This window comes from Triticum urartu, chromosome 1A (genome assembly GCF_056163025.1).
Source record: "Triticum urartu cultivar PI428250 chromosome 1A, HENAU_Tu73, whole genome shotgun sequence".
Taxonomy (NCBI): Eukaryota; Viridiplantae; Streptophyta; class Magnoliopsida; order Poales; family Poaceae; genus Triticum; species Triticum urartu.
Window position 1 is genome coordinate 155,506,797 of NC_141873.1, and position 72,089 is coordinate 155,578,885.

The window sequence follows — 72,089 nt, forward strand, 5'->3', positions numbered from 1 at the left end:
CTGCATCTACTAATATTACTCCACACATCAACCGTCTCCTTCCTGCATCTAGAGTATTAAGTTCATGAAGAACAGAGTACCGCATTAAGTAAGATGACATGATGTATAGGAATAAACTCAAGCAATATGATGTAAACCCCATCTTTTTATCCTCGATGGCAACAATACAATACGTGCCTTTCTGCCCCTACTGTCACTGGGAAAGGACACTGCAAGATTGAACCCAAAGCTAAGCACTTCTCCCATTGCAAGAAAAACCAATCTAGTTGGCCAAACCAAACCGATAATTCGAAGAGAATTACAAAGATACCAAATCATGCATAAAAGAATTCAGAGAAGATTCAAATAATATTCATAGATAAGCTGATCATAAATCAACAATTCATTGGATCTCGACAAACATACCAGAAAATAAGATTACATCGGATAGAACTCCAAGAACATCGAGGAGAACACGGTATTGAGAATCAAAGAGAGAGAGAGAGAAGAAGCCATCTAGCTACTAGCCATGGACCCGTAGGTCTGAAGTAAACTACTCACGCTTCATCGGAAGGGCAATAGAGTTGATGTAGACGCCCTCCGTGATTGAATCCCCCTCCGACAGGATGCCGGAAAGGTCCCTAGATGGGATCTCACGGGTACAGAAGGTTGCGGTGGCGGAAAAGTGTTTTCATGGATACTTCTGGTGGTTTGGGAATATATGTGAATATATAGGCAAAGGAATTAGGTCAGGGGAGTCACGAGGGGCCCACAAGACAGGGGGGCTTGCCCTACCCCCTGGGCGCGCCCTCCACCCTAGTGGCCGCCTCGTGGCTCCTCCGACATGATCTCCAAGTCTCCTGGGTGTCTTCTGGTCCAAGAAAAATCATCGCCAAGGTTTTATTCCGTTTGGCCCCGTTTGGTATTCCTTTTCTGCGAAACTCAAAAACAAGGGAAAAAACAAAAACTGGCACTGGGCTCTAGGTTAATAGGTTAGTCCCAAAAATAATACAAAATAGCATATTGATGCATGTAAAACATCCAAAACAGATAATATAATAGCATGGAACAATAAAAAATTATAGATACGTTGGAGACGTATCAAGCATCCCAAGCTTAATTCCTGCTCATCCTCAAGTAGGTAAATGATAAAAACATTTTGATGTGGAATGCTACCTAACATATTTATCCATGTAATTTTTATCGGGCAACGTAGCATGCAATTCCAAAAATTTCGTACGCTCACGCAAGATCTATCTAGGAGATGCATAGCAACGAGAGGGGGAGAGTGTGTCCACGTACCCTCGTAGACCGAAAGCGGAAGCATTTGATAATGCGGTTGATGTATTCTAACTTCTTCTAGATCCGACCGATCAAGCAACGAACATACGACACCTCTGAGTTCTGCACACGTTCAGCTTGATGATGTCCCTCGTCCTCTTGATCCAGCAAAGGTGTCGAGGAAGAAGATGAGTTCTGTTAGCCCAGAGATACCTCTCCGATACTCGGAGTGACAAATCCTAATCTCAATCTATGCCAACTCAACAAACACCTTTGGAGATACCTGTAGAGCATCTTTATAATCACCCAGTTACGTTGTGACGTTTGATAGCACACAAGGCATTCCTTCGGTATCCGGGTGTTGCATAATCTCATAGTGGAAGGAATATGTATTTGACATGAAGAAAGCAATAGTAATAAAACTGAACGATCAATATGCTATGCTAACGGATGGGTCTTGTGCATCACATCATTCTCCTAATGATGTGATCCCATTCATCAAATGACAACACATGTATATGGTTAGGAAACTTAACCATCTTTGATTAACATGCTAGTCAAGTAGAGGCTTACTAGGGACATGTTGTTTTGTCTATGTATCCACACATTTATCAAGTTTCTGGTTAATATAATTCTAGCATGAATAATAAACATTTATCATGATATAAGGAAATATAAAATAACAACTTTATTATTGCCTCTAGAGCATATTTCCTTCAGTCTCCCTCTTGCACTAGAGTCAATAATCCAGTTCACATCGCCATGTGATTTAACACCAATAGTTCATATCTTTATGTGATTAATACTCATGATTCACATTGCCATGTGAATAACACCCAAAGGATTTACAAGAGTCAACAATCTAGTTCAAATCGCTATGTGATTAACACCCAAAGAGTACTAAGGTGTGATCATGTTTTGCTTGTGAGAGAAGTGTAGTCAACGGGTCTGCCACATTCAGATCCGTATGTATTTTGCAAATTTCTATGTCTACAATGTTCTACATGGAGCTAATCTAGCTAATTGCTCCTACGTTCAATACGTACACTACAAAAAAATACACTTCCGTGATGATATGTGTTTGTCACAGTAGGTCACGTTTTCTGTCATGCATGTACATCCATGACAAATTTATGACAGAATGAAGATAGTCATACCTATGCTATCGTAGAAGTGTTCCATGACATTACCAAAATTATCATCACGGAAGTGTCCACTTCCGTGATGATAAATCGTGCGTCATAGAAGTGCTTTCGTCAAGGGTGACCGACACGTGGCATCCACCGTAACGGAACGCCGTTAAGCTATCGGGTCCGGTTTTGGATCCGATAACCCGTTAACAGCCCGGACCAATCGGGGATTTTCCACGTGTAAAATTCTGATTGGCTGATGGAAACACGTGTCAGCTCCGCGTTGGCACAGGTGTCACTCATCCAATGGGCGAGATGCGCCTATGATATGTTGACATGTGGACCGGCCCAAAAGTGGCCCATAAAGTTTAAATGGGCCAGCCCAACTAAAGGCCCACAAGATTTTGCGGTCCATAATGGGCCAGCCAAGCAAAAGGCCCATGAGATTTTGCGTATCATAATGGGCTGGCCTAGCTAAAGGCCCGTGAGATTTTGCGGGCCATAATGTGCCGGCCTAGCTAAAGGCCCGCGAGATTTTGCGGACCATAATGGGCCGGCCTAGCTAAAGGCCCAACATTCTCAATTAAGGCCCGTACGGCTAGTGTGAGATTGGCCCGTCAACGGCCTATCCTAAACTTGTCATCATCGCGGCCCATGGTCACTTCTAGCCCGTTAACAATCCGCTAAGTGTATGGGCTGAATTACGACCCGGTGTATTTCCGGCCTGTTAAAGGTCCTGCTTCATTTGGGCCCATTTACAGGCCATTGAAACTTTCAGCCCATAAATGACCATGAAGTATTTGGGTCCTATTCGGCCATGTCTGACATTCGGCCTGTTAGAGGCCCACTATAGATTTGGGCCACTTTCGGCCTGTTAACGTCGGACGAAATCCATGGGCCATATGTGGCCCAACGTCACATCGGGCCCATTAACGACCCATATAAAAATGACGATAATCTAGCCCGACCGAACTTCCGGCCTGTTAAAGGCCCGTGTATTAGGTCGGCGCATTTATGACCCGTATGAATTTTGGCCTGTGAAAGATCCGCATCGTAAATGGGCCCAATCTCACTTTCGGTCTTTTAAAGGCCCATGTTTTTTATGGGCTCGAGATATTTACACCTGTAAATGGCCTATTGTTATTGAGGGCCCAAATTATGTTTAGGAATGTGAAAGGCCCACTACGGGCACAGGCCTACCAGAAAAATATGAAATCTTATGCTGATTTAGGACCAGATATTTTTAGTGGGCTACATGCAAATTCCGGCCCATAATCGTTTTTAGCCCAATTGGAATGGGCCCGACGAATGTTGGCATGTTGGGCTCCTACGAAGCTTTCGGCTGAATACATTACTAAGATAAACCTACACTATACAAAAATAGCGTCGTAATTATTGCAGCCTTTGGCAACATCATTAATGCTGTATCACAACAAAAGGCCTATTGGCATAAAGTTTACAGTCCTTGCAGATAAAAGCACCATCAAATGTATAGAAGCACATATCATTTGACCCGAGTGCTAATGTTTCAGGCTGTAGAATCTGATGGAGCAGCACGGTCTTCACCTTTTTTCCGCCATTGCTCTTGAACAACGAAGCAAATGTCTGATAGTCTGGTTTCAAAACCATTCATATCTTGACGACATTTGTCAACCACTATTCGTGTTTCCAAAGCGACGTCCATTAGGGATTGGACTTGTGTCTGGAGCACAGATATATCACTCTGTCTAGCAGGAAGATTTTGTTCAGTAGGCGATTTGGACGAGGTTACCTTGACAACCAACCCAGAATTACGCAGGAAGGTGCTTTTTGCACTGTTAGTGGAGAGATACTGACGCACTGCAGCAAGAGGTGACATTGTTCCTGTGGTAGCCTCGTCACCTTCAGGTGGTTGTGGCTATTCAATCATTTTTCCATAGCTTCCTGAAAGTTTGAACTTGTAGATTAGTATACCAGATAAGTTACTAATGAGACAAAAACAAACAAAGTAGGTTACACATTTATACATAACTTATTTTTGTGAACTACTGTAATACATTAACATGTATTGTAGTGCCAACTACATAATAAAATCACTTTCGGAACATATGTCCATGTAGCATGCCTATTGTATTGTCTATTTTCTCACATTCATTGACATCTAAGGATAAAGAGACATGGTTTAAAGTAGGATGAACATAGTATGACATCATTCATATCATGGGCAAACAGATATAAAACAAACATGCTATTTTATCATTCTGTGCGCACGTGAACATAACAACTAGAATACAGATCAAGACCAAAAGAATATCCTTCATCTCCTTTAAACCATGTAAGGTGAAATGATACGTTAAGACAACTGTGTATAAAAGTGAACAGAGTTACTGACATTGGCTGCAAACCAAGTAGTTAAATGAACACATCACAGTACCGGTCAGTTCAAAGGCAGGAGGAGTAAGGACTTACAACAACGACTTGAACTGGTGTGCTCATGCCCTTCATCTTGCTGGTGTGGCAATCCTTGAAGATTTGCACTGCATTCGGTTCAGGTTCTTTTTGGTCCGCACAGGTTTCCTCTGTTTTTGGAACAAGTCAATATAGATACGATAATATGGCACAGGAAAAAGAAGTAGCAGCTATTTACAAGAGCCTCACAGTGTGCAATATAGCTACGAGATCCTGTTGTCTGTTGGAATTTCACTTTAGAACGGTTGGTCTTGTTCTTCAAATAGTTAGCCTAGAAGAAGATACACTTGTAAGGCACATACATAAATACAAGTTCAATATGCGGTCTAATCAAATACATATAGCCTACCTGATACTTTAGATCAGACCAGTGTTTAACGATGGCTGTCCACTCTTCATCTGTAATATATTCCACTGGAGATGTTTGGGCGATTTCATTGTTAGCCTTGCCTTCAAAGTGAGATTTTCCAAGGTGGTACCGATACTGTCGCAGAGCAGACTGAAAAACATGAGTGCATGCATGTTTAGTTGCATCATCTTTCGGATCCAACTTGAACCTCATCTGTTGAAAAAAGAATGTGAGTCTTATTAGGACGAAGCTAGAAAGTATGGGTCAGAGCAAGACAATATTACTAATTGCGATGAATAACATTACTTACGGATAAATGGTCAAGGAAGGTGTTAAACTGGGTATTTTCTTTCTCATTCCTGTACTGGATCCATGTTGGGAGGATACGTGCATGACACCTAACGGCAACGGCTGCCTCTGATACTAACTTGGCTGACTCTGTAGCATCACGTGGCCTTTTTAAACCTGCCTCAAAATGGATCTCCATTCTTCCTCCTTTAAATTTTGTTAATCTGTCAAGCATTATCCCTGATGTCTATTTCCTCTTGCGTCGTGGTGCTAGTTCAACAACGAATATGGAACGTGTAGTGTACATCAAACTGTGAGAGTACATATAAAGGAGCATGCAACTACAACTTGACTCGGTCAGGTACCGTCTTGGTATTGATGCTCATGATGTTCATCTGATCTTGCCAAGTCCTGTTGTGTCTACAGTGCTTCAGAAGTAGTGTTAGGTGTGAAGGCAGCTTGGGAACTGGCCAGTTCCGGAGCAAACGATGAGTAACTCATTGAGATGCTGGTACAGTTGAAGCAGATGCTGCAGCTGGTGGAGCAGGTGATACTGTGGTTGTAGGTTTAGCCGGTGGACTTGGACCTTCTACTGCACTATAAGTACCAACAAAATCTGGACAGCGGATCCTTTTCGTTTCACTCGACGAGTAACACCACTCCCTACTATATTATTTTCCTTGCTCTTTTTTGACTTTGCCATGCCAAGCCGTACCCACATCACAAAAGAATAAAATTGCTCTTCAGAACTCATTGATGCTGAAGGAAATATGCCCTAGAGGCAATAATAAAGTTATTATTTTATTTCCTTATATCATGATAAATGTTTATTATTCATGCTAAAATTGTATTAACCGGAAACATAATACTTGTGTGAATACATAGACAAACTAAACGTCACTAGTATGCCTCTACTTGACTAGCTCGTTAATCGAAGATGGTTATGTTTCCTAACCATATACATGTGTTGTCATTTGATTAACGGGATCACATCATTAGGAGAATGATGTGATTGACATGACCCATTCCATTAGCTTAGCACCCGATCATTTAGTATGTTGCTATTGCTTTCTTCATGACTTATACATGTTCCTATGACTATGAGATTATGCAACTCCCGTTTGCCGGAGGAACACTTTGTGTGCTACCAAACGTCACAACGTAACTGGGTGATTATAAAGGAGCTCTACAGTTGTCTCCAAAGGTACATGTTGGGTTGGCGTATTTCGAGATTAGGATTTGTCACTCCGATTGTAGGAGAGGTATCTCTGGGCCCTCTCGGTAATGCACATCACATAAGCATTGCAACTAATGAGTTAGTTGCGAGATGATGTATTACGAAACGAGTAAAGAGAGTTGCCGGTAACGAGATTGAACTAGGTATTGAGATACCAACGATCGAATCTCGGGCAAGTAACATACCGATGACAAAGGGAACAACGTATGTTGTTATGCGGTCTGACCGATAAAGATCTTCGTAGAATATGTAGGAGCCAATATGAGCATCCAGGTTCCGCTATTGATTATTGACTGGAGACGTGTCTCGGTCATGTCTACATTGTTCTCGAACCCGTAGGGTCCTCACGCTTAACGTTACGATGACAATTTCATTATGAGTTTATATATTTTGATGTACCGAAGATTGTTCGGAGTCCCGGATGTGATCACGGACATGACGAGGAGTCTCGAAATGGTCGAGACATAAAGATTGATATATTGGATGGCTATATTCGGACATCGGAAGTGTTCCGGAGAAATTTCGGATAAAACTGGAGTACCGGGGGGTTACCGGAACCCCCCGGGGGTTAATGGGCCTCATGGGCCCAAAGTGGAGAAGAGGAGGGGCGGCCAGGGCAGGCCACGCGCCCCCTCCCCCTCTAGTCCGAATTGGACAAGGAGGGGGGGGGGCGGCGCCCGCCTTTCCTTCCTCTCCTCTCTCCCTTCCTTCCCCCTCTCCTAGTTGGACAAGGAAAAGGAGGGAGTCCTACTCCCGGTAGGAGTAGGACTCCTCCCTGGCGCGCCTCCTCCTGGCCGGCCGCCCCTCCCCCTTGCTTCTTTATATACGGGGGCAGGGGGGCACCTCTAGACACACAAGTTGATCTTGGAGATCGTTCTCTTAGCCGTGTGCGGTGCCCCCCTCCACCATAATCCTCGATAATATTGTAGCGGTGCTTAGGCGAAGCCCTGCGACGGTAGAACATCAAGATCGCCACCATGTCGTCGTGCTGACGGAACTCTTCCCCGACAGTTTGCTGGATCGGAGTCCGGGGATCGTCATCGAGCTGAACGTGTGCTAGAACTCGGAGGTGCCATAGTTTCGGTGCTTGATTGGTCGGGCCGTGAAGACGTACGACTACATCAACCGCGTTGTCATAATGCTTCCGCTGTCGGTCTACAAGGGTACGTAGACAACACTCTCCCCTCTCGTTGCTATGCATCACCATGATCTTGTGTGTGCGTAGGAATTTTTTTGAAATTACTACGTTACCCAACAGTGGCATCCGAGCCTAGGTTTTATGTGTTGATGTTATATGCACGAGTAGAACACAAGTGAGTTGTGGGCGATATAAGTCATACTGCTTACCAGCATGTCATACTTTGGTTCGGTGGTATTGTTGGATGAAGCGGCCCGGACCGACATTACGCGTACGCTTACGCGAGACTAGTTCTACCGACGTGCTTTGCACACGGGTGGCTGGCGGGTGTCAGTTTCTCCAACTTTAGTTGAACCAAGTGTGGCTACGCCCGGTCCTTGCGAAGGTTAAAACAGCACCAACTTGACAAACTATCGTTGTGGTTTTGATGCGTAGGTAAGATTGGTTCTTGCTTAAGTCCGTAGCAGCCACGTAAAACTTGCAACAACAAAGTAGAGGACGTCTAACTTGTTTTTGCAGGGCATGTTGTGATGTGATATGGTCAAGACATGATGCTAAATTTTATTGTATGAGATGATCATGTTTTGTAACCGAGTTATCGGCAACTGGCAGGAGCCATATGGTTGTCGCTTTATTGTATGCAATGCAATTGCTCTATAATGCTTTACTTTATCACTAAGCGGTAGCGATAGTCATGGAAGCATAAGATTGGCGAGATGACAACAATGCTATGATGGTGATCAAGGTGTCGCACCAGTGATGATGGTGATCATGGCGGTGCTTCAAAGATGGAGATCACAAGCACAAGATGATGATGGCCATATCATATCACTTATATTGATTGCATGTGATGTTTATCTTTTATGCATCTTATCTTGCTTTGATTGACGGTAGCATTATAAGATGAGCCCTCACTAAATTATCATAGTAAAAGTGTTCTCCCTGAGTATGCACCGTTGCGAAAGTTCTTCGTGCTAAGATACCACGTAATGATCGGGTGTGATAGGCTATACGTTCAAATACAACGGGTGCAAAATAGTTGCACACGCAGAATACTCAGGTTTAACTTGACGAGCCTAGCATATAACAGATATGGCCTCGGAACACGGAGACCGAAAGGTCGAGCGTGAATCATATAGTAGATATGATCAACATAGTGATGTTCACGAATGAAACTACTCCATCTCACGTGATGATCGGACATGGTTTAGTTGATTTGGATCACGTGATCACTTAGAGGATTAGAGGGATGTCTATCTAAGTGGGAGTTCTTTAGTAATATGATTAATTGAACTTAAATTTATCATGAACTTAGTACCTGATAGTATCTTGCTTGTTTATGTTTGATTGTAGATAGATGGCCCGTGCTGTTGTTCCATTGAATTTTAATGCGTTCCTTGAGAAAGAAAAGTTGAAAGATGATGGTAGCAATTACACAGACTGGGTCCGTAACTTGAGGATTATCCTCATTGCTGCACAGAAGAATTACGTCCTGGAAGCACCGCTGGGTGCCAGGCCTGCTGTTGATGCAACTGACAACGTTAAGAACGTCTGGCAGAGCAAAGCTGATGACTACTCGATAGTTCAATGTGCCATGCTTTACGGCTTAGAATCGGGTCTTCGGCGATGTTTTGAACGTCATGGAGCATATGAGATGTTCCAAGAGTTGAAGTTAATATTTCAAGCAAATGCCCGGATTGAGAGATATGAAGTCTCCAATAAGTTCTATAGCTGCAAGATGGAGGAGAACAGTTCTGTCAGTGAGCATGTACTCAAAATGTCTGGGTATAATAATCACTTGATTCAATTGGGAGTTAATCTTCCAGATGATTGCGTCATTGATAGAATTCTCCAATCACTTCCACCTAGCTACAAGAGCTTCGTGATGAACTATAATATGCAAGGGATGGATAAGACAATTCCCGAGCTCTCCGCAATGCTGAAAGCTGCGGAGGTAGAAATCAAGAAGGAGCATCAAGTGTTGATGGTCAACAAGACCACTAGTTTCAAGAAAAAGGGCAAAGGGAAGAAGAAGGGGAACTTCAAGAAGAACAACAAGCAAGTTGCTGCTCAGGAAAAGAAACCCAAATCTGGACCTAAGCCTGAAACTGAGTGCTTCTACTGCAAGCAGACTGGTCACTGGAAGCGGAACTGCCCCAAGTATTTGGCGGATAAGAAGGATGGCAAGGTGAACAAAGGTATATGTGATATACATGTTATTGATGTGTACCTTACTAATGCTCGCAGTAGCACCTGGGTATTTGATACTAGTTCTGTTGCTAATATTTGCAACTCGAAACAGGGACTACAGATTAAGCGAAGATTGGCTAAGGATGAGGTGACGATGCGCGTGGGAAATGGTTCCAAAGTTGATGTGATCGCGGTCGGCATGCTACCTCTACATCTACCTTCGGGATTAGTATTACACCTAAATAATTGTTATTTGGTGCCAGCGTTGAGCATGAACATTATATCTGGATCTTGTTTGATGCAAGACGGTTATTCATTTAAATCAGATAATAATGGTTGTTCTATTTATATGAGTAATATCTTTTATGGTCATGCACCCTTGAAGAGTGGTCTATTCTTATTAAATCTCGATAGTAGTGACACACATATTTATAATGTTGAAGCCAAAAGATGCAGAGTTGATAATGATAGTGCAACTTATTTGTGGCACTGCCGTTTGGGTCATTTGAGTGTAAAGCGCATGAAGAAACTCCATACTGATGGACTTTTGGAACCACTTGATTAGCAATCACTTGGTACTTGCGAACCGTGCCTTATGGGCAAGATGACCAAAACACCGTTCTCCGGTACTATGGAGAGAGCAACAAATTTGTTGGAAATCATACATACAGATGTATGTGGTCCAATGAATGTTGAGGCTCGTGGCGGATATCGTTATTTTCTCACCTTCACAGATGACTTAAGCAGATATGGGTATATCTACTTAATGAAACATAAGTCTGAAACATTTGAAAAGTTCAAAGAATTTCAGAGTGAAGTTCAAAATCATCGTAAACAAGAAAATAAAGTTTCTACGATCTGATCGTGGAGGAGAATATTTGAGTTACAAGTTTGGTGTACATTTGAAACAATGCGAATAGTTTCGCAACTCACGCCACCCGGAACACCACAGCGTAATGGTGTGTCCGAACGCCGTAATTGTACTTTACTAGATATGGTGCAATCTATGATATCTCTTACTGATTTACCGCTATCGTTTTGGGGTTATGCTTTAGAGACGGCCGCATTCACATTAAATAGGGCACCATCGAAATCCGTTGAGACGACACCTTATGAACTATGGTTTGGCAAGAAACCAAAGTTCTCGTTTCTTAAAGTTTGGGGCTGCGATGCTTATGTGAAAAAGCTTCAACCTGATAAGATCGAACCCAAATCGGAGAAATGTGTCTTCATAGGATATCCAAAGGAAACTATTGTATACACCTTCTATCACAGATCCAAAGGCAAGACTTTTGTTGCTAAATTCGGAAACTTTCTAGAGAAGGAGTTTCTCTCGAAAGAAGTGAGTGGGAGGAAAGTAGAACTTGATGAGGTAACTGTACCTGCTCCCTTATTGGAAAGTAGTACATCACAAAAACCGGTTCCTGTGACACCTACACCAATTAGTGAGGAAGCTAATGATGATGATCATGAAACTTCAGAACAAGTATCTACTGAACCTCATAGATCAACCAGAGTAAGATCCGCACCAGAGTGGTATGGTAATTCTATTCTGGAAGTCATGCTACTAGATCATGATGAACCTACGAACTATGAAGAAGCGATGGTGAGCCCAGATTCCACAAAATGGCTTGAAGCCATGAAATCTGAGATGGGATCCATGTATGAGAACAAAGTGTGGACTTTGGTTGACTTGCCCAATGATCGGCAAGCAATTGAGAATAAATGGATCTTCAAGAAGAAGACTGACGCTGACGGTAATGTTACTGTCTACAAAGCTCGACTTGTCGCAAAAGGTTTTCGACAAGTTCAAGGGATTGACTACGATGAGACCTTCTCACCCGTAGCGATGCTTAAGTCTGTCCGAATCATGTTAGCAATTGCTGCATTTTATAATTATGAAATTTGGTAGATGGATGTCAAAACTGCATTCCTGAATGGATTTCTGGAAGAAGACTTGTATATGATGCAGCCGGAAGGTTTTGTCAATCCAAAAGGAGCTAACAAAGTGTGCAAGCTCCAGTGATCCATTTATGGACTGGTGCAAGCCTCTCAGAGTTGGAATACATGCTTTGATAGTGTAATCAAAGCATTTGGGTTTGTACAGACTTTTGGAGAAGCTTGTATTTACAAGAAAGTGAGTGGGAGCTGTGTAGCATTTCTGATATTATATGTGGATGACATATTACTAATCGGAAATGATATAGAATTTCTAGATAGCATAAAGGGATACTTGAATAAGAGTTTTTCAATGAAAGACCTTGGTGAAGCTGCTTACATATTGGGCATTAAGATCTATAGAGATAGATCAAGACGCTTAATTGGACTTTCACAAAGCACATACCTTGACAAAGTTTTGAAGAAGTTCAAAATGGATCAAGCAAAGAAAGGATTCTTGCCTATGTTACAAGGTGTGAAATTGAGTAAGACTCAATGCCCGACCACTGCAGAAGATAAAGAGAAAATGAAAGATGTTCCCTATGCTTCAGCCATAGGCTCTATCATGTATGCAATGTTGTGTACCAGACCTGATGTGTGTCTTGCTATAAGTCTAGCAGGGAGGTACCAAAGTAATCCAGGAGTGGATCACCGGACAGCGGTCAAGAACATCCTGAAATACCTGAAAATGACTAAGGATATGTTTCTCGTATATGGAGGTGACAAAGAACTCATCGTAAATGGTTACGTTGATGCAAGCTTTGACACTGATCCGGACGATTCTAAATTGCAAACCGTATACGTGTTTACATTAAATGGTGGAGCTGTCAGTTGGTGTAGTTCTAAACAAAGCGTTGTGGCGGGATCTACACGTGAAGCGGAGTACATAGCTGCTTCGGAAGCAGCAAACAAAGGAGTCTAGATGAAGGAGTTCATATCCGATCTAGGTGTCATACCTAGTGCATCGGGTCCAATGAAAATCTTTTGTGAAAATACTGGTGCAATTGCCTTGGCAAAGGAATCCAGATTTCACAAGAGAACCAAGCACATCAAGAGACGCTTCAATTCCATCCGGGATCTAGTCCAGGTGGGAGACATAGAGATTTGCAAGATACATACGGATCTGAATGTAGCAGACCCGTTGACTAAGCCTCTTCCACGAGCAAAACATGATCAGCACCAAAGCTCCATGGGTGTTAGAATCATTACGTGTAATCTAGATTATTGACTCTAGTGCAAGTGGGAGACTGAAGGAAATATGCCCTAGAGGCAATAATAAAGTTATTATTTTATTTCCTTATATCATGATAAATGTTTATTATTCATGCTAAAATTGTATTAACCAGAAACATAATACTTGTGTGAATACATAGAAAAACTAAACGTCACTAGTATGCCTCTACTTGACTAGCTCGTTAATCGAAGATGGTTATGTTTCCTAACCATAGACGTGTGTTGTCATTTGATTAATGGGATCACATCATTAGGAGAATGATGTGATTGACATGGCCCATTCCATTAGCTTAGCACCCGATCGTTTAGTACGTTGCTATTGCTTTCTTCATGACTTATACATGTTCCTATGACTATGAGATTATGCAACTCCCGTTTGCCGGAGGAACACTTTGTGTGCTACCAAACGTCACAACGTAACTGGGTGATTATAAAGGAGCTCTACAGGTGTCTCCAAAGGTACATGTTGGGTTGGTGTATTTCGAGATTAGGATTTGTCACTCCGATTGTCGGAGAGGTATCTCTGGGCCCTCTCGGTAATGCACATCACATAAGCCTTGCAAGCATTGCAACTAATGAGTTAGTTGCGAGATGATGTATTACGAAACGAGTAAAGAGACTTGCCGGTAACGAGATTGAACTAGGTATTGAGATACCAACGATCGAATCTCGGGCAAGTAACATACCGATGACAAAGGGAACAACGTATGCTGTTATGCGGTCTGACCGATAAAGATCTTCGTAGAATATGTAGGAGCCAATATGAGCATCCAGGTTCCTCTATTGGTTATTGACTGGAGACGTGTCTCGGTCATGTCTACATTGTTCTCGAACCCGTAGGGTCCGCACGCTTAACGTTACGATGACAATTTCATTATGAGTTTATATATTTTGATGTACCGAAGATTGTTCGGAGTCCCGGATGTGATCACGGACATGACGAGGAGTCTCGAAATGGTCGAGACATAAAGATTGATATATTGGACGACTATATTCGGACACCGGAAGTGTTCCCGAGAAATTTCGGATAAAACCGGAGTACCGGGGGGTTACCGGAACCCCCCCCCGGGGGTTAATGGGCCTCATGGGCCCAAAGTGGAGAAGAGGAGGGGCGGCCAGGGCAGGCCGCGCGCCCCCTCCCCCTCTAGTCCGAATTGGACAAGGAGGGGGGGGCGGCGCCCCCCCTTTCCTTCCTCTCCTCTCTCCCTTCCTTCCCCCTCTCCTAGTTGGACAAGGAAAAGGAGGGAGTCCTACTCCCGGTAGGAGTAGGACTCCTCCCTGGCGCGCCTCCTCCTAGACGGCCGCCCCTCCCCCTTGCTCCTTTATATACGGGGGCAGGGGGCACCTCTAGACACACAAGTTGATCTTGGAGATCGTTCTCTTAGCCGTGTGCGGTGCCCCCCTCCACCACAATCCTCGATAATATTGTAGCAGTGCTTAGGCAAAGCCCTGCGATGGTAGAACATCAAGATCGTCACCACACCGTTGTGCTGACGGAACTCTTCCCCGACACTTGCTGGATCGGAGTCCGGGGATCGTCATCGAGCTGAACGTGTGCTAGAACTCGGAGGTGCCATAGTTTCGGTGCTTTATCGGTCGGGCCATGAAGACATACTACTACATCAACCGCGTTGTCATAACGCTTCCACTGTCGGTGTATGAGGGTACGTAGACAACACTCTCCCCTCTCATTGCTATGCATCACCATGATCTTGTGTGTGCGTAGGAATTTTTTTGAAATTACTACCTTACCCAACAGATGCATGATACACACAAGCAATACTTTGATGTAAGACAACCGTATGAGGATGGAATATGTAAGAAAAATAGGACGGCATGACATATTCACAGCTACGATGTGTAAACTAAGCAAAAGGATTTTCAAGAAAATCGAAGTAATGCAAGCTAGACACCATATGAAAGATGCAACCAATATTACTCTGCCAAGTTAAAAGTGTCTTGTCATAAGTGGCAATTCAAAAAATTAGAAGCAGTACAACGTAGAAATCAATGCAAGATGCAACCACTATCAAACTGCCATGTTAAAAGTGTCCAATCATGAGTGACTGATGCGGGATACACAACAGCAGTACTTTGATGTAAGAACATGGTATGATAGATAGATGTAGTGTATTCTAGACACAGAACGCCATGTCATATGCACATGTATAATGTATGAACTCAGCAGGTGCAATTTAATCAAAATAGAAGAAATACAGGCTAGACAACATATGCAACATGAAACCAATTATCACACTATCAACTTAGAGCAAGCACCTGCGATGGTGGAGTACGGGAGATGAACTCATCATGTAGACTTGGGACTTCAGCTTCATTAGCAGTAGCAGTGGAAAATCTAGAGAGTCTCTGTTTGCGTCGGTGCGGAGGACCACCAACATCCCCTAACTTACTCTTTTCCTTCTTATGTTCTGATATTACCTTATGAAGTCAAAACCACAAGAAGATGAATAAAATTAGATCTGCATAACTGGTTGATGCATGATATAGACGAACACTACTTTGATGTAAGGCAAGCGCGGGATAGGAGGATGGAATATATACAAAAAAAGACAGCGTTTCATATTCACACGTACGATAGGAGGATGGAATATGTATGAAAAAAGTAAGCGGAAGGCATTTCAACAAAATTAGAAGAAATGAAAGCTAGGTACCATATGAACATGCCACCAATATCACTCTATCAGGTAAAAAGTGTCTCACCGTAAGTGCCATTTCAAGAAATTAGAAGCAGTACAAGCTAGAAGACAATGCAAGATGCAACCTACATCACAGTCCCAAGTTAAATGTGTCTTATGGGTAAGTGATCATTGCAGGTATAAGTTGTAAGCTACGCAGATGCAATTCAACATAATCAGAAGCAATACAAACTAGACATCATATGGAAAACGCAACCACATATAACAGTTCCAAGTTAGAGCAAGCACCTGTGATGGTGGAGTAGGGGAGATGTGCTCATCATGTACACGTATGTTCTAGAAACAGGAACATGTGTCATATTCACACGCATTATGTGTAAAGTAAGCAGATGCAATTCAACAAAGTTAGAAGCAATACAAGCTAGACATCATACGCAACATGCAACCACATATAATAGTGCCAAGTTAGAGCAAGCAGTGATGGTGGAGTAGGGGAGATGTGCTCATCATCTACACAGCTACGTTGACTGTCTAGCCTTGCGTTGTCTTGTGAATCTTGTTGGGAGGATGGCAGAGTAGAATCTATGGAGAACCTCCATTTCAGTTGCTCGGAAGGACCACCATCATCCAATGCCTTGCTAATTTCCTTCAGCTTTATTGATTTTGCATTGTGAGGTCAAACCGACAAGAAAAAGGAATATAATTCGCTCTTCAAAACTCCTTCATGCATGATACTGACGAACACTACTCTGATGAAAGGAAAAGTCATGATACGAGGATGGAATATGTACGAAAAAATGGACGGCTTGACATATTCACACCTACGATGTGGTAACTAAGCAGAAGGCACTTCCACAAATTAGAAGCACTCCAAACTAGACACCATATAAAAGGTGCAATCAATATCACTCTGCCAAGTTAAAACCGTCTCGTCATAGGTGGCGTTCATCAAACTAGAAGAAATACATGCTAGAAATCATATTCAAGACGCAAACCAATATCACACTGCCAACTTAAAGGTGTTCCATCATAAGTGACTAATGCAGGATACACAAGAAGAGTAGTTTCATGTAAGAACATGGTGTGATAGACAGACATAGTATGTACCAAAAATAGGAAAGCGTGTCATATTCACACGTATCATGTGTAAGCTAAGCATATGCAGTTTACACTAATTAGGAGCAATACAAGCTAGACACCATATGCAACATGCAACCAGATATCACACTGCCAAGTTAGAGCAAGCACCTTGGATGGTGGAGTAGGGGAGTAGAGACTTGGACCTTGTAATGCACTATCAGTACAAGGAGAATTGGTACAGATGCTCCGTTTACATTGCTGCAGAGGACCACCATCATCGCCTTCCTTACTCTTTTCCTTCCTCTTTCTTGATTTTGCCTTATCAAGTCAAACCCACAAGAAAAAGGAATGAAATTTGCTCTTCAGAACTCACTGAAGCATGATATTGACGAACACTACTTTCATGTAAGGCAGCCGCATGATAGGAGGATGGAATATGTATGAAAAACAGGACGGCATGACATATTTACACCTATGATGTGGTAACTAAGTAGAAGGCACTTCAACAAATTAGAAGCGCTGCAAACTAGACACCATATGAAAGGTGCAATCAATATCACTCTGCCAAGTTAAAACTGTCTCGTCATAGGTGGCGTTCATCAAACTAGAAGCAATACATGCTAGAAATCATATTCAAGACGCAAACCAATATCACACTGCCAACTTAAAGGTGTTCCATCATAAGTGACTGATGCAGGATACACAAGAAGAGTATTTTCATGTAAGAACATGGTGTGATAGACAGATATAGTATGTACCAAAAACAGGAAAGCGTGTCATATTCACACCTATCATGTGTAAGCTAAGCATGTGCAGTTTACACTAATTAGGAGCAATACAAGCTAGACACCATATGCAACATGCAACCAGATATCACACCGCCAAGTTAGAGCAAGCACCTTGGATGGTGGAGTAGGGGAGCAGAGACTTGGACCTTGTAATGCACTATCAGTACAAGGAGAATCGGTACAGATGCTCCGTTTACGTTGCTGCAGAGGACCGCCATCATCACCTTTCTTACTATTTTCCTCCCTCTTTCTTGATTTTGCCTTGTCAAGTCAAACCCACAAGAAAAAGGAATAAAATTTGCTCTTCAAAACTCACGGATGCATGATACTGACGAACACTACTTTCATGTAAGGCAGCCGCATGATAGGAGGATGGAATATGTATGAAAAACAGGACGGCATGACATATTGACATGTATGATGTATAAAGTGTAAACTAAGCACAATGTGCTTGAACTTGTTAGAATCAATGTAGGCTAGAAACCATATGAAATATGAAACCAATATCACTCTGCCAAATTAAAAGGGTGCCCTAACAAATGTATTTGACAAATTAGAAGCAATACATGGCAACATGCTAGAAATAATATGCAATATGCAACGAATAAAGGTGACTCATCGTAAGTGATTGATTCAGGATACAGAAGAGAGGTAGTTTCATGTAAGAACAAGGTTAACACATAGATGTAGTGTGTGCCAAAAATAGGAAGGCATGTCATATTCACAGGTATAATGTGTAAACTAAGCAGATGCAATTTACCCTAATCAGAAGCATTACAAGCTAGACACCGTATGCAACATGCAACCACATATCACACTGCGAAGTTAGAGCAAGCACCTGTGATGGTGGTGTGGGGGAATTGCGGTCATCAAGTAGAGAGCTACGTTGACTATCTTCATTTAGCCTTGTTGTTTCTTGAGAATCATGTGGGGAGGATGACACTTCACTCTTTAAACGAGTATGGCGTCTCACAGTAACCCACCCGGGTGACTATCTCATCATAAGTGATTGTCGAGGGATACAAAAGAGCATTAGTTTGATGTACGAACATGCTTAATAGATATATGTAGTACTCCCTCCATTTGGAATTACTTGTCACAAAAATGGATGTATCTACAACTAAAATACATCTAGATACATTCATTTCTTGGACGAGTAATTCCGAACGGAGGGAGTATGTATCAAAAACAGGAAGGCATGTCATTATCAAAGGTATAATGTGTAAAGTAAGCAGATGCAATTTAACCAAATTGGAAGCAATACAAGCTAGACACCATATGCAACATGCAACCACATTTGACAGCGCAAAGTTAAAGCAAGCACCTGGGATGGTTGTGTGTGGCAATTGAGATCATCAACTACAGAGCTACGTTTACTGTCTCCAACTGCTGACATTGCATCCTTTAGAGCGCTGAAACGCTTAGTGCTTATCTTCGAATTACACTGGAGTGACTTCTGTCTTTTCTTTTCAGCATTCATCAACACTGCGTCAGAGTCTGAAATACCCATGCATAAAAAAACAATAGTGTGAGTATGGGTGAAGTGTGTGCACAATTAGTATAGTGTAAAGGTAGCAGATAGCAGGTCGGTGAGAAATAAATGACGGGAGACATATGATAGCTCTGTAACATGCATGGCACACTAAATTACTACAGGATTCTATGAAAATAACATTCGACTGAAAACAAATAGGCCAGTCCATTTTTTCTGCATCGTCCGATGTACAAAGAACGGGCAGATCGCCTTCATCTACCTCCAGCCAGTCAGTGTTGACGATCTTCCTTGAAACGGCAGCGACCACCGGCCCAGTCCCCTGCCTGCGCCCTCCCCTCGACCTCAACGCACCGCCATGCTTGGCACCACCCCCCGGCAATCCATTCAAGCCCCGCCGACCTCCAGATCGGGCGCAAGAAGCTCCTGCGCCCACACCCTTATGATAGACACCGATGCGCCGCTTCCCCGGTGAACAGGCAGACTAGGTGCTCCACACGCCTAAGCGGGTGCTGCTTCTTTTAATTGCGGTTCGACTGACCCTGAATTGAAATCCAGGCGGGCTACTAACCTCTAGCAAAGGTGAAATAGTAAAGGGAGGAAACCTTGTGCATTTAGTATCACGAAGAAGATGCAGTAAGAAGTGCTCAACTAGTTTCTTTCATGGGATGAATACGGTGTGAGCAGAGACGTAAGGTTTGCATGAATAAGGGAAGAGGAGTACCTCTTTTTGCTGGCAGTGCTGTGTCCTCCTTCTGTTTTTCCAACGATCTTCTTGTGGTTCACTGGAAACGAGAAGTTGTGGAGGATGGTGTAGCCTTGGACGAACCCATGGCCAAGTTGTTGAGTGTGGTGCGGTGGCCGTCTGTCGGCGGCGGGGAAGCAGATCCGAGGCGGCGAACGATGGTGTAGCGGGAACAGCTCCGGTGCGGTGGACGGTTGCGACAATGGAGCGGCAGCAGTGAGGCGCAGGACGGCATGGTCGGAGTAGTTCTAGTACGGCGCACGTTGGCGTCGGCGTCGTGGAGGCAGCTCTACATTGGCTTCAGCTGCTAAGTCCTTGAGGGCGTTGCGGTTGCAGTTGCGTTGGACGACGACATCGGGGTACCGACTCCGGCGTGATGGAGGAGGGCGGCGGTGGATTGGGCGCTATGGGGTGGAGGACGGAGGAGGCTGGGGTTTCACGGCTGGTGGAGAGGGCGTTTTGGCGCCCACAGAGTATGAATGGGGAAACGGAGGGAGGCGGGGAACTAAGGGGGAACAATGTTTCGGTTTGGGACGCGCTTGTTTGAAATTTGGGGAAAGTTACAAACTTTGTCCCCATCTAAAATTTCATACATATTGCGGGTTGGGGGTAGGACAGTAATCTCAGGTGTCCCAAATGTGGGCGGGATAGATTTCGGCCGAGCGCATGGGTGTTTAGGCGCCCACGGCGTATGAATGCTTCTCAGAGGTGGTTGAGACTAGCGTCTTGGTGAAGTTACAAACCTACCCCGGTGGACATCGAGCCGATAGGCTACACGGGCCAGAGTCAGGACACTAATTTCGTACCACCAAACATTAGTCTCACGCGGTTTCGGGTGACCATAGGCCTATTTGGCACTTCATTCAATATTTGGGAGCAGAAGCATTAACGTTTTCGGTTCTCTTGAATTGAACATTCAGGATTTGTCAAACTTCACAAATCTTTACTCTTGAAAATCCTAAAGCTACGATTATTTTGGAATGGAGGCGGTACATTTGAATATACATTGTACACGAGTATATATTAAAAAATATGCAACTTACCTCAGTTCATGCACGGTTCCAGATATAATCTCCTTGGTTGCAAAAAAAGAGTTAGACATGCGTATGAATATATATAGCATGTTCAAATGCACAACAAAGATTGATGCCCCCTTTTACATCTGATTTACAAATGCCATTATCTCGGGTTCAAATAGATGAATGCACTTCCTATGAATTCGAATCTTCAAAACCCCCTTTATGTTGAATTCGACATGTATTCTATTTCGTAGCTAGCAATTTGGAATGTATCCATGCAAGTGGCAAATGTATATAGTGCTTCACACTAACAACATGGAGTGCACTAATTAATGTTTATATATGAATTGCAAAAGCATCCATTGCCTGTATTTCAAACCGCTCTCACTCTATGGATCGATAATATGAAATAAACACATGTACATGCTAGAATTCAATAGAGTATGGGTGTCTGATAGACCGATTTTCGTCCATACGCAATTTGCAAAATTCATGATCTCATCCAAAAATAATAATGCCATTTATATTTTAATTTAATGCGTAGAACCGCCTTTTACACGTAGATGCACTATGCCTCGGCCCGTTCTCACAAACGCGCTATATATATCTCTCTATCTACCACATAAGTGCACACACTTTATATGCATCGGCATTTCTCTTTCACACATGCTCACAATCTTTCTCGGGGAGTCGGGGAGTCTCACGCACATGCTCTCTCTGTATCTCTCTCTCTCTTTCTGACTACTATGTACCACTCTTTTCACTAATCTCAGTTGGAAAACACTATTTCTCTCACATGCATATATACACACGCACGGTCTCTACTAGCCCTCTATACGCACATATATGTGCCTACGTGTCTCCCGCACCCACATTATCTTTAGGCCACTCTCGCACACATTGCCCCCCCCCCCAGACACACCTCTCTCTTAGTAGTTGGCAGATATGATTCCATCATATCATTCGGTAGGATATCCCTGACTGTTAGGCTGGATGGTAATACGAGGCAAAGTTTTACCCTAGTTCAGACCCTTGGAGTTGAGGAAAAAGCCTACTCCTGGTACTGTATATTAGTGATAGGGGTGTGTACAAAGTACACATGAATACCAGGCATTGTGCGTGTGTGTATACTATCGAAGAACTAGCCCCCAAGCTTCTATAACATACTCGGGGCCTAGGGTTACAAATCATATATAGTCGGCTTATCAGCAGTGGGGATAGAGTCCTCCGCGACTCTGGTAGCTAGCTTCGTGTTGTACGCCGAGTCCTCCACATGGGTCTTCGTATAACGCGTCTCGATCCAACCTATGTGGTGCTGGATGGAACCAACCCATGAGTCCTCATGTTGACCCAACCCTCTTTATACAGCACTTTCACGTATGTACACAAACTATCTCTCGGCCCTCTAAAAGTATGCATGCCCACGACACATTCACGCATGACGGTCACTGTATTTCAAGCTAAAGCACTATACGGTCACTAGAGTTCAGAATAGGCTCATTATGGTCACTATATACATTCTCGTGGTGATCATATGGTATCTAGCTCACGATACGTCTCCGTATTTTCTTGATGACACTGACGGACTTTGCATTTGATGCATGCTCCGTATTTCATTGACGACACTTACGGTCATTGTATTTGAAGCGAAAGCACGATATGGTCACTGGACTTCAGAATAAGCTCATCATGATCACCACATACATTTTGTCGTGCTAACTAACATGTGGTTTCTCGAGCCCACCAGGGTTAAAGTCCCGGTGGTCGCATTTATCCTAGGTTAATTTCAGTATTTTCCGGCGATGTGCGTTCAGTGGGAGGAGACGTTCCACTCGACTACGAGGCACCTATGGTGACTTCATAAAATCTCAAGATCATATGCTGGCCCACTCTCTCGAAGGTGCTCATAGGGGTAGGGTCTGCGTGTGTGCGCTTATAGCGGTGAGTGCTTGCGCGTATATATGAGCCCTTGCGTCTGTATCGTGTTAAAAAAATACATGTCATGATTATACGGTCACTGGCTCACCCATACAACTCCGTATTTTGTTGATGACACAATCAATTGACCAGTCAAACGTTCCACGTGGCGCAACTAGTGTTGCACCATCTGGGCGCGTAACCGTGGGACCCACCTGTCACCCCGTATATGAAAGAAAGAAATGGTAGTTTGAGTCTGTACTGTGTTAATAAAATACATTTTAGGGTGACCATACGGTCACTGGCTCACCATACAGCTCCGTAATTTGTTGATGATACGATCAATTGACCAGTCAAACGGTCCACATTCAGCAGCACACATTACCATAGGGCCCACCCGTCAGCGCGTATATGAAGGACATAAATGGTAATAAATTAGTGGTCGGTGGGTACTCGAAGTCGTGAGACCTCTGGTTGGCAGTCGCCGGTGGTGGGGGGACTTGATTGGGCGGTGGGGTGGGGATCGCTGGAGAAAAAGCTCGGTGCGGGTGGGCCTAGAGGGATTCCCGGTGCGTCGGCGGACCGGCGGTATGGAGTGGTTTCGGGGCAGGCGGGGCAGTATGGCGGCGCGGGCCGGCCGCGGGCGGCTGGGGTCGGCGGTTCGGCCGGTGGTGGCTGGCGGCTCAGGGGGGTGGAGTTTGATGATAAATTGCAGGCCCTTGATTTCGTATCCAATGGCTAGAAAATCTAATGACCAGAGATGAAAAAGTCAGTCGACTGACGTGTAGCCTCACCCCGCATGTACACATGCACACACGCAAGACACGCATGCATGCAGGCGTGCAACACTGACACGTACACATAACGAACACACGCACACATGCAGGCGTGCAACACTGACGCGTACACATGCACTCACGAACACATGCATGTACGCACACATGCATGCAACACTGAAACGTACCCTTGCACGCACGCAACACTCGCACGCCTGCATGCACACAACACACGACGCAAGACACACGCTCAATCTATACGTGCATGCACCCTTTGTTAAGGACATGGATTGTTACGTGTATTAATCAATCTTATCTGGGATAAGCAGAACATTGATGTTTGTAGCGGTCTTTTTGAATCACAACGTATCAAATGGGCTATCAACATAGTAGGCTTATCTACATGAAAAGGATGACGTCACGCTCAATGAACAATCATCGGTTTATAAAATGCCCGCTTCTGACCGCCCTGGCTCACCAAAGGTTCCTCTGCTGTGTGCTGCCTGCGTTGGGTCACTGACATGCATGCCATGTACCCAAAGAGCCCACACGTCAGTGGAAGAATGGCGCACTGTTCTATGTCAGAGTCGAGGGCGCCACTCGCTGCACACCCGGCTGAACACGCCTCCTTGCCGCATTCAAACGCCTCCTTGAAACCCGCCCGTGTGGAAGCCGAGAAACCCACTCTGGACACACGTTCGTTCATGACCGGGACGGCATTGAATGCAACACCGACCGAGCTCCTCCCATCCGCCATCTATTTAATCTCCTATTTAAACGAGGCCAAACGCCGGCAAAGAATCACACACCTCCGCTGCTCCCCTATCTCCTCCTTCACCATTTTGTCCACTCTTACAATGGCTTACGAAGAGTAGTTATTCCGCATCAAAGCCGGCTGGGTGGCCTGCCGAGCCCGTCGGATACGAGCTATGCAGCTCGCTGATCCACCTCCCTCCCCTCGCCCGACGGAGCTAGTTGTCGCCCCAAGCTGGCGCACGGTTCAGCAACTCGCCGCTCCAGGCCAGCTGGACGAGTAGCGGCGCACGGGCGTCGTTGCTGCCGTCCACGCTGTCGCCTCGTACCACGTCTCCTGTTTCTGTGGCCGAGACTCCCATGCCGGTGGCCGTGCCATGCAAGCAGTGATAGAAGCCGGGTGCGCAGAGAGTGACGAGTCGGTGGCGTGCGCCTCCGCATCCACCGCCACCATCGAGGAGAAGTAGAACACGGGAGGCCGCCGCTGCTTGGGTCCCATGAAGGCCACCACGGAGGCGACGCCGAGGTACACAGCAGGTGTCTTGCCAGATCCTTTTCTTGCGAGGACCTTCGTCGACCCGGCATATACCTTCGGGGCTCCCGGCAGTCCGGTGATCGTGCTGCTGGACATGAGGAACACAAATCGATCGGCGGACGACCATTTAGGCCAGGTATTATATACCTGTGCTGTCTAGAACTAGAACCGCGTAGCTCATTTGAATGTAATGAAATCCGTCATGTTTGTATGAAAATCCGGTATCTTATATGATTTCCGTCGTTGTTTATATGAAATATCGTTGTGTTTGCGTGAATTTCGTCCGGTTGGTTGACTTGCTGTCATAATGTGTGTGGCTATGTTTGGATGGCATAATTTGCGGGTCGCCGGTTGGTCTGCGGGCAGCTCGGGCGGCGTGGTGGGACAAAAAGAACACAGCTCGTGCAAGCTCGTCTCCAACGTGCGCACTGGAGAATGCATGAGAACCCGAGCCATTCCTCGTTCATGGGTGGCAAAGGCACCGGTGGACAAAAGGGTCGCCAATATTTTGGCTACCCCGGGCAAGATCCAAACAACCCCTCCCAACAGATTCAAATCCCTCGTTCGCCGTGGAATTTTGCCATGTATTGTTTTCATGGACTAGCAAGATGCCCGTGCATTGCACGGAACATCAAAATGCATTTTTTTACAAAACACCTGTTGTGATTGACCCATGCAGGAGTAATTTTGTAAAAACTAATGATTGCTAGAGAATTTTATTGGATAAATGGTATCTCGAGAATTTTATCGGACTCCATCTTTGTATACAAGGCCACAAACCCATATTACAGGTACCAAGGCAAAAATTAATGTCTTCTAACTCAATGTTGCAAGCCACCTTGTTTCCTTGTTTGTCGTGTAAATTAATGTGTATTCTTCTATTTCATGCACATCAAGCCAATGCTCACACTCCCGCATGCATGCAAGGGATAATTATTGTCCTCCTTTGCTAGTAGTACTATGAGGCAAACACCATCAATATTGCATTGATTAGTGTTAGTGGCCTTGTATATCTGCAAATTATAATTTTGATAGTGGCCTTGTATATAAAAATGGAGGGAGAAAGATGAGAGATAAGGTGAGGAGGAGTGGGGCGTGGTGGTGACTGGTGGTCGGACTAGGCGGAGGCATGGGGATGGATGGCGCAATATGTCTAGGTTTGTATCTCTATGGTCCCCCTCACACACACCCACGTAGGTGGGGGGCGTGCACGAAGAGAAGAGGTGTACGCAAGGCGCACGTACTCCCGTCTCTTTCCCAACCACACCTGCGCGGGTACACGGTGCAGCTCATTTCTGTATGAAAAGGTAGCCCACGTGGTAACTTGACACGTGTACTGGTTGTCCACTAGATGGAGGGAGGATCGTCTACCACGGGTGAACAAACAAATTGCGACTTGACGCGTTATGTTAAAAAAGAGGCAAACCATGTGGGGCCTACCTTAGAGGCAAGGCTCTATACACTGGAGTACTTTTCATGTGTCCCGTTAACTCGCAGAATGAGGAGAAGCTTGCTTAGTACGCCGTCTCCCCCGCCCACGGGCACAGTGGCTCGCAGGATGAGGTGAAGCTTGCTTACTACACCTTACGCCCGCTCCCTGGCCCACGCGCGCGGTGGCTCGTAGGACGAGGAGAAAAGTTTACTACTCCCACCGTCTAGGTGTGTAAGTCACCTTACGAAAACCAAATAATCCCAAAACACTTAGGCACCGTACATTAACTCCCTCCTTGTTTCTTGTTTTGTGGCATATCAACCAATAAGATATGTGGGCTGTGCATGCTTTCAATGACTTGAGACTACCAAACATAACATGCAGTGATTAGTTCATTGCATGCAATGCTATTAATTAGCAAAAAGACATTAAGTTTTCTCGTTTTCCTCTCTGCCTTGGTCGCGATGCACAACGTAAGATGACTTACACACCTAGAAGGAGGAAGTAGTACTCCCTCCATTTACTCCTCGTCCCTACCTTGGTTTGAGAGATTATCATATTGTTTGGAATATGTATGTCCTTTAGTACTCTCTCCATTTACTTAGAGGGTGCTTGGATACGTTTTAGTATCATGACTAAAAGTAGTGGGACTAAAACTTGCTAGCCTCACCCATGCTTGGATCCAAATACTAAAGAAACTAAAATCAAGTTAATGAGCATTTATTATCCTCCAAACCCTCCAATCCAGAACTCGCCTGTGTTAAAGGAGAGGAGTTAAATGAGGAGAGAGAGGACTAATCCACATTTTAGTAGGGGTACCCCTGACTTAAAAAATTTAGTCTCAAGACTAGTTTTAGCCCCTCTTTAGTCAGGGGTGCTTGGAACTTTAGCCTCTTAAAGAGACTATTTTTAGTCAGACTAAAATAACTCCCTTGGATCCAAGCACCCTCTTATACAAGGCCATTATAAAAAATACATTTTGCATCGAGACAAAAGTTACTACTCCCTCCTTTCCAGTTTATGGCTCAATTTCAAAATCTCTCCAACCAAGGTAGACGGTGAGTGGTCGAATTAATTTCGTACTCCTAGTTTGCACAAGTAATTAGTACGCTCATTTTATGAAGAAGTTATGTTTACCGAGGCATTAATTAGAACGAATGCATGAATGACCACTAAATTTCCATGAACTTCTACATGCATTGGTGATTTTTCTCTTGACACCGCTTGCATCGGGTGATCTAACGCACCTCGAAATCCAACATGTGATGGTACTACTACTACTAGTCGAATTGAGACTAATAAAACGGAAAAACGAATCTTTTGTAGATGAGCCCTATAAACCCTAGTGGGTACATACTCCGTAAAATCAGATTTTCCCAAAACTAAGTCGCACAACCTTTATTTGCTTGTTTCCCTTCCTGCCTCCTTGCCTTGAACAGACTATGCCAAACTCCCCTGCCTGCCGCGTGGGAAAAGACCCGCCCTCACCTTTTTTAGTCCGGGTTTGTATCAATGGTTCGCGCGAAGCAGCAAAAACCCAAGCCGTGTCTTGTACTCCTCCGTCGACGCTCGCTTTCATGAATTCTGTACTTCCCGTCGCCGACATGTGGGACATATAGCAACCGGGTCGACGTGTCAAGCACCAAATAATAGTGCAGAACAGCAGGGGGAGGCACCCCAGTCGTACCGCCCCAGTAATAGTAATGAGCAATGAGACATCAAATCACAATGCCGCACCTTCCCAGACAGACGAAGCAACCATTATTTCACACTTCGGTTCTCCATCATCTCAAACCACGTAGTGTTGCTTCTGCCTCAAGAGGGACACGCGCATCGCCTTGGTACATCATGACACGTGGGACCACATGACAGGCCATGCTCCCCCGCCGATCGCTCGGCAAAATCACCTCATTTTACTACTATACTTCCTCTGTATCGGTTTACATGGCATGCACGTCATTCTAGGTTGAGAATTTAACTGGCTATATATGTGATGAACAGTATATGTTTAGAAACTACATCCGCTTAATAATCCAATGATATACTTTTTGTGACATAGTAACTCAGATTTAGTTAGTCAAATGGATGACCTAGAATGACGTGCACGCCCTATAAACCGAGACGTCTAAAAAATGAGACAGAGAGGATAGTTCAGTACATATCTTTTTAGATCAATATAGTCGGGATTCACCAAGGAGCAAAACCAAGTGGTAGGCTGCACCTGTCATGTTGTTGTAGCGACTCAAGCAGGGTCAGTCCGCACACGAAATGGCGACACACTTAACAGGACCCCTTTGGCCGACATGTGGCTCATCCACCGTCTTGTTCCACGTGCGATGCACCAAATTACAGTTTGGAGCAGCGGTTGGAATTGGAGGCACCCCGGTCGTAGCGCCACGGTAGTAGAAAATGAGCGATGAGGGGTTAAATCACAAAGCCCCACCTTTCCCGCATTAAGCTGGACGGACGAAGCAACCATCATTTCACTCTAGGGCGCAAGAGCATAAAGAAAAGAGAAAACCAACGATGTGTGTGGCAGCTACCTAGGGCACCCTAGGGTAGGGGTCTCCACTACATATCATTTTTCTAAAAGCGCCTCCACTACAAATCGGCTTCTCCCTCGTCCTCTTGAAGAAAACCGATGATGCGTGCGGCGGTAGGGTTTGTAGGAGTACTACTAGGGCGTGCGGGGCCACATCGTAGTAAACGAGAGAGGGATTGAGTTCAAGTCGATGCCTTAAATATGTGTGGGCCGCTTGGTTTTAGGGGAACGAGGCAGCATTTTGGGTTCGGGGACCAGTGGAGATATAGTACGTACAAAAAATTATGGACGTAGGTTCACTCGAAAGGCAATGATGCATGGGCCCTGCATTTATATACCCGGGGCCGCGTGAAATTTTCTACTCTACTCAAAACTATTAAGGTACACATGCATTGATCGCATGAGATTTCAAAACCAAATTATGAATAAATACACACTATAGCATGTAAAGCTTTGGGTCATATATGCATGATGTAGATGTTCGTTTAGTTCTTATAGTTCATCTCATTCAAAATCAATTAGTTTTATAAAAATGTTAAGATTCATGGGGTTGTGCATTGCAAAGCATAAAGTAAAAAACAAATAATGACAATTCATTTAGAAAAAAAATCAATTATGATACAGAAGATTCTAGAACAAAGGAGAAGTGCTTGTGTTTTGAGGTTTGTGCATTATGCTCAAGTTCAACCATGGAGTCTTCTAAATTGTACATGTGGCAGATCTGGTGGGATGTTGATGATATCCAACGGCCAGTAGTGCTCGGATTTGCCATCTCTACACTGTCGGATTAGCTTCATCCAGCGACCATCTTTCAAGTTACTCGCACACTATATAGTTCTTGTGCCATAGTTGCATGTCTTGGAAAAAAGCTACTAGTGGGTTGCACTAGCTAATTAGGAATAGAAGATGTATACATGGAAGTTTTAGGGAAAGAGATGACATGGAGTATCTCAATTCCTATGAGTAGGGATTGGAAAAGAGATGTCATTTGGTTGACATCATAGGAACTTTTCTATTGAATCTAGAGATGACATGTATCTCAATTCCTATGAGGAGGGATTAGAAAAGAGATGCAATTTGGTTCATATCATAGGAACTTCTCTATTGAATATACGCTAATGTCTATTTTCCTTTGAAATTATGGGAGTATAGGAATCCATTCATATGAACCAAGTGGCTCTAAAGCTATAGAAATGATATCATGTTTATTTCCTTTGAAATGTGGAGTATATGAATCTATTCCTATGAACCAATTGGCTCTAAAGGAAAAAATCCTATAAAAATCATATCATATAGAGTTTTGATGATATTCCTCCACACCAAAGGATGGTTGAAATTGCTGCAGGTGATACAATGGTCTTTCTTTGTAGACTCCTCCCCCATCTTTATAGTTACCTCTCGAAGATGAATGAAATGATATATATAGGGTATTCTACATGTGCAATTTGGTACACGAAAACTCGGTAAAAGTTTGCGAGGTTCAAATTTTCAATAAAGCTATATGCACTGCATTTTGGAACGGAGGGAGCAGACGGCAGTTGCTAACACTCACATGGAAGATTTGTGTGTAGGAGGAGTGGCTATTCTGTTAAATGACATGGCAAAAATGACACTATCGGATGCCGATCTAACGGTTCTTATGGCGTTCGTCAGGAAAAGGCTTGTGGCGAACGTTTGTCGGATAATGATTTACGGGCACATGCATTGCATTGATACGTGTCGCCCTCTCTCTCACGCACACGCACCCTCCCGAGTCCTCTCGCACCCACCATCTATCTGCAGGTAGACGTCACACACATATGTGCTCTTCATACCCTACCCTCAGAACTTCTAAAAAACAAAAGACGTCGCACACATTTTATTTTAGCTCACACGTCACACACTTATACTATTACTCTTATCGCGAACGTTCTTTGGGCATAGTATATTGTACTCTCACGAAGAGAAGCGGTGCACGCACGCACTAGTTATCTCACACCCACTCGCGGGTACACGTAGGAGCGCAGTTTTTTGAAGTTGGTACAATAAAATCACTCCACTATATATATAAGCAGGAGCCTTAGCGCTTGCTTTACTAGGGTTCCTCTCGTTCACTCTCTCATGCTCTCCAGATCTAAGCAAGACATAGGTGGCCACACTCTCTCTCAGCTCATGGCTGGTCACAAATCCGACCGGACAACCTCGACCAGGGCAGGGGTGTAGGTGCATCGTTCACGCTGTCGTCGGCGGCGAGGGAGGAGACCAACGGCTGCCCGCGCGTCCCGATCGGCGGCTGTGCCGTTCTCTCCGAGAGAGCGCCGGCTCCGGAGGGCCTCCGACCCCTTCTTCCTCCCTGCGGTATTGTGGCCAAGATGCGGCCTCCCGACGCCGTCTTTGCCACATGCCGACGACCCTCAGGTATATATTCCTTCGAAACTTGCCTTGCTCTACTGCCCCAGCTCCCCACTTGGCTTCGTGTGGATCTTTTTCTACTTCCGTCTGTTGTTCCAAAGCCACCTAGACTTTTACTATTATTAGAGGTAAAGCTAGTTCATACAGTCGACTCTAAGAGTTGGTTCAAAAAGGGAAGAAAGTGGGAAAGCTGTAGCATGAATCTAGGACTTGGTTCTAAGAGGAAACAGGGGAAAGTAGTAGATACTAGCTACCCAACCGGTCTCTTGGTTGAAAAGACGAAGAAAGCATGGTGGATGGCGAAGGGTGGGGGGGGAGTGTACCTATATCTTGGTTGAAAAAGGAAATAAAGTGACGGGTCTTGGGGGACAAAGCAAATGAGAATGAGCAGGTCTAGATTTCCTGTGCTCACATAGGAAAATGTCGCCGATGAGATAAAAAATGGGACAAATGCAGACATGCTGCCTGAGTGTTTGCCGCTCTCGGCAACCACATCTGCCTCACCACTTAAATCTCACACCGCTAACATTGCTTCATCCCAGTGGAACTGCACAAATTTGATTGCACATTTACTAACCATGTGCTACTCTCATGACAGTAATACTAATGCTATTGTTCTGCATGTTAATCTAGTGGCAGTGTTGATGTGATGTGATGCTACTTACGTAAGGACACTTTCATACTATCAATCTAGTGCCAATTATAACACAATAGATGATGCTGTTAATCATACGCCACTGCAAATATCTGTCACTGTTTAAATAACCATATTTTGTATTTGCGCAAATAGGGATGTCCGTCTCCATATCATTTCGGGATGTCGGTCTCCGTATCGTTTCTATCCGCGCAATCAAAAGCACACACCTTAGTTTTAGTAGAACTGTGCAAAATGAGATGGCTATCCCTCGTTGTCGTCGTCTAACCACCCGTCTTCCAGGTATTCCTACATTGGTAGTTACTAGGTAGAATGACCAATGCAATATAAAAGAAGTTGGTTCGTATGTTTTACTTCCTGATTGCAGTGCAGGGACGAGCGAAAATAACTGCATCCTAGTCCGGAATGCACTTTCTACCAGTTCACCCATGGACCAAGGACTAGCTGGCACGGCTGCACGGCGGTTTTTTGGACAGGTGCATGGACAAGAGGCATTGTGGTCTGCTTATTTCTGCAAATAGTGGTGCTTAAATTTAGTGGAATGCACATGAATTTCAGCTGGTCAGTACACTACATGGTTCAGTTCAGCATTCCAGCTGAGAACACAATTATAATTGGTTATTCTGGAATGAGAGAACCTAACCCTGGATGGTGGCAACAAGAAAAAACCAGAGTGAACTCCAGGAAATTTAAGCCTGCCGGGAGGCCCTTTGCTCAGAGAAGCCTTGCTTGTTTTTTTCCTGATTTGTAAACCTTCTCACAACTTTGTCTTTTGCTGTGAACTAGTATATGTTTGTTATGTTCTATGAATCATTGAGATGTATAAAATTGCTTAACTTATGATTTTCAAGTTTTTTATGAAGCCGAGTTTAATGTGAGTGTTCCACATGAACGCTGGACTAGCGTGTGAACATTTGGAATTTACATTGTGGCCTTAGTTAACCGCATGAACCACTGTAACAAGATACATGGTTCCTTATATGTCAGACATCAGATTGTTGATTGTTAGCTGGTCGATAGCCTAGTGTTCAAGCGAGCTGAGCCAATGTGTCGTGTTTTGCACAACTACTTATAAGTGGGGTAGCACCAACAGTGTTTACAAGTACTTATGTATACGTCGGCGCACAGTTCCCAAACGAGTACTCTATTTCATCAAAACTCACACTGCTCGTATGATAAAACTAGTGAGGATGCATCTGTTTCGGCAACAATTACGATGATTCACAGGCACACAAAAGTAGCAGCAGTTCCCATAGACGGATTCAAACAGTGTACTAGCCCGAGAGGGCTCGATAATAGGCAAGGTTTGGACAATTAGACGGAATCCAAACTACTATTAAACACTATCTGGGGCAAGTATTTCATGCCTCGATCTAATTTGGGCTGGACACAAGACGTACCTTGCCATGAACATCATCGAGGACGTCCGGCAGCAGCTCAATCCTGTGAACCTTCACGAAGAAAACCTTGTGGCCTTGCCACTCATAAACTTGTTTGTGGAGGCATGCCACGTCACCTTCCCGCGTAAGCTTGACAAGAACAGTATGCCTCACAAACGAAGGAGTAGCTTTGAACTTCTTGTGCTTCAGTACACCCTGGACAACACGCCTGACAACAGTGAGGCTGGAATACAACTCTTCATTGGTATAAGCGCAAATGGCTTCCAGGATCCAACAGCCTAAAAACTCTGTTTTCCCAGTGCGTATATTTAGGTCATCCGCCTCATAGTGAGTGACATGTACAACCACACAATCCTTGTCTGCATCAGGGCTCTAATTGAAATAGAAACAAATTCTGAATTACTTTCCAGTATAAGAAACACAAGTTATTTAAACCACTATGTATAGTATGGCATCGAAGCTAATAAAATTTGGCATTATTCATCACCACGTACTTACATGAAAAACCACAATCGAGATCGGCAAAGAAGAAAATCACCTTGGACAGCTCAGCGGGGGGGGGGGGGGGGGCACACATCCTCGAAGGGGGAAAACTACTCCTGCAGTGCCACAGGGCTGTAACCTCAAACGGGGCGTTCACCATCTCAGTAGTGGCCGTGAGCGTATCTGGGGTCGGCTCGGTGGCTGCCTCCATCTTCTTGGAGCTCTCTGCCTCGTGGGGATCAGCCTCCCGCGTCTGCTCCAATATCAGCAGATCTTTTCCTGGTTCTCCTTGGTCCATCATGAAACTGACGAATACTAGGAAACCACTGAAAGGAAAACACAATCGCAATGAGAATGAAACAAAAAAGAGAGTGAGGATCGGTTACTGCTTTGCAAAAGTTCTTTTTTTTCTCTGAACAAAAATATACCAACATCACGGATCCGCTTACCTTCCCTTCGTTGGGAGAGAAGAACAATGGCAGATGCGAGTGTTGCCTTTCTTGAAGACGGTGAGGGAGAAGGGGATTCAGTGAAGAGTGAAATGATGGTTGCTCCGTCCGTCAACTTAGACTGCGGGGAGGTGGGGTTTTGTGATATGACGGCTCGTTATTGCCGCGCTACGACCGGGGTGACTCTCCGCTTGCATACTGCCTTCTTATTTTGTGGATGGCATTTGGGCCCACGCGCTGCAAGGCCCGCATGTCGGTGAACAAAAGTATAACGGCATTCAGTAGAGGGAGACGTTTCGATGACCTAGGAGGAGCCAGAAGTGGTATTGTATCCACTGTACTAGTAGTAATTGTTTTTCTGGGTAGCTGTAGAGTGTCTCCACTGTACTAGTAGTAATTGTTTCTCTGGGCCCAAGACAAAACAGCCCATCCACCCCAGTAAATATTAAAAATCAATTCAAAAGTCCATATATTTACTGAATGGGAGGTGCTACCCACACCCAGCACACCACCCCCCAAAAAACCTAGGTGTTCTTCTTCCTCCTCACTCCCACCCACCTCATGTCAGCTCGCTCCACTCGTACCCCCAAATTCCTCACCTCACTCCTATAGAAAACCCCAGCTCCCCTTCTTCCTCACTACTACAGAAAAACCCCAGCTCCCCTTCTTCTTCACTCGCACTACAACTAGGCTCGTCATTCGTTACTCTGCTCAAATCCGTGAGTGCGATGCGACGCCCTCGAGGAAAATGGAGTCGGCTAACCCCATCGCCAAGAAGATGAGGCTCCCGCCAGCGGCGACGCCTGTTGTAGATCTTGCACCCGGCAGCGCGGGGAGAAGCGGCGACCCCGCCCCCACCGGATCCTAGGAACCCATTGAATCTCGGGTGGACTGCATCAGCGATCTCCTGGACGCCGTCCTTGGGGAGATCATCTCGCTTCTCCCCACCAAGGATTGCTGCCGCACCCAAGTCCTCTCAATTCGGTGGCGCCCTCTATGGCGCGCCGTGCCCCTTAATCTAGACTGTCGTCATGCTACCTGAGCAAGCATACCATGCCCTGCATGGTGGACACCTGGCTGAGATCCCCTGAATTCACAGGACTACAGCTGCTTGAGTTCTACTATTCCCTTGGAAATCACCTACCAGATACCGAACGCCATCTACCTTTGCCCTCAACACCGATGTCCATCTCGTGGTTTTCCTCCTATCTCCACACCGCCACCTTTGCGCTGTGCGACCTACCAGACAATCTGGTACTAAACCTTTGACTCCCATTTCTGAAGAAACTTTCACTTGTGTGGGTTCGTATATCGGAGGCCTCATTGCACAACATCATCCACTCCAGTTGCCCTGCCATGGAGTGCTTGGTGCTTGTTTTCACAGTTAGAATCAGTTGTCTCCAAATAAAGTCGCCTAACCTTGTAAGAATTGGAATTTGTTTTGACGGAAGGCAGCTCATCATCCAAGATGCCCCTTGACTTCAAAGGTTGATCATTGATTCTAGTTATTCACCATTGCAAATAACCGTCCTCTCTGCGCCTAAACTAGAGACCTTGGGTGTAATACATGATCTTTGTGCTCATTTCAATATGGTGTTTGGATCCACATTTCTTCAGGTACTTTACATAATCATCTACACTTGTAACCATAAGCTGCATTTTAAATTTATGCGCATAAGTTATATCTCATCTTGGAGTACACATTTTGTACTAATATTATGTTCTATGCTCAATGAAGAGTTTCTCCATGGATGGCCTATCAATGGTGCTGGATTATGTCAAGATCTTATATATCCAAATGAATAGTTTTGATCTGAACAAGATTATTAGCTTGCTGCAATGCTTTCCATGTCTAGAGAAGTTGTATATAAAAGTGATAATTTCACGCACATTGGAAGCCCGCATATAGTGTACTAGAATTAACCGTTCAGCTGTTGCTCTTTCGACACTCCTTTTTTTAGACCTTAACTGTTTTCAATCTTCATGTCTATTTAGGCAACTGGACGGGGTAAGAAAGTTATAACCAATCGGTGGATTGTAAGCATCGGGATTTTCTCACTTCTCATGAGATTCGATTGAAGACAATAACGCTAGAACGATATGTAGCCAACCATGCAAACACTAGATTTGTCACATTCTTCCTGCTGAATGCGAGGTTACTATTGTCCATCAGGCTTAAGTCTATCAGCAGCATGGTTTTGGCGGATGGGGATGTGGAAGAGAAAAAAAGGAGTTTCAGATGGGCAAAAGAGCTTCTAAACGTGCCAGGATTCTATTTACAACATATTGTGGTCATAATCCAGGAAATTTTACGACCCAGGATATTCATTCTATGGACCTGACCGATCCATTTGACTGTGACTGCCAGAAACAGTGCTGGAGTTAGATGTTGTTGCCCTTTTCAACCTGGATTTTTTGCAAACCTGATGAACAATTAACCCTTGTGCTTTTGTACATTTTGTAAGCTAGAGTTAGATGTTCTTGCCCTTTTCAACTCGGCTGTGACTGTCATATTTTCTTTGAAGCAAGGCAAATGGCTTGCTAGTCGTTTAATTTAGAGTGAAATATTGTAACAACTAACAAATCCCAACCAAGGGAAATAACATCACTCTCGCCGGCTGCTTGAGCTCACTGTGCATTACATAAGCCAAGTGATTAGCCCCCACCAGCACCCACAAACTTATTTCCAACTAGCACATCAAACGGGCTATAAATTTTCATAGGAAGGGCTGCATGACTGCGACAGTTTTGGATTCTGACATTTGGGATCCGCGAGGAAATAGCCTATCCAAGGTGGTGTTGACTTACTAGCCAGTCAACAAACGATTCTGCCTACGAGCCATTGGATTGACATCCAACATCTGTCGTGTATCTTCTATCTCTTGTCTTCTTCTTCCTCCAGCCACCCAAACCAAACCACCCTGTCAGCTCCGCCTGCTCCCGCCTCCCATGGCTGGCTGCGCCTCCACCGCCCTACCGTACGTACCCTCCAATGTTAGCTAGTCCCTCACTCTATTCCCCCACACATCATGTTATTCTCCGACACTTCTATCCTATGCAGGCGGCTGACGGTCCGGTGGCTGGCCGGACTGCCGAGCTTGTCGGACTAAGCTGGCAACTTGGTGCGGCAGATGCCGACATTGTGCTTGTGAACAAGCGGCTTGACGAGGCACGGGGTATGTATTTTCGGGTAGTTAACAGATATTAAGAGGAGCATGATGCTAGTATCTAATGTATGCTGTGACTGCAGATGGAGCTGCCGCCGTGGAGACCCTTCGGGAGGAACTTGCCCGAGCCAAGGAACAAGCCAGGAGAAGTGATGCGGCCGCCCTAAAGGCGGCCGAAGATTTAAGAGCCGAACAGGCTGCTCATCGCAAGAGCAAAGATAAAATAGCCGAGATGGCTGTTGAGCTGAAAGATGCCGCCGGCCGATATGAGCTTCTCGAAAAGAAAAGCCAAGTGAGAGCGGTTGACCTGAAGACAGCCGTGGAGGCAGCCAAGGAAACCCGTTCTAAAATCAGAGCGGCTGAGGAGGAGCTTCGTCAAGCCGAAGGTATCATGGCTGGGAATCCCTTTTTGTTGCGGACGAAGTTCAGAGATCCGAAGTATGCCCCTCTGGATCGATTATGGAGTGCTGCAGATGTGTATGCGGACTTGGCAATGAGTGCTGCTGATGCGACTGCGTTTTTCAAAGATCAAGAAGATCACGAAGTAGAGAAGTTGTTCTGGTCGCAGTTCAGTGCTCCGACACGTCCGCTGCTCTTAAATGAGCAAATGGCCGAGTGGGAGGAGCTCCATAGGTTGTCCGGGCTTGCTATGAGGTCTGTCGCGGATCATCTTTGGCCGGAAGGGCCAAAGCCGAATAGTTATTTTGGTTTAGTGCAACGATTCCTTGGTGTTGTGTAGTGTATCGATGCCGTAAAGAGGTCGGCGTGCATAGAGGGTGCGCGGATGGCTCTTTCCCGTGTTTAGACATACTGGGCAGAGATGGATGCTACCGCTATTGCAACCCAGGGTCCGACCGTAGGCCAGATCTCGACCGAGCACTATTTAGGAGAAGTCCTAGAAGGCGCTGGGTTAATAGATGCGCAGTGCTCGAAGAGTATCATGTTCGAGTGACATGTGTCCCAATTGTAAAAACAATATTCTTTGAATTATAAAGGCTATGTTTATATTTTTTCCTAAAAGTATTATGATGCCTCCTGTGCGGCCGTTTTATGTATGTATATAACCTGAAAGTTTGCAGTCATCGGCTTCAGCCCCCACGCACATAATGCGGGGGTGTTTAGAAAAGCGCGTATTCACACTTGATCCAACATCTTGGTCCATGAAGGAGGTGATAGCGTGGCGAACAAGGCAATCAACTATATTGCTTTAACACTTTCACTTAGCCATAGGAGTTTGACAGTGGGGCTACTATATAGCCCCTGGTACCTCCGCGCTTATCCGAATACGGTGCACGTACATACATGACCGGGAAACCGGTCCTTCGTTAATGCGGAGGAATCGCGAAGATTCCGCTGAGTCATTGAGTGGTTGACCAGTCTCACACTTTATCATGCCAGTCAGTTTTCAGCTTTCTCTACTGAGGTGCTCACCCAGATGAACCAGGGCACAATCGCAGTAGTTCTCCTGGTGCCACCTTAGCCGATAGAGCGGAACGTAAGGTAGCAAAACACGGGAGCCGGGCAAACCCAGCATTTGACCAAAGACATGATTCGGAGATGATGCATATAAGGCCAAACTCGCGAGGTCGAACACTCCCTAAGGTATTCGGACTTTACAACATATACCGAGCTGAGCAAAGCCCTTGATAATGAACCCTGAATTTCCAGGTACGTGCATTAGTCTGACGTGGCGAGAATGCCAATAACGTCAGCATCCCTCTCGGTTGTGTTAAGTATCCGGAGGGCGTAAAGCAACAATAGACAGTGAGAAAGGTTTACACGGGGTCTTAATCTAAAAAGAAACCTTTGAGCGGGGCCCTGCTGCACGTCTGCGCCTGTGTCTCCATTGTGCCGTGTCCTAGAAGGGTGTAGCACGATTGTCATCTGCAAGGGAGAAAAAACCCAAGTGAAGGCCTACGTGCGGAAATAGGTTATTATTAATAGACCACTGAAATTCAGTCTAAGTAAGGTCAAACCGAACTATAGTCCTTTTACATGCGGGAAGCCCCTAGCGCCACCTATGGGGGTATATCCATCGACCCAATCTCAGGTTTACCTGAACTGTTACAGCGAGGGGGGTGCTGGACTCGTCTAGCCGTGTCCGCGGTCTTGATGACCGATCATTTATTCTGGTTGGAGGGGTCGTTCAGTGTTCAGCTGCGAAAGACGTCGTACATTCCTCCGCGTGTAAGGAACGCTCTGAGTTTCCACTAACTATGATGATGCCATGTGGACCGGGCATCTTGAGCTTAATATAAGCGTAATGCGGTATTGCGTTAAAGTGAGCGAAGGCTGTTCTTCTGAGTAGTGCTTGATAGCTGCTTCGGAATGGAGCGATGTCGAAGGTTAATTCTTCGCTTCGGAAGTTGTCGGGGGAACCGAATACAACCTCTAGTACTATAGAGCCCGTGCAGCGGGCCTCTGGGCCTGGTACTACTCCTTTAAAGATTGTATTGCTTTGGCTGATTCTTGTTGGGTCTATCCCCATTTTGCGGACTGTGTCTTGATATATCAGATTAAGACCACTACCGCCGTCCGTAAGGACTCGGGTGAGATGTTATCCATCAATTATTGGGTCTAGTACCAAGGCAGTCGATCCTCCGTGTCGGATACTAGTAGGGTGATCCATGTGATCAAAAGTGATTGGGCAGGCCGACCAAGGGTTGAACTTGGGGGTAACGGGCTCTACGATGCATATGTCTCGGAGCACGCGTGTGCTCCTCCTCTTTGTTGCGTGAATCATGTTCACTGTTTTGACTTCTGGTGGGAATTTTTTCTGTCCCCCAGTGTTTTGTTGGTGAGGATCATCCTCATCTTCACTTGGTGTCTCCCTCCCCTTGTGTTCGGCGTTTAGCTTGACGGCCTGCTTAAAGACCCAACATTCTCTATTGGTGTGATTTGCAGGTTTATCGGAGGTGCCATGAATCTGACATAATCTGTCTAGAATCTTGTTTAGGCTGGACGGTCCATCTCTGCTGCCTTTGAATGGCTTTTTCCGTTGACCGGGTCGAGAGCCCATGAATCCGGCGTTTACCGCCGTGTTGTCTGGGCTGTATTCGTTTCTTCGACGCTTGCTTTTATTGCGTCGTGGTTTTCCATTGCCATCCCTGACTTTGGATGTGCTTGGGTCACTGGTGCCGCTGCGGGCCAGCCAACTATCCTCACCCGCGCAAAAGCGGGTCATAAGGCTTGTTAGGGCTGCCATTATCCTTGGTTTTTCCTGGCCGAGGTGTCTGGCAAGCCATTCGTCCCAAACACTATGTTTGAAAGCCGCTAAGGCTTCGGCGTTCGGGCAATCGATGATTTGATTCTTCTTAGTTAGGAATCTATTCCAAAGCTTTCGGGCTGACTCTCCGGGTTGTTGAATTATGTGACTTAAATCATCTGCATCCGGAGGTCGGACATAGGTCCCTTGAAAATTAGCCCTGAAAGTGTCCTCGAGCTCTTCCCAACTTCTAATTGAGTTTTCGGGGAGGATTTTCAACCAGTGCCTAGCTGGTCCTTTCAACTTTAAAGACAAGTATTTGATGGCATGGAGATCATCTCCACGAGCCATGTGGATGTGAAGGATAAAATCATCAATCCAGACCCCAAGGTCTGTTGTTCCGTCGTATGACTCTATGTTCACGGGTTTGAATCCTTCTGAGAATTCATGATCCAGTACCTCGTCGGTGAAGCATAGAGGGTACGTGGCACCCCTGTATTTGGGAATGTCTGACGGTTGTAGTGTTCGGTTTTGATTCCGAACCATTATTCTGTCAGTATAGTCATTTGGGCGGCGATGATTCTGTGCCGGAACGCGCTTCCTAGGTCCGTAAATGGACCTGGTCAAACTGGCTTTTTTGTGTAGGTCCTCACGTAGGTCGTGTGCTGACTTGTGTACGTCATCGTTAGCCGCCCTATCGCGACCACGGGGTGGTCGGTCCGTTTGATCGGTCATTTTATTTTCCGGCTGAGTGGGCTCTAAGGCCTCATCGTCGAATTCCGGCAACAGCTTGCGCTTTGGATAGCTTTTTGTGTGGCGATTACCACCGTATTTTTCTTCCGTGTCAAGCACTTTATTCCGTCTGCTGTTAAACGTATTCTGCGCGGTCTTAAGCCTTTGCTTCTGCTTCTTCAGGCTCCGCGCGGTTTCAATGAGCCTTTTATGAAGGTTCTCTTGTTCCGAGTGTCTTTTAGGGATGATGTGTGCATCATCGTCTGGACTATTCATGTCTCCGGAGACAGGTTGATGAGTTTTACCCTCGGGGTCGTTGTGACCTGACAGCGGCTCCGTACTATGTTCACCTTCCGCTGGTTCACCCTGCTCCACTGCTGGGTTCATGTGGTCGTTGTCTCCTTTGGGGTCGACCGGGGTGTTACTCTTTCTTGCACTGTTATTGCTATTTTTGCCAGGGCGGGATTTGGAGCGGCGCTTACACCGTCGCTTTGGTTGCTTCTTGAGGGAATTGTCCTTCGCTGCTTCCTCCCATTCCTCGTCATCATTTTCTTAGGGTGTATCCACCATGTATATCTCATGTGATTAAGTGGCAGTCCCGCGCCCTGCGGGCGGTGGTTCCTGTTCGTTTCCCGCATCGTCGTCCATACCGTCGATGTCTTCGGAGCCGAAATCAAGCATATCGGTTAAGTCGTCGACAGTGGCTATTAAGTGGGTGGTGGGTGGGGAACGAATTTCTTCGTCATCCGCTTCCCGCTCGAGCCGGACATAGTTCGGCCAAGGGTCTCCTGACAAGGAGAGAGACCGTAATGAGTATAGCACATCGCCTAGGGGCGAGTGCTGAAAGATATCCATGGAGGTCAACTCCATGATCGGTGCCCAATCAGATTGGATGGGCACGGACGCGAGCTGTTCGGAGCCTGTGGCCAGGGACGAATCTGAGTGTCTGGCAACACAGGTCTCGTAGGAGGTGAACTCAGTATTCGGCTCTATCGCTGCTGAGTGTGCGGCCTCCGTGGCGGGGTCCATCCACCCGTCCTCGGACGACGTGATCTGTTCCAGATTGAGGGCTGGAGTAGTTACAGGTGTGATCTCCCGAACACTGTCCGATGGCAGAGCTAAATTATGCTCATCGTGACTGTGCGGCGTACCTGACGTGGGTTCGAATCTGTCGAAGATCAAGTCTCCGCGGATGTCGGCGGTATAGTTTAAGCTTCCAAACCTGACCTGATGGCCAGGGGCGTAGCTCTCGATCTGCTCTAGATGGTCGAGCGATTTGGCCCGGAGTACGAAGTCGCCGAATACAAAGATCTGTCCGGGGAGGAAAACCTCACCCTGGATCGCATCGTTGCCGATGATTGAAGGAGCCATCAAGCCTTATGATGACGACACAGTGGAACTCTCAATGAAAGCACCAATGTCGCTGTCGAAACCGGCGGATCTCGGGTAGGGGGTCCCGAACTGTGCGTCTAAGGCGGATGGTAATAGGAGGCGGGGGACACAATGTTTACCCAAGTTCGGGCCCTCTCGATGGAGGTAATACCCTACTTCCTGCTTGATTGATCTTCATGATATGATTATTACAAGAGTTGATCTACCACGAGATCGGAGAGGCTAAACCCTAGAAGCTAGCCTATGGTATGATTGTTGTTGTCCTACGGACTAAAACCCTCCGGTTTATATAGACACCAGAGGGAGCTAGGGTTACACATAGTCGGTTACAAGGGAGGAGATCTACATATCCGAATCGCCAAGCTTGCTTTCCATGCAAAGGAGAGTCCCATCCGGACACGGGACAAAGTCTTCAATCTTGTATCTTCATAGTCCAACAGTCCGGCCAAGGGATATAGTCCGGCTGTCCGAGGACCCCCTAATCCAGGACTCCCTCACTCCCCTCCGCGTGGGAAACAACTGCCGAGTCTTCCCTGCCTCTATGTCGTTCCCTTCCTAGGCCTTGCCGTCGTCTAGCGCCCTGGTGCTCTCGGAGCGGCCTGGTCAATGTGGTCAATGAACGACATCCATCGGAAGTGGACTGTACGTGGAGAGGCTGAAAGCTGGGTTCATGCCCGCATGCAAGGAAATACCTCCTTATTACGCGCAAAATAATGATTCCTCCACCTGACAGCTAGGACCCACGGGAAGGGCTTCTATATTTCATGGAAAAAACATTCCCCCCGCTGACAGGTCGGACCCACCAGCTATATCTTCACACGCAAGGAAGTGCCTCCTTATGACGCACAAAAAAATGAATACCCCCTGCTAGCTGGGACCCACTGTCGGTATCAAAACCAGCGGATCTTGGGTAGGGGGTCCCGAACTGTGCATCTAAGGCGGATGGTAACAGGAGGCGGGGGACAAGATGTTTACCCATGTTCGGGCCCTCTTGATGGAGGTAATACCCTACTTCCTGCTTGTTTGTTCTTGATGATATGAGTATTACAAGAGTTGATCTACCACGAGATCGTAGAGGCTAACCCTAGAAGCTAGCCTATGGTATGATTGTATGTTGTCCTATGGACTAAAACCCTCCGGTTTATATAGACACCGGAGGGGGCTAGGGTTACACAAGGTCAGTTACAAGGGAGGAGATCTACATATCCGTATTGCCTAGCTTGCCTTCCATGCTAAGGAGAGTCCCATCCGGACACGGGACGAAGTCTTCAATCTTGTATCTTCATAGTCCAACAGTCCGGCCAAAGGATATAGTCTGGCTGTCCGGAGACCCCCTAATCCAGGACTCCCTCAGTAGCCGCCGAACCAGGCTTCAATGACGACGAGTCCGGCGCGCAATATTGTCTTCGGCATTGCAAGGTGGGTTCTTCTCCAAATCCTGAATATCTAAGTAGTGTCCGGCTCCCATAATTGTTGGACTTCTTGGCTTCTGCGCCTAATAAGGGCCATCTTCCACGCGTCGAGCGAATGCGAGGAGCCAGGGCGTTTTTACATTTGCCCCCCTCACCAGGTAAGTAAATCGCCTATTAAAGGGATGGGGATTCTTAGATCCAATCCACACCATCTTCCCACGGCGAGAATCCATCGGAGCGCGCTCGGAAAAATCCATTCCATCATGGCCGGCCATCGCAGCTCCTCCTCTCGCACCCGTAGCCCCAAGCCCGGTGATTGGGAGAAGTGTTCAGTCCCACACGACCGATTAGTAGAGTTGCAGACCCAGGGATTTCTCCCTCTGGCGTATATGGTTCCCGTCAGAGCCGGGCTCGCCACTTATAATGGCGGGGAGCAAGCGGAGAGCTTCCCCAATCCCTCCATGGGGGAGCGGGTATGCCTTGTTCCTTACTTACTAAGGGGACTCGGATTTCCGATTCATCCGTTCCTCCGCGGACTCCTGGAGTTTTACGGCCTCCAGTTGCATAATTTCACCCCCACTTCCATATTACACATCGCCGGCTATGTTGCCATTTGTGAGCTATTTTTGGGCTGCGAGGCTCATTTTGAGCTGTGGAAAAGGCTATTCTGCCTTGTGCCCCACACACAGAAGGAGTCACTTTATCAAGTGGGGCGCATCGCCGAGATCGGATACCCATCCGGTACTCCAAAGAAGACGTCCGAAGACTGGCCTTTGGAGTGGTTTTACATGGAGAACGTCCCTCTTCCAGACCCTGTTCGGCGAGGTCTTCCTGAGTTCGACAATGCTCCTCTGAAGAAACGTCGAAGTTGGCGCCCATGGAGCCCCCAGGAGGAAGATAACGGAGAACTCCTTTATCAAATGAACCAGATTAAAGCGCTGGCTCAATCAGAATTGACAACAATCGAGGTTATGTCAATATGCATAATGCGGGGGGTGCAACCACTTCAATATCGAGGTCACCCCTGTGGTGTTTTAACAGGGAAGACGATGCCACCCGTTGCGGACGCAAGGGACCAGACTCACCTGCTGCTTTAGCAAAAGTTCTGTCCGAGTTATTCAAGGGAGAGGAAGAGGAGTTCATCCACATTAAACCACGGGACGGATTCTCCATGTACAACCCTCCAAAATGGGTGAGTTGTACCCTTTTTACTCTCAACCTTCCCGCATTCTTCATCGTAGGTACTCACCTTGCCATTTCACGGCAGGAACTGCGAAAAGCGATAAGGGATGTCAACAGACCAGCTGCACAACTAGAGGACCCTGGTCGGGCCCTCGATCCCGGACTTGAAGAGGATCCAGACATATTCGTGGAGCTGATAGACATGCAATTCTATCAATTGAGCTGCGACGACGCCATGGTGGCCATAACGGCCGACTATCCGGGACTACTCCCTGCGTTGCACATAAGAAAACCAAAGTCCCAACTCCCAAAAAAGGATTCCCTTTTATGCACTTCACCTACCATACACGTATGGTGTCTTACAGGGAAGGCCTTCGGGACGCCGTGCCGAACCTACAGCAACTCGCCAACTAGAGGCGCCGAAGCCGGGTAGGCAAAAAGGAAGGTGGTCAGGACGGAGACGCCAGCACTGAGGTATAACAGAAAACCTCATCCCATAGTTGTCATCTTGCTTAAAATATAATGGCATCCGTGTTTCCTAGAAAAAACACCTGCCGGACTATATCCGGAGAGGCTGCCGATCACGCCTCGACCAGTCGGGCTACAAGGCCGGACATAGAGGCGGAAGCTAACGCGAGGCAGACGCCGGATGTTCCTCCTACATAGGATGCGGACAGACTATCCGCTACAAATTCCGAAGTGGAGAGCGCCATGAATCACAGGCGTCGCCGGGCCGTACTCCGTGACGCTTGTTTCTCACCAGAGGCATTTGATGCCTTCAATTCCGGAGACGCGTACATCCGTGCTGGTCAAAATGGTCTAGCCAGAGCCACGGACCAGTATGTAAGGGATATACGAGTAAGTAAATCTGACGATTATATGTATTAGTAGCCCCTGAGACTTGAAACAGTTGACACAACTGATTTAAGGATCATTTATTTGAGTAGGTTCTTACAGAGAAGAATTCCCAATTGTTTCAAGAGCTGGAAGAGTGCAAGGCCCAGCTAGGGGCCGTTGTTGCTGCGTTGAGGGAGTCCGAGAAGGGTCCCTCTGGTAACACCTGTTTCCCTTGCAAAGAAGGTAGGTACCAGGTAGTATGCGGCATTTATGCAAATCTAATAATAGATGTTGCAGGTGACCCCGGAGTGAATCCGGAGGCCGTAGTGGTGAATGGGGCACGCGCTGATTGACAGCTAAATGCTAGTGAGCGCGTGCTTACGCCGAGTCAGGCAGGAGAAAAACAATCTCCAAGACGCCAATACCCGGCTGGGCGAGGAACTGAAAGATGTCCGGGCCCAGCTAGCGGACTCCGTGAAGGAGAATAAGTGGCTTCGGCCCGGCATTTTTAGTAAGTGCTTGAACAAACTTTTAAAGGAGTTCGGCGAAGAAGCCGACTGACAGAGTTGTGTCTGTAGGTATGCTGACGGGTCGTTCCGCGGAACAGATGCCCGGGTCTACGGGTGATCTTCTACAAGAGCTCTCACAACTGCACGAGCAAGTTCGGCAGGTGATGCAGGGTATTGCCCAAGCCTTGTGGCCGTCCGCATCCCTACCAAGAGGCATGGGGGAGCTTGTAAAGAAGCTCAAGGGAGCGCGGCGGCGCTTCCGGTTATGGAAGATATCAGCTTGCCGACAAGTTGCGAGAGAAGCCTGGGCTATGGTGAAGATGTGATACACCAAAGCGGACCCAAACCACAGGCCGGTGTTGGTCCTGTGGGGCCTGATGGGAAGGAGATTCCCGTCAGTTTAGTGTATGATCAAGTAGAATTAGCCGCAAAGTATTCACAACAGGATTGTAGGCTAGACAGCCTGTTGGATGGTATAGAAGAAGAATTTAATCAGTCTTAGTGACTGTGTACTTCAAGTGACATATGTAATGTCCCTAGCCGGATTGTAAATCATTTGTCATGGCAGACCTTTTCGCTTCGACCTCTAGACCCGATAGTCCGGAGTGTATCCGAATACCTGCTCGATTATGTAAAAACCGGGGTATGGATGGAAACCAGGCGTAGGGGTCATAAGTGCTTGAACAGATAAGTACCCAACTAGCTATGTTATATTACATGGGTAGTAAGAAACATCTTCCAGGGAGAATAGTTCCGTTAAGGGTTCCTTTCCCTGGGTATGCATGCCCTAATGTGCATGTCCGAACTGCGAAAAGGAACGCAGGGTATAAACATCTGGGGGCATTTTTTCAAATTAAATAGAAGTCATATTTTGTTCACCGACCGAATATTCCCTTAAGAACGCTAGCTTTCGTCTTCACCCAGTCTGAGGTACACATCCGGCTGACCCGGCAGTAACAATCGCAGAGGTGCTCCCCTTATGCCCTAGCCGAATTAACGGGAACGTAGGGCATAAATACAAGAGCCAGGCAACCCAGCTTGGCCAAAACTTAAGTCATATCGATGCATATAATGGCGAAAAAAGGGGTACATGCGGAAGAATAACACATGTGCGGGACATAAGGTCCGGAAAAATAGTTATATTAAGCTTCTGTATAAGAAGCCCCCAGGTATAATGAGCGCGGCTAGCGCGGCGCGATTGTGCAACCAAGACACAACTTTAGCCCTTTAGGGCCCGAATGAGAAATAAAAGGAGAGGAAAGAGAAAAGACAGATATGCAAAAAATTGAGGGAGGTGAGGGGATGAACATATAGTCCGGCACTAGGCATAGAATCATCGTACTCTGGCTGCTTTCCATGGGTTTGGCTCGAGTCGATTATCCGATGCATCCCGCAGACGGTACGCTCCACCGGTTAGAACTTGGTCAACAATGAAGGGACCTTCCCATTTGGGCTTGAGCTTGCTCTTTTTCTTCTCCGGCAGGCTTAGAACTAGTTCGCCAACATTGCAGGTTTTGGCCCATACTTCTCTGCTTTGATACCTTCGAGCCTGTTGCTGATAAAATGCGGAACGGGCCTTTGCCACGTCGCGCTCCTCCTCCAGGGCGTCCAAACTGTCCTGCCGATCGAGCTCGGCCTCTTTTTCCTCGTACATGCGCACTCGAGGTGAGTCATGAATTATGTCGCAAGGCAAAATTGCCTCTGCGCCGTACACCATAAAGAACGGTGTGTATCCAGTAGTGCGATCTAGCGTGGTCCGCAACCCCCATAGTACGGAGTCGAGCTCCTCTACCCAGTGCGTGTTTGATTCCTTTAAGGACCGCACTAGTCTGGGTTTAATGCCGCTCATGATAAGACCATTTGCTCGCTCAACTTGACCATTAGTTTGTGGGTGATAGACAGAAGCATAGTCGAGCTTGATGCCCATATTGCTGCACCAGAGTTTCACCTCATTGGCTGTAAAATTCGTGCTGTTGTTAGTGATGATGATGTGGGGGATGCCATAATGGTGTACAACCCCAGATATGAAGTCTATCATCGGTCCGGATTCAGCCGTCTTGACGGGTTTGGCTTCTATCCATTTGGTGAATTTATCCAGCATGACCAGTAGGTATTTTTTCTTATGGGTTCCCCCTTTAAGGGGTCCAACCATGTCAAGCCCCCAGACCGCGAAGGGCCAAGTAATGGGGATTGTTTGGAGGGTGGTAGGCGGCATATGGCTTTGGTTTGCAAAAAGCTGGCAACTGACGCAATGTTGGACCAGATGTTGCGCATCTACCTGGGCCATCGGCCAATAAAAACCTGTATGGAAGGCCTTGCTTACAAGGGCCCGGGCTGCAGCGTGGTGGCCGCCGAGTCCGGCATGGATTTCTGCCAAAAGCTTCCGCCCTTCCCCTTCGGAGATGCACCTCTGAAGGACTCCGGTAGTGCTTTTCTTATAAAGCTCTCCCTCGTGGACCTTGTAGGATTTAGATCACCGCACTATCCAGCGTGCCTCATTTTGGTCCTCAGGTAGTTCCTGCGTGGTTTGGTAGGCCAGGAATGGCTCTGTCCAAGGGGCGATGACGACCATTATTACATGGGCTGAAGGTGTTATTTCAATGGCAGAGCCTCCGATTGTGTCAGAGTGTTCGGTATCCGGTGTTGTGGCCGGATCCGGGCTATTATTGCCGGTGTCCCCTTCCCATACCACGGATGGCTTAAACAGTTTTTCCAGGAAGATGTTAGGTGGGACAGGGTCGCGCTTAGCGCCGAGACGGGCGAGGATATCCGCCGCCTGATTATTTTCCCGAGCCACATGGTGGAATTCAAGCCCCTCGAACCCAGCTGACATTTTGAGAATGGCATTGCGATATGCCACCATTTTTGGATCCTTGGCATCGAAGTCTCCATTTATTTGGGATATTGCGAGGTTTGAATCCCCACGCACCTCCAGGCGTTGAATGCCCATGGAAACTGCCATCCGGAGACCGTGCAATAGGGCCTCGTATTGGGCTGCGTTATTGGAGTCTATGTTGAACCGTATCTCCGGTGGGGGACGTCAGGACGACGCCAGCCCCCAGACCAGCCAGCATTTTAGAGCCGTCGAAGTGCATGATCCAATTGGAGTACGCGCTGTACTCTTTAGGGAAGTTTGGCTTCTGTCCATTCGGCGATGAAATCAACCAGCACTTGCGACTTGATGGCTCGCCATGGTTTGTATGTTATGTCAAACGGGAGGAGCTCGATGGCCCATTTGGCAATCCAGCCCGTGGCATCGCGGTTGTTTATTATGTCGTTGAGTGGTACTTCAGTGTAACGCCCACGATGCGGCTATATCTCCCACGTGTCGGAGCACGACTTAGAGGCATAACCGCATTGTAGGCAATGTCGCAAGAGGGGTAATCTTTACACATCCCGTGTACTGAATAAGAAAGAGGTACATAGTTGGCTTACAATCTCCACTTCACACAATACCATAAATATAGCATTACAATCATCCAGATACAATCAAGGTCCGACTACGGAACCAAAATAAAGACAACCCCAAATGCATAAAATCCCCTATCGCCCCAACTGGGCTCCACTACCGATCGTCTGGAAAGGAAACGTAGTATCGTCCTGAGTCCTCATCAAACTCCCACTAGAGCTTAGTCGTATCTCCTGGAATGGTATCATCGGCACCTGCATCTGATTTTGGAAGTAATCTGTGAGTCATGGGGACTCAACAATCTCACATCCTCGCGATCAAGACTATTTAAGCTTGTAGGTAGGGAAAAGGTATGAGGTGGAGCTGCAGCAAGCACTAGCATATATGGTGGCTAACTTACGCAAATGAGAGCGAGAAGAGAAGGCAAAGCACATTTGGGAATCTATGATCAAGAAGTGATCCAAGTCTACTTACGTTCAAGCATAACCCGAGACCGTGTTCTCTTCCTGGACTCTGCCGAAAAGAGACCATCATGGCTACACACGCTGTGGATTCATTTTAATTAAATTAAGTTTCAGGTTTTCGACAACCGGGCATTAACAAATTCCCATCTACCCATAACCGCGGTCACAGCTTTAGAAAGTTCAAAACCCTACAGGGGTGTCCCAACTTAGCCTATCACAAGCTCTCACGGTCAACGAAGGATATTCCTTCTCCCAGGACGACACGATCAGACTCGGAATCCCGGTTACAAGACATCTCGACAATGGTAAAACTAAACCAGCAAAGCCGCCCGAATGTGCCGACAAATCCCGATAGGAGCTACACATATCTCATTCTCAGGGCACACCGGATGAGCCAGACGTCGGGTTGGCATAGACCCTGGTTGCCCAGGGGGCGCCGGACATCGCTCAGGTTGGACCAACACTTAGAGAAGCACTGGCCCGGGGGGTTAAATAAAGATGACCCTTGAGTCCGCGAAACCCAAGGGAAAAAGGCTAGGTGGCAAATGGTAAAACCAAGGTTGGGCCTTGCTGGAGGAGTTTTATTCAAGGCAAACTGTCAAGGGGTTCCCATTATAACCCAACTGCGTAAGGAACGCAAAATCAAGGAACATAACACCGGTATGACGGAAACTAGGGCGGCAAGAGTGGAACAAAACACCAGGCATAAGGCCGAGCCTTCAATCCTTTACCAAGTATATAGATGCATTAAAGTAGACAAGATATAATAGTGATATCCCAACAATAATCATGTTCCAACAAGGAACAAACTCCAATCTTCACCTGCAACTAACAACGCTATAAGAGGGGCTGAGCCAAGCGGTAACATAGCCAAACAACGGTTTGCTAGGACAAGGTGGGTTAGAGGTTTGACATGGCAATATGGGAGGCATGGTAAAGCATGTGGTAGGTATCGTAGCATAGGCATAGCAATAGAGCGAGCAACTAGCAAGCAAAGATATAAGTGATTTCGAGGGTATGGTCATCTTGCCTGCAAAGTTCTTCGAATTGACGTAAGCTTGATCCTTGTAAGCATACTCAACGGGTTCCTCGATCACTTACTCGTCTCCCGGATCTACCCAAAGCAAGAATACAAGCAAAGGGAACCACGATCAACCACGGTGCAATGTGTAAGCAACATGATGCAAAACATGGCATGATATGTAGGATGTGATATGCAATGCATATGCATGCTTTGGAAAGGAAAGATTGTATCAAGCCTCAACTTGTAAAGCCAAGAGTGCCGCTGGAAATATGAGTTGATTTCAGTCGAATTCGATATAAAGATCACCGGAATCGGATGCACGGTTTGCAAATGGCAAACAAAACAATAATGGCACAAATCTGTGATTAACAGCACGATGCTATCTAAATGCATCAAGAAAAATAAGCTACTGCACTCTAACATAGCAACAAATCACATGGCAGTGATCCACTCAATATACTTGACAAAAGATTCACGCTGAGCTACGGCTAAATCACACAATAGCAGGTTCAAACAAGCATGGCAAAAGTGCAAAAGATATCAGGTTCACACACTTAGTGAAAATAACAACATGTCAGGATTTAACATCAGGAAGCAATGTTTAGAGCAAGATAACGACATGCTACAGGAACATATCGTGGCAAAGCAAGGCATGGCATGAAACTAATCAAAGCATATAACAAAAGTCCCTTACTGACCATAAGCCGAAAGGGATAAGAAAATACAATGGCACCCATGTAAACATAGCAAGTTTCATTAACAGATTCAGACTTAGCAGAAAACTGGAACATGGCAAAACAGAGTTACGTAGGCATGTTTACGACCTCGATGCACTCACCACAAGGAATTGCATGACAAGCTAAGCATACACCCAGCAAGTAGACATGAGAAATAAGCTAACCATGGCAATACCACTCTCATAGCATGCATGGATCAACTACAACAACCTCGGCAAAATTGATGAACACGTAAACAATCTGCCAGGAACATTTTATAGCAAAAGTAGAACAAGATTGAGTCATGCTAGGGTGCTCCATAATTGCAAACAAAGACATGGACGGATAGAGCATAACAATATATCAAAATCATCCTTACTGAACATGCTCAAAAGAGGCATGAATCACTCTGTAGCAACAAGAATACAAGGCATAAAAATATCATCAGGGAAATGACTTAGAAGAATTCTAAGTCCCTGAAATCAGCAACATCACGAGAGCTACTTTGCATGCTTGTGCTAGTCACCACAATGATCACAAAAATACATGGCATACACCCCTGTAAAGATGGAATGGCATACAACAAAATACATGTAGGGCTCAAGATCATAGGAGGCACACATTAAACATGGCAAAAATGACAAATGTCCATAATCTGATAAGAGTCAGAAACTAACATCACATAGCACTCTTGCAACAACATTTAGGGCATCAAGATGAACTCAAAGGAACATGGTGCAATGGAATGAAATGAAGTGCACATCGAGACGAACAATTTGATATGCTACACGCCCAAAACGGGGCCATGGATGCAAAGATATGACATGATGAACATGGCTCAAAATGTCAGGGACTTGGGCAGAAAACGACCTAGGGTTTACTGTAGCTCTGGATCTGGATCCAGCGCGCACGTGAACCGAGGTGGAAGGGGAGCTTGCCGGAGTCAGCGTCGAAGCTCGGGGAAGAGGACGCGGGCTTGCCGGAGCGGGAGGACGACGGGCGCCGGCGAGGAGGTGTCGGATCCGGCCTTGGCGGAGAGGTGGCGAGGTTGGTCGGCGACGAGGGTGCCGGAGTTGGACGTCGAGGCGGGCGGCGGAGCCCGGCGAGCGGCGCGGGGAGGCGCCGGCCGAGGCGCGCGGCGGCTTAGGCGGACGCGGGCGGCACGGGCGAGCAGGGAGGGCGGCGGCGGCGCGCGGGCCGGGAGGGCCCTGCCTGGGCCCCGGCGGGCCGGCGCGGGCGCGGTGATGTGGGCGCGGGTGGCGGCGAATGGGGAGAAGACACGTGGCGGCGGCGGCGGGATCGTACACGTCCGGCCGGTGGGTTTTCGTCCGGCGGCGGAGAGGGGGAAAGAAGGTAGGGTTAGGGTGGATTTTGCCCGAAATTTCGGAGGGGGAGCCCTATTTATACATAGAAGGAGCTAGGAGGCTCCAAATTGAGCACGGTTTTTGGCCACACGATCGTGATCAAACGACCGAGATGGTGGAGGAGGTTTAGGTGGGTTTTGGGCCACTTTGGAGAGGTGTTGGGCTGCAACACACACGAGGCCTTTACGGTTCCTCGGTTAACCGTTGGAGTATCAAACGAAGTCCAAATGGTACGAAACTTGACAAGCTGTCTACCGGTAGTATACCAAGGCCGCTTGGCAAGTCTCGGTCCAATCCGAGAACGTTTAACACCCGCACACGAAAAGAGGTAAAAGAGGACACCGGAGGACATAGGAGTACCGGAATGCAAAACGGACAACGGGGAAAATGCTCGGATGCATGAGACAAACACGTATGCAAAAGCGATTCACATGATGAAATGATATGAGATGCATGACAAAAGACAAAAGCAAGACGAAGAAAACACCCAACAACGAGGAATATCATAACTTAGTGCCGAAAATGGCAAGAGTTGGAATACAAATATGGCAAGTTACAAACGGGGCGTTACAACACTCTACCACTATGAAAGGATATCGTCCCGAGATCTAGGACTGGAAAAACTCCGGATATTCGAAACGGAGGTGGTCCTCGCGTTCCCAAGTGGCTTCACGGTCGGAATGATGTGACCACTTCACTTTCAGGAATTTGATAGACTTGTTGTGAGTCTTGTGTTCAGTTTCTTCAAGAATAGCAATGGGATGCTCATGATAAGACAGGTCTTCTTGGAGATCGATCTCTTCGAAGTTGATGGTGCGGTCAAGAGTCTTCAAACACTTGCGGAGCTGAGACACGTGAAACACGTCATGCACGTTTGCAAAGTTGGATGGAAGCTCAAGTTGATAGGCGAGATCGCCTCTTTTGCCAATGATCTTGAAAGAACCCACGTATCTAGGGGCAAGCTTCCCTTTGATACCGAAGCGACGAGTAGCTTTCATTGGGGAGACGCGGAGGTAGACATGGTCTCCAATCTCGAAAGACAAGTCACGATGCTTGCTATCATAGTAACTCTTATGGCGCGATTGCGCGGCTTTGAGATTTTCACGAATGACTTTGCACATTTCTTCAGCCTCTGTGATCAAGTCATTTCCAAGAAGTTGGCGTTCACCAGTCTCTGTCCAGTTAAGAGGAGTACGACACTTCCTGCCATAGAGAATCTCGAATGGGGCCTTGCCCGAACTCGCTTGGAAGCTGTTGTTGTAGGAGAACTCGTCATAAGGAATACAATCTTCCCACTTCATACTGAAAGAAATGACACATGCCCTGAGCATATCTTCAAGAATTTGATTGACTCGCTCGACTTGGCCACTAGTTTGAGGATGAAAAGCTGTGCTGAAGCGAATGTTGGTGCCCATGGCCTTCTGGAAGGAGTCCCAAAACTTGGAGGTAAAGATGCTTCCACGATCTGAATATATCAACTGTGGAATGTCGTGTAGAGAGACAATCTTGGAGGTATATAGCTCTGCCAACTGAGCTGCTGTGATAGATTCTTTGATAGGAAGAAAATGAGCCACTTTAGTGAGTTTGTCGATCACAACGAAGATAGCATCATTGACACGCTTGGACTTGGGGAATCCAGTCACGAAGTCCATCTCAATATGGTTAAACTTCCATTCTGGAATGGCAAGAGGTTGGAGGAGACCAGCTGGTCGTTGGTGTTCTGCCTTCACTCTTCTGCAGACAGCACATTCATTCACGAACTGAGCAATCTCGCGCTTCATTCGAGTCCACCAATACGACTGCTTAAGGTCATGGTACATCTTTGTACTTCCCGGATGAATAGAGAGGAGTGAATTGTGAGCCTCGTTCATAATGACTTTATGAAGGTCACCTTTAGGAACAACAATGCGGTCCTCGAAGAATAGAGTATCCTTGGCATCAAGGCGATAACACTTGTACTTGAGTTGGCTCTGGGCAATCCCAATCTTCACCTTCTTCACCATAACATCAAGAAACTGGGCCTCACGAATCTGATCTTCCAAAGTAGGAGAGACTTGGAGGTTGGCCAGGAATCCTTGAAGAACAACTTGGATATTAAGTTTGCGGAAAGCTTCACAAAGCTCTGGTTGGTAGGGCTTGAGAATCAAACTGTTGCAGTAAGCCTTTCTGCTCAAAGCGTCAGCAATGACATTGGCCTTGCCTGGAGTATATTCAATACTCGGATTATACTCTTGAATCATTTCGACCCAACGAGTCTGTTTGAGGTTGAGGTTGGGCTGAGTGAAGATGTACTTGAGACTCTTATGATCAGTGAAGATGTCCACTTTTCTTCCCAACAAGAGATGTCTCCATGTTAAAAGAGCATGGACAACTGCCCCCAACTCGAGGTCATGAGTGGGGTAGTTCTTTTCATTGGGCTTCAACTGGCGATAGGTATAGGCGACAACTTTCTTCTCTTGCATTAACACAGCACCTTGACCTTGAAGGGAAGCATCACAGAAAACCTCGAATGGTTTGGATTCATCAGGAGGAGTCAGAACTGGAGCTGTGACTAACTTCTCTTTGAGGGTGTTGAAAGCGATGTCACATTCAGGCGTCCAGACATACTTCATATGCTTCTGGAGAAGGTTGGAAAGAGGCTTCGCGATCTTTGAGAAATTCTCAACGAACCTTCGACAATAGCTTGCGAGCCCAAGGAAGCTGTGGAGTTGCTTCACATTCTGAGGCGGTTCCCAATTCACAATTGCATACACCTTCTCAGGATTAACAGCTATGCCCTTGGCGGAGATGATATGCCCAAGGTAGAGAACCTCATCGAGCCAAAACTCGCACTTGGAAAACTTCGCATAGAACTGATGTTCTCTGAGTTTATCCAGCACCAATCTCAAGTTCTTGGCATGATCCTCCTTGTTCTTGGAAAAGAACAAAATGTCATCGAGATAGACCAAGACGAAGTCATTTGTGTAGGCGTTGAAGATGAAGTTCATCATGCGAGAGAATGTTGGAGGAGCGTTGACAAGGCCAAAAGACATGACATTGTATTCATAGGAACCATAGCTTGTTCTGAATGCTGACTTGGGGATGTCTTGTTCACGAATGCGAATCTGATGATAGCCCATACGGAGGTCAAGCTTGGAGAATACTTGAGCACCTTTGAGTTGTTCGAAAAGCTCGTTGATGTTGGGAGGTGGGTACTTGTTCTTTATGGTCTTCTTGTTCAATGGACGGTAGTCGACACAAAGTCGGTCCGTTCCATCCTTCTTCTTGACAAAAAGAACACCACAACCCCATGGAGAAGAACTTGGTCGGATGAGACCCATATGCTCTTGAATACCGAGTTGTTTCTTCAGCTCCTTCAACTCTTCAGGTCCAAGCTTGTAAGGACGTTTGCAAACAGGTTCCGTGCTAGGCTCAAGATCAATGACGAATTCAACTGGCCGGTGAGGAGGCATTCATGGAAGCTCTTCTGGAAAGATGTCTTTATATTCACAAACGACTAGAATCTGAGAAATGGCATCCAACTCGCCCTTCTCGTTCAGAGAAAACAGTCGAATGGTATCATCACGAGCGGCAAAAACGATCACCTCCTCAAACGAGTGTGTCAATTGAATCTGCCTGGCAGCACAATCAAGTTGAGCCTTGTTCTTAGGAAGCCGGTCCATTTCGAGAATAAGATCAATATCCGAGTTACCAAGAACAATTGGAGAGGACAGAAACTTATAGTCGCCCAATGTAATAGAAACATCTGGAACCATAGAGCTTGCGTTCATGAATTTACCCGGAGAGACAATTGATAACTGCCTAGGCAATTCTTGGAAAGGCAACTCATGCTTAGATGCAAATGGTCTTGAAATGAAACAATGCGATGCACCAGCATCAAAAAGGACTTTTGCAGGAATATTGTTAACAGGAAGGTTACCCATGATCACTTCTGACAAGTCCTCTTCCTGAGCTGCGTTCATCAAGTTGACCTTAGTAGACTTGGGATTATGCTTGACCACTGCATTGCTAGCCGAGCTCACAGGAGGAGGAGAAAGACGCCTCTGATTGAAGCATTTGTTTGCATAGTGACCCTTCTGCTGACACTTGTTGCACGTGACCTCTGAGAGCGGACGGTGATACGGAGCACTTGATCTTGGAGCATGAGACGGAGTCTTGTTCTGAAAGCCTGGGGTGGGTGGGTGGGAAGATCCATTGCCACCTTTGCTCTTCTGCTGATAAGGCTGATGGAACGGAGGAGGGGGAGGCAACCAATACTTTTGCTGCTTAGCTACCACTTGAGTTGAGGAAGAAGGAGTTGCATCCCTGACTCTCTTCTTGGAAGCATCGCACTTGAGCTGAGCAGTCTCTTGCTTTAGTGCCATATTGTAGAACTCATCATACTTCTTCGGCTCAAAAAGCACAAGAGCTAGTTGTAGATCTTCTCTGAGGCCACCTCTAAACTGATAAATCATGCTCTTCTCGTCAGGGACGTCTTGCTTAGCGAAACGAGCGAGCTTCTGGAACATGATGTTGTATTGGTAAACAGACAAACTGCCTTGCTTCAGATTGTGGAACTCCTCACGCTTGCTCTCTACAACACTCTGAGGAATGTGGTGAGCTCTTAAGTCTTGGCGGAATTCATCCCAGGTAATCACACGACCTCCTCTGGAATCTTTGTATTGCTGATACCACTCTACAGCTTGGTCTTTGAGTTGGAACGAAACAAACTTGACAAAGTCCTCAGGCCTGACGTTGCTGCACTCGAAATGTTTGTAGATATCCATGAGCCAATCATCAGCGTCTGTGGCCTCGACACAGTTACTGAAGGGCTTTGGCTAGTTTGCGAGGAACTGGTTGAGTGTAGCAAACGGATTTTGATTGTTGCCATTGCCTTGATTTCCTTGGTTGCGCTCTTGCAAGAGTTGCATTATCAGCTGCGTGTTGGCGTTGGTAGCGGCCATCACAGCTTGCCATGCCTCCGGAGGTGGAGGTGGTGGTGGCGGATCCGGATTCTAACGCGTTGGAGGAGCCATCCTGAAGAGGGTGACATCTGTTAGCATCTTGACAGACATATATTCAAGCTGAATCGAATGGATCGAAATTGCAACATATAGTCTTAACATTCGAACAAGAATGAACGAATGAATTCCAAATTAAATGGTCACACTTCCATAAATTGAGAAGCCACTTAGATAGAGGTAGATGAATAAAACAACAAGGTACGAACATGACAAAATACTTGGTAAGGATTACCCAATCACGAACCAAATATTTGCGGAAGAAATACTAGAGCTACATGAATTCCCACCTATGAAACTCCCGAAATTTTCCGGTTATGCAATCAGGTGTTGGGGATACAGGGGAAGCATAATATCTCACCCAAAACTAGCAAATCCTACATCCAGCTGTATCCATCCTTCAACACATAAGCAAGAAACCTTCGGAAATCATTTACCTCAACCTTTGAAAAGCATCCGTTATACGAGTTATGGCAATACTCCCGAACTCCTGCCCCAATACTGGGCTCCACTACTGATTGTTTGGAAAGGAAACGTAGTATTGTCCTGAGTCCTCATCGAACTCCCACTTGAGCTTAGTCGTATCTCCTGGAATGGTATCATCGGCACCTGCATCTAATTTTGGAAGTAATCTGTGAGTCACGGGGACTCAGCAATCTCACACCCTCGCGATCAAGACTATTTAAGCTTGCAGGTAGGGAAAAGGTACGAGGTGGAGCTGCAGCAAACACTAGCATATATGGTGGCTAACTTACGCAAATGAGAGCAAGAAGAGAAGGCAAAGCACGTCCGGGAATCTATGATCAAGAAGTGATCCAAGTCTACTTACGTTCAAGCATAACCCGAGACCGTGTTCTCTTCCCAGACTCCGCCGAAAAGAGACCATCACGGCTACACACGCTGTGGATTCATTTTAATTAAATTAAGTTTCAGGTTTTCGACAACCGGACATTAACAAATTCCCATCTGCCCATAACCGTGGGCACGGCTTTCGAAAGTTCAAAACCCTGCAGGGGTGTCCCAGCTTAGCCCATCACAAGTTCTCACGGTCAACGAAGGACATTCCTTCTCCCAGGACGGCCCAATCAGACTCGGAATCCCGGTTACAAGACATCTCGACAATGGTAAAACTAAACCAGCAAAGCTGCCCAAATGTGTAGACAAATCCCGATAGGAGCTGCACATATCTCATTCTCAGGGCACACCGGATGAGCCAGACGTCGGGTTGGCATAGACCCTGGTTGCCCAGAGGGCACCGGACATCGCTCAGGTTGGACCAACACTTAGAGAAGCACTGGCCCGGGGGGGTTAAAATAAAGATGACCCTTGAGTCCACGAAACCCAAGGGAAAAAAGGTTAGGTGGCAAATGGTAAAACCAAGGTTGGGCCTTCCTGGAGGAGTTTTATTCAAGGCGAACTGTCAAGGGGTTCCCATTATAACCCAACCGCGTAAGGAACGTAAAATCAAGGAACATAACACCGGTATGACGGAAACTAGGGCGGCAAGAGTGGAACAAAACACCAGGCATAAGGCCGAGCCTTCCACCCTTTACCAATTATATAGATGCATTAAAGTAGACAAGATATAATAGTGATATCCCAACAATAATCATGTTCCAACAAGGAACAAACTCCAATCTTCACCTGCAACTAACAACGCTATAAGAGGGGCTGAGCAAAGCGGTAACATAGCCAAACAACGGTTTGCTAGGACAAGGTGGGTTAGAGGTTTGACATGGCAATATGGGAGGCATGGTAAAGCATGTGGTAGGTATCGTAGCATAGGCATAGCAATAGAGCGAGCAACTAGCAAGCAAAGATAGAAGTGATTTCGAGGGTATGGTCATCTTGCCTGCAAAGTTCTCCGAGTTGACGTAAGCTTGATCCTCGTAAGCGTACTCAATGGGTTCCTCGATCACGTACTCATCTCCCGGCTCTAACCAAAGCAAGAATACAAGCAAAGGGAACCACGATCAACCACGGTGCAATGCGCAAGCAACATGATGCAAAACATGGCATGATATGCGGGATGTGATATGCAATGCATATGCATGCTTCAGAAAGGAAAGATGGAATGAGGCCTCAACTTGGAAAACCAAGAGTGCCACTGGAAAGATGAGTTGATTTCGGTCGAAATCGATATAAAGATCACAGGAATCGGATGCACGGTTTGCAAATGGCAAGCAAAACAATAATGGCACAAATCTGCGATTAACAGCACGATGCCATATAAATGCATCAAGAAAAATAAGCTACTGCACTCTAACATAGCAACAAATCACAGGGCAGTGATCCACTCAATATACTTGACAAAAGATTCACGCTGAGCTACGGCTAAATCACACAATAGCAGGTTCAAACAAGCATGGCAAAAGTGCAAAAGATATCAGGTTCACACACTTAGTGAAAATAACAACATGTCAGGATTTAACATCAGGAAGCAATGTTTAGAGCAAGATAACGACATGCTACAGGAACATATCGTGGCAAAGCAAGGCATGGCATGAAACTAATCAAAGCATATAACAAAAGTCCCTTACTGACCATAAGCCGAAAGGGATAAGAAAATACAATGGCACCCATGTAAACATAGCAAGTTTCATTAACAGATTCAGACTTAGCAGAAAACTGGAACATGGCAAAACAGAGTTACGTAGGCATGTTTACGACCTCGATGCACTCACCACAAGGAATTGCATGACAAGCTAAGCATACACCCAGCAAGTAGACATGAGAAATAAGCTAACCATGGCAATACCACTCTCATAGCATGCATGGATCAACTACAACAACCTCGGCAAAATTGATGAACACGTAAACAATCTGCCAGGAACATTTTATAGCAAAAGTAGAACAAGATTGAGTCATGCTAGGGTGCTCCATAATTGCAAACAAAGACATGGACGGATAGAGCATAACAATATATCAAAATCATCCTTACTGAACATGCTCAAAAGAGGCATGAATCACTCTGTAGCAACAAGAATACAAGGCATAAAAATATCATCAGGGAAATGACTTAGAAGAATTCTAAGTCCCTGAAATCAGCAACATCACGAGAGCTACTTTGCATGCTTGTGCTAGTCACCACAATGATCACAAAAATACATGGCATACACCCCTGTAAAGATGGAATGGCATACAACAAAATACATGTAGGGCTCAAGATCATAGGAGGCACACATTAAACATGGCAAAAATGACAAATGTCCATAATCTGATAAGAGTCAGAAACTAACATCACATAGCACTCTTGCAACAACATTTAGGGCATCAAGATGAACTCAAAGGAACATGGTGCAATGGAATGAAATGAAGTGCACATCGAGACGAACAATTTGATATGCTACACGCCCAAAACGGGGCCATGGATGCAAAGATATGACATGATGAACATGGCTCAAAATGTCAGGGACTTGGGCAGAAAACGACCTAGGGTTTACTGTAGCTCTGGATCTGGATCCAGCGCGCACGTGAACCGAGGTGGAAGGGGAGCTTGCCGGAGTCAGCGCCGAAGCTCGGGGAAGAGGACGCGGGCTTGCCGGAGCGGGAGGACGACGGGCGCCGGCGAGGAGGTGTCGGATCCGGCCTTGGCGGAGAGGTGGCGAGGTTGGTCGGCGACGAGGGTGCCGGAGTTGGACGTCGAGGCGGGCGGCGGAGCCCGGCGAGCGGCGCGGGGAGGCGCCGGCCGAGGCGTGCGGCGGCTTAGGCGGACGCGGGCGGCACGGGCGAGCAGGGAGGGCGGCGGCGGCGCGCGGGCCGGGAGGGCCCTGCCTGGGCCCCGGCGGGCCGGCGCGGGCGCGGTGATGTGGGCGCGGGTGGCGGCGAATGGGGAGAAGACACGTGGCGGCGGCGGCGGGATCGTACACGTCCGGCCGGTGGGTTTTCGTCCGGCGGCGGAGAGGGGGAAAGAAGGTAGGGTTAGGGTGGATTTTGCCCGAAATTTCGGAGGGGGAGCCCTATTTATACATAGAAGGAGCTAGGAGGCTCCAAATTGAGCACGGTTTTTGGCCACACGATCGTGATCAAACGACCGAGATGGTGGAGGAGGTTTAGGTGGGTTTTGGGCCACTTTGGAGAGGTGTTGGGCTGCAACACACACGAGGCCTTTACGGTTCCTCGGTTAACCGTTGGAGTATCAAACGAAGTCCAAAATGGTACGAAACTTGACAAGCAGTCTACCGGTAGTATACCAAGGCCGCTTGGCAAGTCTCGGTCCAATCCGAGAACGTTTAACACCCGCACACGAAAAGAGGTAAAAGAGGACACCGGAGGACATAGGAGTGTCGGAATGCAAAACGGACAACGGGGAAAATGCTCGGATGCATGAGACGAATACGTATGCAAAAGCGATGCACATGATGACATGATATGAGATGCATGACAAAAGACAAAAGCAACACGAAGACAACACCCAACAACGAGGAATATCATAACTTAGTGCCGAAAATGGCAAGAGTTGGAACACAAATATGGCAAGTTACATACGGGGCGTTACATTCAGAGGCCACCGTGATTGAACACTCTTGAAAGTAGTGTCGTAATTTCCGGGATGCCATGAATACCGCGTATGCTATCTTTTGGTAATGTGGGTACCGTGATTTGCATTGAGTGAGGATGGTAGATACATAGTATACCGGCTTTTGAAGTGGGAATTTATGTCCATTTGTCTCTCGTTCGATGACGAGCACTGCACTTACAACTTGGCGTGTTGCCTCTATATATAATAGCACGAGTTCGCCGACATTTGGCGCGACCAAGATCGGGTTGGTGGCCAGGATGGCTTTTATGTCTTCCAATCCGGCCGTGGCTGCGTTCGTCCACTCGAAGTGTTCGGTGCGCCGAAGAAGGCGATAAAGGGGGAGTGCCTTTTCTCCTAATCGGGAGATAAAGCGGCTTAGGGCCGCCACACATCCAGTTAACTTCTGGATTTTCTTGAGGTCGGTTGGTGTAGCCAACTGCGACAGGGCTCGGATTTTAGTCGGACTTGCTTCAATTCCTCTACTGGAGACGATGAAGCCTAGGAGCTTTCCAGTGGGTACGCCGAAAACGCATTTTTCCGGATTGAGCTTAATGTCGTATGTTCAGAGATTGTCAAACGTGAGCCTCAATTCGTCTATTAAGGAGTCGACGTGTCTGGTTTTAATGACCACATCGTCTACGTATGCCTCCACTATCTTGCCGATCTGCTTTTCCAAACATGTCTGAATCATGCGCTGATATGTTGCGCCAGCGTTTTTGAGCCCGAAGGGCATTGTGTTAAAACAGAAGGGGCCGTATGGAGTGATAAATGCCGTTGCGGCTTGATCGGACTCCGCCATCTTAATATGGTGGTAACCGGAGTATGTGTCGAGGAAGCACAATGATTCGTGTCCTGCAGTAGCGTTGATGATTTGATCGATGCGAGGGAGAGGGAAGGGATCCTTTGGGCAAGCCTTATTAAGGTCCTTGAAGTCGACACATAGGCGCCAGGATTTGTCCTTCTTTGGTACCATCACCAGGTTGGCTAGCCAATCCGGATGTTTTATTTCTCTAATGAATCCGGCCTCCAGTAGCTTGGCTAGCTCCTCTCGCATGGCTTGTCGCTTAGGTTCAGAGAAACGCTGAAGAGTCTGCTTGACCGGCTTGAATCCTTTGAACGCTGAGGCTATGCTCGGCCAATCTGCATGGGATTCCTGGCATGTCTGAAGGATGCCAGGCGAATATGTCCCAATTCTCGTGCAGGAACTCCCGTAGTGCGGCGTCTACAGCAGGGTTTAACTGTGCCCCGATGGATGTTAGTTTTGTGTGATCCGTTGGATGGACCTGGAATTTGGCTATTTCGTCCGCTGGTTTAAAGGAGGTGGACTTGGATCTTTTGTCTAGTATCACGTCATCCCTGTCGACTGTAGAGCGCAGCGCGGTTAACTCCTCCGTCACAAGGGCTTCGGATAGTGCCTCGAGGGCCAGTGTTATTATCTCCTGTGCCGGTATCACTACTTTTGCTGTGGCGGGACTTAGAGCGGCGCCGCTGACGTCGTCGCTTGGGTTGCTTCTTGGAGGGGTCATCCTCCGCTGTCTCGTCGCCATTGCCTTCTTTGGGGGTGTCCACCATGTATATATCATATGCTGAGGTGGCGGTCCAGCGCCCTGTGGGCGGTGGTTCTTATTCGTCTCCTGCATTGTCGTCCATACCGTCAAAGTCTTCGGAGTCAAAGTCGAGCATGTCGGTTAAATCATCGATGGTGGCTACTAAGTGGGTGGTGGGTGGGCAGCGAATTTCTTCGTCGTCCGCATCCCATCTAGCCGGACATAGTTCGACCAAGGTTCTCCTGACAGGGAGAGAGACCTTAATGAATTTAGCACATCGCCGAAAGGTGAGTGCTGAAAGATATCCGCGGAGGTGAACTCCATGATCGGCGCCCAGTCGGGTTCGACGGGCACGGATCTAAGCGGCTCGAAGTCCGTGGTCGGGGATGAATCCAGTGGTTCGGTGACACGGCTCCCGTAAGGGGTGAAGTCAGCATCCGGCTCTATCGCCGCTGAGAGCATGGCCACCGTGGCGGGGTCTATCCCTCCGCTCTCGGATGGCGCGATTTGCTCCGGATTGACGGTCGGAGTAGTTGCAGATGCGATCTCCAGAATACTGTCCGAAGGCAGAGTTATGTCATGCTCGTTGTGACTGTGCGGCACACCTGACATGGGCTCGAATCCATCGAAGATCAAGTCTCCGCAGATATCGGTTGTATAGTTCAAGTTTCCGAATCTAACCTGATGGCCAGGGCCGTAGCTCTCGATCTGTTCCAGATGGCCAAGCGAATTGGCCCGCAGTGCGAAGCCGCCGAATACAAAGATCTGTCCAGGGAGGAAAACCTCACCCTGGACCGCATCTCTACCGATGATCGAAGGAGCCATCAAGCCTTATGGTGACGACACAGTGGAACTCTCAATGAAAGCACCAATGTCGGTGTCAAAACCAGCGGATCTCGGGTAGGGGTCCCGAACTGTGCGTCTAAGGCGGATGGTAACAGGAGGCGGGGGACAAGATGTTTACCCAGGTTCGGGCCCTCTTGATGGAGGTAATACCCTACTTCCTGCTTGTTTGTTCTTGATGATATGAGTATTACAAGAGTTGATCTACCACGAGATCGTAGAGGCTAACCCTAGAAGCTAGCCTATGGTATGATTGTATGTTGTCCTACGGACTAAAACCCTCCAGTTTATATAGACACCGGAGGGGGCTAGGGTTACACAAGGTCGGTTACAAGGGAGGAGATCTACATATCCGTATTGCCTAGCTTGCCTTCCACGCCAAGGAGAGTCCCATCCAGACATGGGACGAAGTCTTCAATTTGTATCTTCATAGTCCAATAGTCCGGCTGTCCGGAGACCCCCTAATCCAGGACTCCCTCACCCACCATAGTGGGTGGCTGACTTGTGGGCCTACTAAGTTGACGGGGACAGAGGGCTTTATCAACTTAGTCAATATGAACGATTCTAGCTCCAGTGACCGTATGATGTCCATACAACGGCCATAGTGCTTCTTCAACCTCTGGTCTTCTTGCTCCCGCCGCCCAAAGCAGCGCCGGTCATGCCGCCTGCTCCTGCCTCCCATGGTCGGCTATGCTGCCGTGGAGGCATCACCGCCCCCATACTACTCCCACCGCTGGCCAGGTCATCCCTCCACTCACCCACACCCCCTGTTATTCTGCGGCGACGGCAGCCTCACACCGCAGCCGAACCAGTGAACCCTCATACTCCTCTCCACGTGGGCATCCACTGCCACGTCTTCCCCGGCTCCGCGTCGTCCCCTTCCCAGGCCTCGCCCTCGTCCACTACCTTGGTGCTCTTGATGCGGCGTGGTCAATGTGGTTAAGGACCGACTTCCATCGGAAGAGTACTGTACGTGGAGAGGCTGACATTTGGGTCCACGGCCACAACCCAGTTTTTTTGTGATTTTCCAAGTAAGTCGCTTTGTCAGGCCTGTTGAGCTGCGAGTCTTTCAAGACGTGGAGATCATCATTCGGCTGGTCGAGAAAATGGCCTATCAGTAATGAGAAATGGGTTGTACATTTTTAAAACACATCAAACCGGCAATTAGTTTCAAATTTCTTTTTTTCATTTCGAGATTTTAAATTGCATTGCTTTTTGTGCATGGACAATTTGTTCGATTTTATATTGGTATACATTTATTTTTAAAATCAGTTTGAATGTGACTCAAAATTTCGGGATTAAAAACAGTTCGGACCGCACCGAAATATGCAAATTTTCGTATAATTTTTTAACCGTGGCCACAATATGGGCTGTAATGCTAACAAAAAGAATATGGGATCTAAAAAAACCTTAAGAATTAGCAAATGGGCTGTAAATTATTAGAAATAATGGCAGATGGGTTGTATGTTGTTTTCCACAGATTTGAGTCTTTCCTAAAAAAGGTTGACACACAAGCAGTGACTATTGGATTTCCATCCAACGGCCATCGTGCTTCTTCAATCTCTTCTCTTCCTGCTCCAGCTGCTCAAACAAGCGCTGGCGGGACTGCCTGCTCCCTCCTCCCCGCGGCCGGCTATGCTGCCGCGCAGGCCTCACCGCCCCACCGTACTCCCATCACTGGCCTAGCCATCCCTCAACTCACCCACACCTGCTGTCATTCTCCGACGATGGCAGACGAGCCAGTAAACCCTCGTACAGTCGTACTCCCCTTCGCGTGGGAAACAACTGCCGAGTCTTCCCTGCCTCCGTGTCGTTCCCTTCCTAGGCCTCACCGTCGTCCACCGCCTGGTGCTCTCGGCGCGGCCTGGTCAACGTGGTCAACGACCGACATGCATCTGAAGTGGACTGTACGTGGAGAGGCTGACAGTCGGGTCCACGGCCTCATGCAAGGAAATGCCTCCTTATTGCGTGCAAAAATAATGATTCCTCCACGTGACATCTGGGACCCATCGAAAGGGCCTCTATATTTCGCGAAAAAAACATTACCGCCGCTGACAGCTTGGACCCACCAGCTATATCTTCGCATGCAAGGAAGTGCCTCCTTATTACGCACAAAAAAATGAATACTCCCCCTGCTAGCTGGGACCCAGTATAGTGGCAGGCTGACTTGTGGGCCTACTGAGTTGACGGGGATGGAGGGCTTTGTCAACTTAGTCAATATGCACATTCTAGCTCCACCGACCGTACGATGTCCATCCAACGGTCGTAGTGCTTCTTCAACCCCTGGTCTTCTTGCTCCAACCGCCCAAACCAGCGCCGATCGTGCCTCCTGCTCCTGCCTCCCGTGGCCGGCTGCGATGCGGCGGAGGCCTCACCGCCCCTACTACTCCCACCGCTGGCCAGGCCATCCCTCTACTCACCCACACCCCCTGTTATTCTGCGGCGACGGTAGCCTCACACCGCAGCGAACCAGTGAACCCTCATACTCCTCTACGCGTGGGCATCCACGCCGCGTCTTCCCTGGCTCCGCGTTGTCCCCTTCCTAGGCCTCGCCGTCGTCCACCGCCCTGATGCTCTCGGCGCGGCATGGTCAATGTGGTCAAGGAACGGCTTCCATCGGACGTGGACCGTACATGTAGAGGCTGGCAGCTGGGTCCACGGCTGCAGCAAGGAAGTGCCTCCTTATTACGTGCAAAATAAATATTCTTCTACCTGACAGTAGGGACCCACCGGACGGGCCACCGTATTTCGTGAAAAAAAAATGTTTCCCCCTAACTGCTGGGACCCACCAGCTACATCTTCGCACGCAAGGAAGTGCGTCCAGGCAAAAAAAACGATTCGCCCCCCTAACTGCTGGGACCCACCAGCTACATCTTCGCACGCAAGGAAGTGCCTGACAGTCGGGACCCACCTGGTCGAAGCGTACGTAGCGTTGTCATTCTGGCCGCGAACGTGTATGTACATACTGGTTGATGTAGAGGCGCACACGTGTCGTAGTAGAGGCGTGCACGTAGCATGTACACGTACGTATAGCGGCCAGGGTGCAAGAAAGTAAATACGGCCATGTACGTACATACGGGCGGGGTCTCGAACGCCTACTCGCGCGTACGTATGGCCAGGGCTCGTGTACATGGTTGGGTCGGAACGGAGAAACAACATCGTCGTCGTGTTCATGGGGAGCTAACCGGCTGGGTCGGAATGGAATGCGTCGTCGTGTTCATCGGGAGGGCTTGAACGGAACAGCCGATGGAAACGAGGCCTGGCGTACCACAGAACAGAGGAAACGGCCTTGGGTTCGACCGGCTACGTTCGAAACGGGATCCTGTTCATCGGGAGGGGTCTGGCGTACCACAAAACAGAGGAAACGGACCTCCTACGGTCTAAACGGGGGTCCTGTTGATCGGGAGGGGTGTGGCGTACCGCAAAACGGATGAAACAGACTTGTGTTGGAGCAGTACGGTCGAAACAGGGGTCCTGTTCATCGGGAGGGGTGTGGCATACCGCAAATAGGGACTCCACGAGATACTGTTCATCTCCACCGTCGACCCCCTCCAGCCTCCACGGGCTACTGTTCATCCACCGTCGACCTCCTCCAGCCTCCACCTGTGACTGTTCATCCACGGGCTCCTGTTCATTCAGCCTCCACTGCGCGCTACTCCACCGGCTACTGTTCAACCAGCCCTCTCCACGGGCTCCTGCTCAACCACCCCTCCACATGCTACTGTTCATCCTGCCCTCCACCGTCTACTGTTCATCCTGCCCTCCATGGGGTGGTCCTATTCATCCTTCCCTCCACGGGGTCCTGTTCATCCAGCCCCAACTGGCTCGATCGATCGGGGTACTGTTCATCCAGAGGCAACACCACGGGTCTTGTTCATCCACCCCCACCAGGAACTGTTCATCCACCCCACCCCCCCGCAACGCTCATTGTTCATCTAGAGGCAGCATCGATCGGCTTCAGTTAGCAGCAGTAGCGAAGGAATCGCTCGATCGGGTTTAGTTAACAGCCATCCATCGATCGCTCGGTTTCAGTAACGCGTAGCCTGCAGTGCAATAGCTCGGGTTCAGTTATAGTCCAATGCCTCGCTCGGGTTTAGTTAGAGCCCAACGCCTCGCACACACGCGCGTACGTGTGAGAGAAACGAGCATCGCTCGGCCCCCGACCACCCACCGTAACCGGGGACTCCCTGATATTTTCCGCGCCCTCGCTTCTACCACGGTTTTTTTCATCATGGACAGCCCAAAGAATGTCATGCAGCTGTGTCTCCGGCCTGCCCAGGACGAAAAGCCCATTTTTTGTCATGATTTTTTGTCATAGAAGTAGGACCCCACCACATCTATGATGATACCGGGTTTTGTCACAATTATCGTCATAGAAGTGTCATAAGTATGACAGGAAAAAAATTCATTCGGCCCAAAATGTCACGGATGTGTTTTTTTTGTAGTGGTATCTAGATTGAGACTTAGAGTCATCTAGATCAGTGTCAAAGCTTGCATCAATGTAACTCTTTACGACGAACTGTTTATCACCTCCATAACCGAGAAACATTTCCTTAGTCCTCTTTAGGTACCTAAGGATAATTTTGACCGTTGTTCAGTGATCTACTCCTAGATCACTATTATACCCCCTTGCCAAACTCATGGCAAGGTATACAATAGGTCCGGTATACAGCATGGCATACTTTATAGAACCTATGGCTGAGGCATAGGGAATGACTTTCATTCTCTCTCTATCTTCTGTCGTGGTAAGGTTTTGAGTCTTACTCAACTTCACACCTTGCAACATAGACAAGAACCCTTTCTTTGACTGGTCTATTTTGAACTTCTTCAAAAAAATATTGCCGATCAACAATTCTTATTCAAGTATCCTTTTATGCTATCCGGAAATTCTATATCATTTCCGATCAACAATATGTCATCCACATATACTATCAGAAATGCTACAGAGCTCCCACTCACTTTCCTGTAAATACAGGCTTCACCAAAAGTCTGTATAAAACCATATGCTTTGATCACCTCATCAAAGCGTATATTCCAACTCCGAGATGCTTGCACCAGTCCATAGATGGATCACTGGAGCTTGCACACTTTGTTAGCACCTTTAGGATCGACAAAAACCTTCTGGTTGCATCATATAGCACTCTTCTTTAAGAAATCCATTAAGGAATGCAGTTTTGACATTTGCCATATTTCATAAAATGCGGCAATTGCTAACATGATTCAAACAGACTTAAGCATCACTACGAGTGAGGAAATCTCATCATAGTCAACACCTTGAACTTGTCGAAAACCTTTTGGGATAAGTTGAGCTTTGTAGATAGTAACACTACCGTCAGTGTCCGTCTTTCTCTTGAAGATCCATTTATTCTCAATGGCTTTCCGATCATTGGGCAAGTGCACCAAAGTCCACACTTTGATCTCATACATGGATACCATCTCAGATTTCATGGCCTCAAGCCATCTATTGAAATTTGTGCTCATCATAGCTTCTTCATAGTTCGTAGGTTCGCCATGGTCTAATAACATGACTTCCAGGACAGGATTACCATACCACTCTGGTGCGGAACATGCTCTGTTCGACCTACGAGGTCCAGTAGTAACTTGATCTGAAGTTTCATGATCATCATCATTAGCTTCCTCTCTAGTTGGTGTAGGCATCACGGGAACGGATTTCATTGATGTGCTACTTTCCAATTTCGAGAGGAGGTACAATTACCTCATCAAGTTCTACTTTCCTCCCACTCACTTCTTTCGAGAGAAACTCCTTCTCTAGAAAGGTTCCATTCTCGGCAACAAAGATCTTGCCTTCGGATTTGTGGTAGAAGGTGTACCCAATTGTTTCCTTAGGGTATCCTATAAAGATGCACTTCTCCGATTTGGGTTCGAGCTTATCAGGTTGAAGCCTTTTTGACATAAGTGTCGCAACCCCAAACTTTAAGAAATGACAGCTTAGATTTCTTGCCAAACCACAATTCATACGGTGTCATCTCAACGGATTAAGACGGTGCCCTATTTAATGTGAATGCAGTTGTCTCTAATGCATAACCCCAAAATGATACTGGTAAATCGGTAAGAGACATCATATGTTGCACCATATCTAATATAGTACGGTTATGATGTTCGGACACACCATTACGATGTGGTGTTCCAGGTGGCGTGAGTTGTGAAACTATTCCACATTGTTTTTAATGAAGGCCAAACTTTCAACTCAAATATTCGCCTCCGCGATCATATCGTAGAAACTTTATTTTGTTTTTACGATGATTCTCCACTTCACTCTAAAATTCTTTGAACTTTTCAAATGTTTCAGACTTTTGTTTCATTAAGTTGATATACCCATATCTGCTCAAATCATCCGTGACGGTAAAAAAATAACGATACCCACCACGAGCCTCAACACTCATTGGACTGCATACATCGGTATGTTTTATTTCCAATA